The sequence below is a fragment of the Perna viridis genome, chromosome 13, assembly GCF_037379345.1.
Source record: "Perna viridis isolate PV_CMFRI_1.1 ecotype Kerala chromosome 13, ASM3737934v1, whole genome shotgun sequence".
Classification (NCBI taxonomy): Eukaryota; Metazoa; Mollusca; class Bivalvia; order Mytilida; family Mytilidae; genus Perna; species Perna viridis.
Window position 1 is genome coordinate 6431131 of NC_142457.1, and position 60948 is coordinate 6492078.

The 60948-nt window shown below is 34.3% G+C and overlaps 3 protein-coding genes across 7 annotated transcripts; all 3 read right to left on the reverse strand.

Moving 5' to 3' along the window:
- Window positions 1–23541: 23541 nt before the first annotated feature.
- LOC148599379 (uncharacterized) lies at window positions 23542–31437 on the reverse strand. Of its 5 annotated transcripts, XM_088559125.1 has the most exons (8): window positions 29973–31437; window positions 29379–29518; window positions 28638–28841; window positions 27454–27595; window positions 26895–26918; window positions 26114–26200; window positions 25575–25645; window positions 23542–24313 (listed from the first exon to the last, which is right to left on the reverse strand). In XM_088559125.1, exons 2-8 carry the CDS (start codon window positions 29441–29443, stop codon window positions 24298–24300), a joined length of 609 nt encoding a protein of 202 aa, XP_088415251.1. In that variant the 5' UTR covers window positions 29444–29518; window positions 29973–31437; the 3' UTR covers window positions 23542–24297. The 5 variants fall into 5 exon arrangements, with proteins under 5 accessions (XP_088415251.1, XP_088415256.1, XP_088415253.1 ...); XM_088559130.1 differs by lacking the exon at window positions 29379–29518; XM_088559127.1 differs by lacking the exon at window positions 26895–26918.
- Window positions 31438–31441: 4 nt separating this feature from the next.
- On the reverse strand, window positions 31442–35833 carry LOC148599380 (uncharacterized). Its single transcript, XM_088559124.1, has 2 exons — window positions 35804–35833; window positions 31442–34797 (listed from the first exon to the last, which is right to left on the reverse strand). Exons 1-2 carry the CDS (start codon window positions 35829–35831, stop codon window positions 31796–31798), a joined length of 3030 nt encoding a protein of 1009 aa, XP_088415250.1. The 5' UTR covers window positions 35832–35833; the 3' UTR covers window positions 31442–31795.
- Window positions 35834–39483: 3650 nt separating this feature from the next.
- Window positions 39484–60102, reverse strand: LOC148599381 (uncharacterized). The gene is made up of 11 exons (XM_088557286.1): window positions 50148–60102; window positions 49820–49932; window positions 48122–48180; window positions 47074–47130; window positions 46271–46446; window positions 45501–45648; window positions 44961–45161; window positions 44590–44707; window positions 44091–44183; window positions 43666–43721; window positions 39484–43142 (listed from the first exon to the last, which is right to left on the reverse strand). Exons 1-11 carry the CDS (start codon window positions 60100–60102, stop codon window positions 43112–43114), a joined length of 11007 nt encoding a protein of 3668 aa, XP_088413412.1. The 3' UTR covers window positions 39484–43111.
- Window positions 60103–60948: the final 846 nt, after the last annotated feature.

Genomic DNA, 60948 nt, shown 5'->3' on the forward strand with positions numbered 1-60948 from the left:
TCAAAGTTGTTGTCGAGTTTGGAATCAGTGTTGTAGTTGTGTTATGCATCAGTGCTGTTGTCGTTTTTGTCATCCGTGTATTTGTCATGTTTGGCATCAGTGTTGTACTCGTATTTGACATCAGTGTTGTACTCATGTATGGCATCAGTGTAGTTGTCGTGTTTGGCATCAGTGTTGTACTCGTGTTTGGCATCAGTGTAGTTGTCGTGTTTGACATCAGTGTAGTTGTCGTGCTTTGCATCAGTGTTGTACTCGTGTTTGGCATCAGTGTTGTTATCGTGTTTGGCATCAGTGTAGTTGTCGTGTTTGCTATCAGTGTTGTAGTTGTGTTTGGCATTTGTATTGTACTCGTGTTTGGCATCAGTATTGTAGTCGTATTTGACATCAGTGTTGTACTTGTGTTAGGCGTCAGTGTTGTAGTCGTGTTTGGCATCAGTGTTGTCGTTTTAAACATTAGTGTTGTAGTCGAATTATGAGTCAGGTTTGTAGTCGTTTTAAGACTCAGTGTTGTAGGCGTGTAAATGATCAATATTGTAGTCGTGTTAAAACTCTGTGTGGTAGTCGTCTTACGCAGAGTTGTTGTCGAGTTTGGAATCAGTGTTGTAGTTGTGTTATGCATCAGTTCTGTTGTCGTTTTTGTCATCCGTGTTGTTGTCGTGTTTGGCATCACTGTAGTTATCGTAATTGGCATCAGTGTTATACTCGTGTTTGGCATCAATGTAGTTGTCGTGTTTGGCATCGGTGTTGTAGTAGTGTTTGGCATCAGTGTAGCAGTCGTATTTAGCATCAGTGTTGTACTCGTATTTGGCATCAGTGTTGCAGTCGTGTTAGGACTTAGTGTTGTTGTCGTTTCAGGCATCAGTGTGGTAGCTGTGACAGGACTCACTGTTATTGTCGAGTTTGGCATCAGTGTTCCAGTCGTGTTAGTACTCAGTGTTGTAGTAGTGTTAGCCATCAGTGGTGTAGTCGTGTTAGTGATCAACGTTGTAGTAGTGTTAGTGATCAATGTTGTAGTCGTGTTAGTGATCAATGTTGGAGTCATATTTAGCATCAATGTTGTACTCGTGTTTGGCATCAGTGTTGTAGTCGTGTTAGGACTCAATGTTGTAGACGTGGTTGGCATCTGTGTTTTTGTATTTGGTGTCAGTGTTGTCGTGTTAGCACTCAGTGTTGTAGTCATGTTAGGCGTCAGAGTTGAGGTCTTGTTACGACTCTGCGATGTAGGCATGTTAGTGATGAATGCTATAGTCGTGTTTTGCATCAGTTTTGTAGTTGCGGTTAGACCAAGCGTTTTAGTCATGTTTGGCATCAGTGTTGTAGTTGTGTTTCGCATCAGTGTTGTTACCGTGTTAGAGATCAATGTTATAGTCATGTTAGGACTCAGTGTTGTAGTCGGGATAGGACTTATTTTTATTGTCGTGTTTGGCATCAGTGTTGCGGTTACGTTAGGACTCAGTGTTGTTATCGTTTTAGGACACAGAGTTGTAGTCGTGTTAGTGATATATGTTGTAGTCGTGTTAGGCGTCAGTGTTGTAGTCGTGTTAGGACTCAATGTTGTAGACGTGGTTGGCATCTGTGTTTTTGTATTTGGTGTCAGTGTTGTCGTGTTAGCACTCAGTGTTGTAGTCATGTTAGGCGTCAGAGTTGAGGTCTTGTTACGACTCTGCGATGTAGGCATGTTAGTGATGAATGCTATAGTCGTGTTTTGCATCAGTTTTGTAGTTGCGGTTAGACCAAGCGTTTTAGTCATGTTTGGCATCAGTGTTGTAGTTGTGTTTCGCATCAGTGTTGTTACCGTGTTAGAGATCAATGTTATAGTCATGTTAGGACTCAGTGTTGTAGTCGGGATAGGACTTATTTTTATTGTCGTGTTTGGCATCAGTGTTGCGGTTACGTTAGGACTCAGTGTTGTTATCGTTTTAGGACACAGAGTTGTAGTCGTGTTAGTGATATATGTTGTAGTCGTGTTAGGCGTCAGTGTTGTAGTCGTGTTTGGCATCAGTGTTATTGTATTTTGCATCTGTGTTGTTGTGGTGTTTGGTATCAGTTTTGTTGTCTTGTTTGGCGTCAGTGTTGTAGTCGTGTTTGGCATCAGTGTTGTTGTCGTGTTAGGCATCAGTGTTTTAGTCGTCCTATGCGTCAGTGTTGTAGTCGTGTTAGGCATCAGTTTTATATTCGTGTTATGCAGCAGTGTTGCTGTCGTGTTTGGCATCAGTGTTGTTGACGTGTTAGGCATCAGTGTTGTAGTCGCGTTTGGCATTATTGTTGTAGTCGTGTTAGGCATCAGTTTTATATTCGTGTTATGCAGCAGTGTTGTTGTCGTGTTTGGCATCAGTGTTGTTGACGTGTTAGGCATCAGTGTTGTAGTCGCGTTTGGCATTATAGTTGTAGTCGTGTTAGGCGTCAGTGTTGTAGTCGTGTTTGGCATCAGTGTTATTGTATTTTGCATCTGTGTTGTTGTGGTGTTTGGTATCAGTTTTGTTGTCTTGTTTGGCGTCAGTGTTGTAGTCGTGTTTGGCATCAGTGTTGTTGTCGTGTTAGGCATCAGTGTTTTAGTCGTCCTATGTGTCAGTGTTGTAGTCGTGTTAGGCATCAGTTTTATATTCGTGTTATGCAGCAGTGTTGCTGTCGTGTTTGGCATCAGTGTTGTTGACGTGTTAGGCATCAGTGTTGTTGTCGTGTTTGGCATCAGTGTTGCACTCGTGTTTGGCGTCAGTGTAGTTGTCGTGTTTGACATCAGTGTAGTTGTCGTGCTTTGCATCAGTGTTGTACTCGTGTTTGGCATCAGTGTTGTTATCGTGTTTGGCATCAGTGTAGTTGTCGTGTGTGCTATCAGTGTTGTAGTTGTGTTTGGCATTCGTATTGTACTCGTATTTGGCATCAGTATTGTAGTCGTATTTGACATCAGTGTTGTACTTGTGTTAGGCGTCAGTGTTGTAGTCGTGTTTGGCATCAGTGTTGTCGTTTTAAACATTAGTGTTGTAGTCGAATTATGAGTCAGTTTTGTAGTCGTTTTAAGACTCAGTGTTGTAGGCGTGTAAATGATCAATATTGTAGTCGTGTTAAAACTCTGTGTGGTAGTCGTCTTACGCAGAGTTGTTGTCGAGTTTGGAATCAGTGTTGTAGTTGTGTTATGCATCAGTTCTGTTGTCGTTTTTGTCATCCGTGTTGTTGTCGTGTTTTGCATCACTGTAGTTATCGTAATTGGCATCAGTGTTATACTCGTGTTTGGCATCAATGTAGTTGTCGTGTTTGGCATCGGTGTTGTAGTAGTGTTTGGCATCAGTGTAGCAGTCGTATTTAGCATCAGTGTTGTACTCGTATTTGGCATCAGTGTTGCAGTCGTGTTAGGACTTAGTGTTGTTGTCGTTTCAGGCATCAGTGTGGTAGCTGTGACAGGACTCACTGTTATTGTCGAGTTTGGCATCAGTGTTCCAGTCGTGTTAGTACTCAGTGTTGTAGTAGTGTTAGCCATCAGTGGTGTAGTCGTGTTAGTGATCAACGTTGTAGTAGTGTTAGTGATCAATGTTGTAGTCGTGTTAGTGATCAATGTTGGAGTCATATTTAGCATCAATGTTGTACTCGTGTTTGGCATCAGTGTTGTAGTCGTGTTAGGACTCAATGTTGTAGACGTGGTTGGCATCTGTGTTTTTGTATTTGGTGTCAGTGTTGTCGTGTTAGCACTCAGTGTTGTAGTCATGTTAGGCGTCAGAGTTGAGGTCTTGTTACGACTCTGCGATGTAGGCATGTTAGTGATGAATGCTATAGTCGTGTTTTGCATCAGTTTTGTAGTTGCGGTTAGACCAAGCGTTTTAGTCATGTTTGGCATCAGTGTTGTAGTTGTGTTTCGCATCAGTGTTGTTACCGTGTTAGAGATCAATGTTATAGTCATGTTAGGACTCAGTGTTGTAGTCGGGATAGGACTTATTTTTATTGTCGTGTTTGGCATCAGTGTTGCGGTTACGTTAGGACTCAGTGTTGTTATCGTTTTAGGACACAGAGTTGTAGTCGTGTTAGTGATATATGTTGTAGTCGTGTTAGGCGTCAGTGTTGTAGTCGTGTTAGGACTCAATGTTGTAGACGTGGTTGGCATCTGTGTTTTTGTATTTGGTGTCAGTGTTGTCGTGTTAGCACTCAGTGTTGTAGTCATGTTAGGCGTCAGAGTTGAGGTCTTGTTACGACTCTGCGATGTAGGCATGTTAGTGATGAATGCTATAGTCGTGTTTTGCATCAGTTTTGTAGTTGCGGTTAGACCAAGCGTTTTAGTCATGTTTGGCATCAGTGTTGTAGTTGTGTTTCGCATCAGTGTTGTTACCGTGTTAGAGATCAATGTTATAGTCATGTTAGGACTCAGTGTTGTAGTCGGGATAGGACTTATTTTTATTGTCGTGTTTGGCATCAGTGTTGCGGTTACGTTAGGACTCAGTGTTGTTATCGTTTTAGGACACAGAGTTGTAGTCGTGTTAGTGATATATGTTGTAGTCGTGTTAGGCGTCAGTGTTGTAGTCGTGTTTGGCATCAGTGTTATTGTATTTTGCATCTGTGTTGTTGTGGTGTTTGGTATCAGTTTTGTTGTCTTGTTTGGCGTCAGTGTTGTAGTCGTGTTTGGCATCAGTGTTGTTGTCGTGTTAGGCATCAGTGTTTTAGTCGTCCTATGCGTCAGTGTTGTAGTCGTGTTAGGCATCAGTTTTATATTCGTGTTATGCAGCAGTGTTGCTGTCGTGTTTGGCATCAGTGTTGTTGACGTGTTAGGCATCAGTGTTGTAGTCGCGTTTGGCATTATTGTTGTAGTCGTGTTAGGCATCAGTTTTATATTCGTGTTATGCAGCAGTGTTGTTGTCGTGTTTGGCATCAGTGTTGTTGACGTGTTAGGCATCAGTGTTGTAGTCGCGTTTGGCATTATAGTTGTAGTCGTGTTAGGCGTCAGTGTTGTAGTCGTGTTTGGCATCAGTGTTATTGTATTTTGCATCTGTGTTGTTGTGGTGTTTGGTATCAGTTTTGTTGTCTTGTTTGGCGTCAGTGTTGTAGTCGTGTTTGGCATCAGTGTTGTTGTCGTGTTAGGCATCAGTGTTTTAGTCGTCCTATGTGTCAGTGTTGTAGTCGTGTTAGGCATCAGTTTTATATTCGTGTTATGCAGCAGTGTTGCTGTCGTGTTTGGCATCAGTGTTGTTGACGTGTTAGGCATCAGTGTTGTTGTCGTGTTTGGCATCAGTGTTGCACTCGTGTTTGGCGTCAGTGTAGTTGTCCTGTTTGGCATCAGTGCTGCACTCGTGTTTGGCATCAGTGTTGTTGACGTGTTAGGCATCAGTGTTGTAGTCGCGTTTGGCATTATAGTTGTAGTCGTGTTAGGCGTCAGTGTTGTAGACGAGTTAAGCATCAGTGTTGTTGTCGTGTTTGGCATCAGTGTTGCACTCGTGTTTGGCGTCAGTGTTGTAGTACTGGTTGGCATCAGGTTTGCAGTCGTATTTAGCATCAGTGTTGTAGTCGTGTTAGGCATCACTGTTGTAGTCATGTCATGCATCTGTGGTGTAGTTGTTTGTATTGTTGTTGTTATAAGTACGTGTATCATGCCTATTATATCAAATCTTGATAAGTTTAGCATCCCACAGGAATAACAGTATATAGTGATTTGTGTTTTGTTTCCAGTCTCATATCGTAAAATTCATATATTTTTTTTTCTTTTGATATATGAATGATATACTCTTTTTGTCTACTACGACTTTCTAAGTAGCACATGATTTGTGTTGTGCTTAACTTATTTTCGAATAAAAACTAGAAATTACTTTAAAATCGGGAAATCATATTTCTACGGCTTCAATCATAAATACTCTTAAATACTAAAGATTTTTGTCCAGCAAGATCGATTTGTTTAATTTGCTATGTTTTGTCCCGATTTTGCTTTTTTGGTTTTGTTGTATTTTTTGTTTTATTTTATTTTTGTTTTGTTTGTTTTGATTACAAGACACTGTAGTCAAGGTGTTTGGTGTACATGTGTCTGTATTCATAATTGAAAACTAATCATAATTATGTTGCATTTCATTTTTGTTTTAATAATAGCTATTATACATTTGAATGTAAAAATAACTTTATTATACATACCCAAAAAGAGAAGAAAGCACTTTCACAAGGCATACATTTTTCCGACCAGAACAAAATACCAACCTACAATTCAAAGATTATATGACCTGGATGTAACATTTTTTTTTCTCAATATCGCTTCTCCTATAAATAAAACTGATAGTAACGCTAGTGCTTATTCTGCACACATTCACTTTAAAACAGTGTCTATTTGCACATTTGCACCATGAAAACCGATTTGTTCAATGTGTCATAATTTTCCTTTCCTCTTCGTCTACCCCAGACTTGACTTTTATGAGCAACTCATCGGATATTTCTAGAAACGCAGAGGATGCTTACCGTACCAGTACAACTGGTCCACGCTCCTAAATTTTAGTGGAGTCCTAGTTGCTCGTTTACTTTTGTTACTTTGTATGTATTATTTTAGTTACTTTATGTTCTTTTGTCAAAATAGAACAACATTAGTTCAATGCAATCTTAGTGTGTGCAAAGTAATTTTTGATTCATGTAAAGACAGAAGTATTGCAAAGTTTTTTTTTATTTTCTTCGATAGCAACAAACCAAGTGATGTTGTAAATCGTTGAATTTCAACATTAACCCCATCCATCTCCTTCATTACCTCGGATTTTTTCTACCCAGGACATGACTATTTATGAGCAAATCGGTGGGTGTTCGTAGAAAAGCAGAGGAGGCTTACCCTACCGGTGCACCTGGTCTATGCTCCAAGTTTTTAGTATAGTCCGAATGACTTATTTTCTTTTCTTACTTTGTATGTAGTATTTTGGTCATTATATGTTCTTTGTTGTTTGTTTGTCTGTTTTTCCTGTCTGGTCTTTGTCCCTTTATTACATTCTTTTGATTTCCGCTAGAATCTGGTTCCCTCGATTACTCTTGAACTGTAAGTGACTGATTTGACAACAGTATTCTTTGAACCTTCATAGATATTGTCTTATTGAAATGACTTTACAATTTTACGTTAAGTAGACAGAGAAAGTTCAAGTGGAAAAAATGTTCGTGTATTTTTAAAAAAAGTCAATGTAATTGTTAAAATAATGCCTTCGAGGTATTTCAAAAGAGAATATAAAAATAAATTAATTGAGGTGAAAGTTTCCAAATGGGGGTAAACATATCTATTATCAGAAAACAATAAGATATTATACTGAATAAAAGTCACCACTTTAGCTATGAAAGATTACTTGACATGCTGTTGCGAGAACAAAAACAATATTTTGTACAATTCGCGTGTTTTGTTCAAGTAGAATTATTTATTGCTTAATTTATATTATACTGTATTTGTTTCACTTCTTTTGGTTTCTTAACCAATAATAATATCAATTTAATAATGGAATGATTTTATTAAACGACTTCCAGGAAGCTTAAACGGTTTCTACAACTAAGAGAGTCAGAAACATTATACAGTAAACAACCATGATAATTCAAATTGAAAATTAAGAACACGTTTGTTTTAGGTCTATTGTAAAATGATTACCAAAACAAACAAGTAAGAAAAATCTAATGGTTTGTTTTGGCATTTATATTTATACTGTATCACCCAATCATAACCACTTATTCGGATTGCGGACTAAGCACAAATTGACAAAATATAATATATTGCAAAATAGAACTATGCAATCATAACGCTTATTACAAACCACGTTAAGTACTGTTTAAGGAGGTAGACCTATGGTATGGGACACAACGCTTAAAAATCATCGGAACGTTTGTATTCAACATTTTACATCAATCTCATATAAGCACCTAATTAACTTGGATTCATTTTATTCTGCTTCAAACGAAAGCTTGAGAGGCTTTGGCGAAATTGAATATAATACAAACATATCAGTCATTTCATGAGTTATGTTCCTTACCCTAGGTCTACCTCCGTAAATGAATTAAGCAAACACCGTTTTGTAATTCTTGATTGTACGATAACGAAAATGAATTGTCATTAAAACACCTAAAAATCTGTTTTAACGATATCTTTACTATTGTACCCACACGTTTATTGCATGAATTAGAAACAATTGTATATACTCAGAAGATATGAAATATACACACTGCATGCGCTAAAAGAATAATTAAAAAAACATTCCATGGGTACAGTAGGAATGTGACCCTTTCTGTTGGTACGGGTCTATGAAAACGGTTCATGGCCCATGTTGTAATTAAGAAGATTTAAAAGTTGTAACTACTTTGTGTTTACTTGCTATTCGAATATTATTTAAATACAGTACAGTGTGAAAAGTTTAAGATTTATATTTTCAGCTTTTACGAGTGTTAATGTTGGGTTAAAGTAAATAATACAAAAGATATGAAATGTGCATTCATAAATGATTGCTTGTTTGTAAACGTCTCAAATAGTTCGTATAAAATCAAGATTGCACTACGTAAAAATTTAAATTATATTTGCTTGGTTAATGTTTGAATAGTACAGTGGTTTTTTGATTATTTTATATAGATGTATTATCTTTAAACAATCCTACGTTCGGGGATTTGATACATAGCATCTCCCCAAAAGAACTTGAGATAAAGGATACTACAGACACTGTGAAGTCAGCCTCATATCTTGACCTACACTTAGAAATGGTAAAGGAAAACTATTGACCAAACTTTACGACAAAGGTGATGACTTTTCATTCAAAATTGTCAACTTTCCTTTCATTTGTTGCGTGGCAACATCCTTCAGCACCTGCGTATGGAGTGTTTATATCACAACTCATACGTTATGCCAGAGCTTGCCGAAACTACGCAGACTTTTTGTATCGCGCTAGAACTCTAACAAATAGGCTTCTGGAACAGGGTTATTTTACTACAGAAGTTTTATGGTCGTCATCATGAACTCGTGAATCGTTATGGTGTATCCATCTGCACCATGAAAACTGGTTTATTCAACGGGTTATAGTTTTCCGTTTGTCTACCCGGGACTTAACTCTTTTATGAGCAACTCGGCGGTGTTTCTAGAAAAGCAGAGGACGCTTACCCTACCGGTGCACCTGGTCCATGCTCCCAGTTTTTAATGGAGTCCAAGTTGCTCATTTGCTTTGTTACTTTGTATGATTTTAGTTACTTTATGTTTTTTGCTGTATATGTCAGTTTTTCATGTCTGGTCTTTGTCCCTGGATTGCATTTTTTTACCGCTATAGTCTTGGTTCCATTGACTACTCTTTTATTTATTGACATTCATTGGTAACTAAAGGTGAGAGTGATTTGATTGTACACCTTGTTACTAAGTAAATATTACTTGTAGACTGATTATCAGTTTATCTTTAAATTGATATTGGTTGTATTCAAGGTCAAAAACATTGCATGTAGAGGACATGCCTACAAAATGCAATTACTTCTTACTATAAAAAAAGTTTTTTTTGTTTTTTTTTTGTTTTGTTTTGTTTTGTTTTGTTTTGGTTTTTGTTTTGTTTGTTTGTTCTTTTTTTTGCTTTTCAATCCAGCATTGGTAACGATTAAAGTAGGAAATACAGGAGAAATGGTATCAATCTAGATGATTTTTAATATCGGATGTTAAGTTTTATTATTTTATTATCAACAATGTATTACGACTTAAACGTTGTGCTCTGATATGTTATCTGTCTTATCAGAAAAGGGTCCGAATATCTTACAACCGGAAGTAACAAGACATGTTGAAATTGTATATGAAAAATTAGGATCTAACTACTCTGAGAATACCAGACAAAAACCATCTCAGACAGCCAAGGAGTAAAGTTCGCCAAAGAACGATTCCTTGATTTTTTCTTCAACTTGTCAGTAACAACTGGTCTAATAATAGCGTCTTTTGCTTTTCTTAAAACAGCGGCCAAGTTACTTATTAACTGTCACGTTCGCGTAAACAATTGAGAAATGTTTTGCAATTTGCCGTTACCTTCATTTACATTTTTCATCTACATTTACAGATTCAATCAGCAAAAAGGAATATATAAATGTAAAGTTGATGCATACATCTTTGTTAATTCAATTACAATATTAAGTGTGGCCAAAGAGGGATGAAAGGTAAATTTATCTATTAGATAGTTATCGGAAATTCTCAGACGCATCAAAGCAGGAGGGAAAGACAAAAAAATTGCTTTGCATATTTGACAGAATTTTCAGGCCCTTCTATAAGTTTACATTATCTTCCCTGTATCAATTTGATCCGATGGAGCAGTATAGGAAAAGAGTCGTCACATTCTGAGACGTTTGTATGATATTGATTTGTTGTGACATGCATCATTAATTTGATCCTCTATACTGCATAATAACATCTAAATGAACTGTCTCGTACTGCCATACATCGTGTACTAAGTTCAGCCCTAGATTAATCCTACGAGGAGGAATGACCCGGCCAGCGAAAGCTATATTTTTATCAAAATTAAAAAATTTTACGTTAAGTAGACAGAGAAAGTTCAAGTGGAAAAAATGTTCGTGTATTTTTAAAAAAAGTCAATGTAATTGTTAAAATAATGCCTTCGAGGTATTTCAAAAGAGAATATAAAAATAAATTAATTGAGGTGAAAGTTTCCAAATGGGGGTAAACATATCTATTATCAGAAAACAATAAGATATTATACTGAATAAAAGTCACCACTTTAGCTATGAAAGATTACTTGACATGCTGTTGCGAGAACAAAAACAATATTTTGTACAATTCGCGTGTTTTGTTCAAGTAGAATTATTTATTGCTTAATTTATATTATACTGTATTTGTTTCACTTCTTTTGGTTTCTTAACCAATAATAATATCAATTTAATAATGGAATGATTTTATTAAACGACTTCCAGGAAGCTTAAACGGTTTCTACAACTAAGAGAGTCAGAAACATTATACAGTAAACAACCATGATAATTCAAATTGAAAATTAAGAACACGTTTGTTTTAGGTCTATTGTAAAATGATTACCAAAACAAACAAGTAAGAAAAATCTAATGGTTTGTTTTGGCATTTATATTTATACTGTATCACCCAATCATAACCACTTATTCGGATTGCGGACTAAGCACAAATTGACAAAATATAATATATTGCAAAATAGAACTATGCAATCATAACGCTTATTACAAACCACGTTAAGTACTGTTTAAGGAGGTAGACCTATGGTATGGGACACAACGCTTAAAAATCATCGGAACGTTTGTATTCAACATTTTACATCAATCTCATATAAGCACCTAATTAACTTGGATTCATTTTATTCTGCTTCAAACGAAAGCTTGAGAGGCTTTGGCGAAATTGAATATAATACAAACATATCAGTCATTTCATGAGTTATGTTCCTTACCCTAGGTCTACCTCCGTAAATGAATTAAGCAAACACCGTTTTGTAATTCGTGATTGTACGATAACGAAAATGAATTGTCATTAAAACACCTAAAAATCTGTTTTAACGATATCTTTACTATTGTACCCACACGTTTATCGCATGAATTAGAAACAATTGTATATACTCAGAAGATATGAAATATACACACTGCATGCGCTAAAAGAATAATTAAAAAAACATTCCATGGGTACAGTAGGAATGTGACCCTTTCTGTTGGTACGGGTCTATGAAAACGGTTCATGGCCCATGTTGTAATTAAGAAGATTTAAAAGTTGTAACTACTTTGTGTTTACTTGCTATTCGAATATTATTTAAATACAGTACAGTGTGAAAAGTTTAAGATTTATATTTTCAGCTTTTACGAGTGTTAATGTTGGGTTAAAGTAAATAATACAAAAGATATGAAATGTGCATTCATAAATGATTGCTTGTTTGTAAACGTCTCAAATAGTTCGTATAAAATCAAGATTGCACTACGTACAAATTTAAATTATATTTGCTTGGTTAATGTTTGAATAGTACAGTGGTTTTTGATTATTTTATATAGATGTATTATCTTTAAACAATCCCACGTTCGGGGATTTGATACATAGCATCTCCCCAAAAGAACTTGAGATAAAGGATACTACAGACACTGTGAAGTCAGCCTCATATCTTGACCTACACTTAGAAATGGTAAAGGAAAACTATTGACCAAACTTTACGACAAAGGTGATGACTTTTCATTCAAAATTGTCAACTTTCCTTTCATTTGTTGCGTGGCAACATCCTTCAGCACCTGCGTATGGAGTGTTTATATCACAACTCATACGTTATGCCAGAGCTTGCCGAAACTACGCAGACTTTTTGTATCGCGCTAGAACTCTAACAAATAGGCTTCTGGAACAGGGTTATTTTACTACAGAAGTTTTATGGTCGTCATCATGAACTCGTGAATCGTTATGGTGTATCCATCTGCACCATGAAAACTGATTTATTCAACGGGTTATAGTTTTCCGTTTGTCTACCCGGGACTTAACTCTTTTATGAGCAACTCGGCGGTGTTTCTAGAAAAGCAGAGGACGCTTACCCTACCGGTGCACCTGGTCCATGCTCCCAGTTTTTAATGGAGTCCAAGTTGCTCATTTGCTTTGTTACTTTGTATGATTTTAGTTACTTTATGTTTTTTGCTGTATATGTCAGTTTTCCATGTCTGGTCTTTGTCCCTGGATTGCATTTTTTTACCGCTATAGTCTTGGTTCCATTGACTACTCTTTTATTTATTGACATTCATTGGTAACTAAAGGTGAGAGTGATTTGATTGTACACCTTGTTACTAAGTAAATATTACTTGTAGACTGATTATCAGTTTATCTTTAAATTGATATTGGTTGTATTCAAGGTCAAAAACATTGCATGTAGAGGACATGCCTACAAAATGCAATTACTTCTTACTATAAAAAAAGTTTTTTTTGTTTTTTTTTTTGTTTTGTTTTGTTTTGTTTTGTTTTGGTTTTTGTTTTGTTTGTTTGTTCTTTTTTTTGCTTTTCAATCCAGCATTGGTAACGATTAAAGTAGGAAATACAGGAGAAATGGTATCAATCTAGATGATTTTTAATATCGGATGTTAAGTTTTATTATTTTATTATCAACAATGTATTACGACTTAAACGTTGTGCTCTGATATGTTATCTGTCTTATCAGAAAAGGGTCCGAATATCTTACAACCGGAAGTAACAAGACATGTTGAAATTGTATATGAAAAATTAGGATCTAACTACTCTGAGAATACCAGACAAAAACCATCTCAGACAGCCAAGGAGTAAAGTTCGCCAAAGAACGATTCCTTGATTTTTTCTTCAACTTGTCAGTAACAACTGGTCTAATAATAGCGTCTTTTGCTTTTCTTAAAACAGCGGCCAAGTTACTTATTAACTGTCACGTTCGCGTAAACAATTGAGAAATGTTTTGCAATTTGCCGTTACCTTCATTTACATTTTTCATCTACATTTACAGATTCAATCAGCAAAAAGGAATATATAAATGTAAAGTTGATGCATACATCTTTGTTAATTCAATTACAATATTAAGTGTGGCCAAAGAGGGATGAAAGGTAAATTTATCTATTAGATAGTTATCGGAAATTCTCAGACGCATCAAAGCAGGAGGGAAAGACAAAAAAATTGCTTTGCATATTTGACAGAATTTTCAGGCCCTTCTATAAGTTTACATTATCTTCCCTGTATCAATTTGATCCGATGGAGCAGTATAGGAAAAGAGTCGTCACATTCTGAGACGTTTGTATGATATTGATTTGTTGTGACATGCATCATTAATTTGATCCTCTATACTGCATAATAACATCTAAATGAACTGTCTCGTACTGCCATACATCGTGTACTAAGTTCAGCCCTAGATTAATCCTACGAGGAGGAATGACCCGGCCAGCGAAAGCTATATTTTTATCAAAATTAAAAAATTTTACGTTAAGTAGACAGAGAAAGTTCAAGTGGAAAAAATGTTCGTGTATTTTTAAAAAAAGTCAATGTAATTGTTAAAATAATGCCTTCGAGGTATTTCAAAAGAGAATATAAAAATAAATTAATTGAGGTGAAAGTTTCCAAATGGGGGTAAACATATCTATTATCAGAAAACAATAAGATATTATACTGAATAAAAGTCACCACTTTAGCTATGAAAGATTACTTGACATGCTGTTGCGAGAACAAAAACAATATTTTGTACAATTCGCGTGTTTTGTTCAAGTAGAATTATTTATTGCTTAATTTATATTATACTGTATTTGTTTCACTTCTTTTGGTTTCTTAACCAATAATAATATCAATTTAATAATGGAATGATTTTATTAAACGACTTCCAGGAAGCTTAAACGGTTTCTACAACTAAGAGAGTCAGAAACATTATACAGTAAACAACCATGATAATTCAAATTGAAAATTAAGAACACGTTTGTTTTAGGTCTATTGTAAAATGATTACCAAAACAAACAAGTAAGAAAAATCTAATGGTTTGTTTTGGCATTTATATTTATACTGTATCACCCAATCATAACCACTTATTCGGATTGCGGACTAAGCACAAATTGACAAAATATAATATATTGCAAAATAGAACTATGCAATCATAACGCTTATTACAAACCACGTTAAGTACTGTTTAAGGAGGTAGACCTATGGTATGGGACACAACGCTTAAAAATCATCGGAACGTTTGTATTCAACATTTTACATCAATCTCATATAAGCACCTAATTAACTTGGATTCATTTTATTCTGCTTCAAACGAAAGCTTGAGAGGCTTTGGCGAAATTGAATATAATACAAACATATCAGTCATTTCATGAGTTATGTTCCTTACCCTAGGTCTACCTCCGTAAATGAATTAAGCAAACACTGTTTTGTAATTCGTAGATGTACGATAACGAAAATGAATTGTCATTTAAACACCTAAAAATCTGTTATAACGAGAACTTTACTTTTGTACCCCACACTTTTAAAGTAGAAACAATTGTATACACTCTAAAGATATGAAATATACACACTGCATGCGCTAAAGTAATAATTAAAAAAGTTGAACATTCAATGGGTACATTAGGAATGTGATCCTTTCTGTTGGTACGGGTCTATGAAAAAGGTTCATGGCCCATGTTGTAAGTAAGAGGATTTTACCATTGAGGGTTTTACCATTTAAAAGTTGTAACTGTTTTGTGTTCACTTACTATTCGAATATTACTTAAATACAGGTACAATGGGAAAAGTTTTAAGATTTATATTTTTCAGGTTTTACGAATGTTAATATTGGGTTAAAGTAGATAATACTAAAGATAAAAAATGTGCATTCATAAAGAATTGTTAGTTTATAAAAGTCTCAAATGGTTACCGTATAAAATCAAGAATGCACTACGTAAAAATTTAAATTATATTTGCTTGGTTAATGTTTGAATAGTACAGTGGTTTTTTGATTATTTTATATAGATGTATTATCTTTAAACAATCCCACGTTCGGGGATTTGATACATAGCATCTCCCCAAAAGAACTTGAGATAAAGGATACTACAGACACTGTGAAGTCAGCCTCATATCTTGACCTACACTTAGAAATGGTAAAGGAAAACTATTGACCAAACTTTACGACAAAGGTGATGACTTTTCATTCAAAATTGTCAACTTTCCTTTCATTTGTTGCGTGGCAACATCCTTCAGCACCTGCGTATGGAGTGTTTATATCACAACTCATACGTTATGCCAGAGCTTGCCGAAACTACGCAGACTTTTTGTATCGCGCTAGAACTCTAACAAATAGGCTTCTGGAACAGGGTTATTTTACTACAGAAGTTTTATGGTCGTCATCATGAACTCGTGAATCGTTATGGTGTATCCATCTGCACCATGAAAACTGATTTATTCAACGGGTTATAGTTTTCCGTTTGTCTACCCGGGACTTAACTCTTTTATGAGCAACTCGGCGGTGTTTCTAGAAAAGCAGAGGACGCTTACCCTACCGGTGCACCTGGTCCATGCTCCCAGTTTTTAATGGAGTCCAAGTTGCTCATTTGCTTTGTTACTTTGTATGATTTTAGTTACTTTATGTTTTTTGCTGTATATGTCAGTTTTCCATGTCTGGTCTTTGTCCCTGGATTGCATTTTTTTACCGCTATAGTCTTGGTTCCATTGACTACTCTTTTATTTATTGACATTCTTTGGTAACTAAAGGTGAGAGTGATTTGATTGTACACCTTGTTACTAAGTAAATATTACTTGTAGACTGATTATCAGTTTATCTTTAAATTGATATTGGTTGTATTCAAGGTCAAAAACATTGCATGTAGAGGACATGCCTACAAAATGCAATTACTTCTTACTATAAAAAAAGTTTTTTTTGTTTTTTTTTTGTTTTGTTTTGTTTTGTTTTGTTTTGGTTTTTGTTTTGTTTGTTTGTTCTTTTTTTTTTGCTTTTCAATCCAGCATTGGCAACGATTAAAGTAGGAAATACAGGAGAAATGGTATCAATCTAGATGATTTTTAATATCGGATGTTAAGTTTTATTATTTTATTATCAACAATGTATTACGACTTAAACGTTGTGCTCTGATATGTTATCTGTCTTATCAGAAAAGGGTCCGAATATCTTACAACCGGAAGTAACAAGACATGTTGAAATTGTATATGAAAAATTAGGATCTAACTACTCTGAGAATACCAGACAAAAACCATCTCAGACAGCCAAGGAGTAAAGTTCGCCAAAGAACGATTCCTTGATTTTTTCTTCAACTTGTCAGTAACAACTGGTCTAATAATAGCGTCTTTTGCTTTTCTTAAAACAGCGGCCAAGTTACTTATTAACTGTCACGTTCGCGTAAACAATTGAGAAATGTTTTGCAATTTGCCGTTACCTTCATTTACATTTTTCATCTACATTTACAGATTCAATCAGCAAAAAGGAATATATAAATGTAAAGTTGATGCATACATCTTTGTTAATTCAATTACAATATTAAGTGTGGCCAAAGAGGGATGAAAGGTAAAATTCATCTATTAGATAGTTATCGGAAATTCTCAGACGCATCAAAGCAGGAGGGAAAGACAAAAAAATTGCTTTGCATATTTGACAGAATTTTCAGGCCCTTCTATAAGTTTACATTATCTTCCCTGTATCAATTTGATCCGATGGAGCAGTATAGGAAAAGAGTCGTCACATTCTGAGACGTTTGTATGATATTGATTTGTTGTGACATGCATCATTAATTTGATCCTCTATACTGCATAATAACATCTAAATGAACTGTCTCGTACTGCCATACATCGTGTACTAAGTTCAGCCCTAGATTAATCCTACGAGGAGGAATGACCCGGCCAGCGAAAGCTATATTTTTATATAGCCCAGCTGGCCGAGTGGTCTAGGACGCTGGACTTTGTGCAGACGGATGTCACAGTGGTACGAGTTCGAGTCCCACATAGGGAACAACCAAAACTGCATCGCAAATTTGACAGTTCTAACATTGTTGGGAATTGTGCAGACCTTTCTATAAGTTTACATTATCTACCCTGTATCAATTTGATCCAATGCAGCGGTGTAGCGAATAGAGTTGTCACATTCTGAGACGTCTATATATATTGATTAGTCGGAAATGGGGGGGGCTCATCTTACAAAAACTTGAAACATCAAAGCTTCATTGTGCAGTATTCATGAAACGAGAAAAAAAACTCTTCCAAACAGTTTGTTGTAGTTAATGATGTAGATTTGCAGCGTAAAACACAATTCTATTCGTATTATCTAACCTGACAAATTACAGAGACTATTAAGTGTGCATTTAAACACAAACATGTTTAAGGTTTAGATAAAAAAAAATAGGCTTAAAAAGTAGCATTGGTTATGCTAAATCGTGCGAGTTCCTGAGTAATAAATTTTCTTACCTTACAATATATAACTTTGGTGTACCACTTTTCATCATGAACTCGTGGATCGTTATAGTGTATCCATCCGCACCATGAAAACTGATTTATTCAACGGGTCATAGTTTTCCTTTCCTCGTTTGTCTACCCCGGACTTGACTTTTTTATGAGCAACTCGGCGGGTGTTTCTAGAAAAGCAGAGGACGCTTACCCTACCGGTGCACCTGGTCCATGCGCCCAGTTTTTAGTGGAGTCCGAGTTGCTCATTTACTTTTGTTACTTTGTATGTATGATTTTAGTTACTTTATGTTCTTTGTTGTAAATGTCTGTTTTCCATGTCTGGTCTTTGTCCCTGGATTACATCCTTTTGATTACGGCTATGACCTTGGTTTCCTTGATTACTCATTCCAAAATCACGAACTCCAAAAATGTCGCTTTACTATTAAAGCTTATCTATTATGTTTGTTCAGATTCGATAAAAGGATTGATATCTCTTTACAGCGTGCGTTCCGGTGTCAACAATTGTATTTATGTCAATAAAAAGAAGAGATTCAATTCACTAAAAGAGCAGTAAATCAATATCAAACTATCTCGGTAAACTTTAAATAGTAGAAAGATTGGGAAAGGAAATATGTAAAATATATTTTAGATTTAACTGTGATACGGTAAACGATCCCGATCATATTGTGATATCAGTCCTGTACATTAAACCATCTCAGACAGCTAAAGAGAAAAGTTCACATCATTCTATGACGTAGTCACTCTCACAAATCAATAATTTATTTCCGCTATAACCTTGGTTCCCTTGATTACTCTATCCCATAAATGTATCCGTCTACAAAAATATCCTACAAAACCCTATTTGCACAAATAATGAAGTTTTTGTAGTTTAGAAGAAGGATGATAATGACAAGACTGCCACACGGTTTTGAGGACAAACCAATATCTAGTTGCAAATATTAAGTTGGAAAAGGTGTGATTTATTTAACGCAACATTTATTCTGTGTCCATATATTTTACCATAACCTTTCTTGGCTTCAATAAATAATTCTTTACAGAAATATATGAAAAAAGTGCATATATAAACGGGACAAAATTTGTCTCTAGAAAATATTTGGAAGTTGTCATCGAATCGAAATTTGTATACCAATGTTTTTTTTTTCTCACTGAACTTGCATATTTCTTTCAACAATCCTAAGATGCTTACATATTTACTTGTGGATACTATTGAATGTAAATAACAGATATTCATCAATTTGACGTAGTTAGATTCGATTTTAATCATTGACGATAGCTTAATTGTTTTGCAATATACAGGATTACAAGGATAATAGATAACGCAATGTCAATTACATATTTACGTATTGTGTTTGCAAGTTCTCGAAAGGTTGATTTATGTTTTAAAGTCAAAGCTCCGAACATACTTTTTCAACATCTATATGCAGATTAGTCAGTACTTATGAGTAAGACTAAATCCAACAACCCAATAACTAATTCTTCTACTGCACAGCACCCTCGATAATAATTGTGTGTCGTTTTTCGATAATGACGTTACTATTACAAGCATATAATTTTTGCTACGTGTTCTTCACGTACTAAATTATTACAGTAAACATTTGCAATAAATACAATATTATGAGCAATGATAAAAACATTGTGTATTCTTTTTAGTCTTAAAATCAGACATATCTGTTTTTAACATCCAGTTTTTCGTGAGGAAATCTGGGGCGCTTTTTATCAATAATAGTCAATACATATGGCTGGGTTTGTGTATTAACTCAAAAGAAAGGAAAATAAGTTTTGAACCTGGTTTCAATTAATGTATTATGATACAGTCTGAGGTCGTTTTTGTGGCTTCTCAGAGCCGAGACGACCATTGTACCACAAGACCACAGAGACGGTGAAAGTATTCCTTTGCAATCAGTTGTGGAACCTGCCTTTTATACTCGTTATCTGAATATAATATTTCATTTGTTTTTTTTTTTTTTTTAATAGTGTATTTCGGAATGCAGTATTAAATAAAAGTATAATTTCTTGTGGGAAAAAGGATGAATCAGTAACAGTCACTACAATTCAATTTGATTTCGGTGTACAAATTGCTTTTTTAAGCGTACTTAAGTATTTTGATTGATTGATTGATTATTGGGGTTAAGCACCCGGATAGTATATTTCAGCTATATCCAGGCGATGAATATGAAATGGATGATAAAATGAACATGAAACGATAATGAAATGGGATCGGACACAAGAATAATAGGGTCGTCGAATTTTGATTGGCACTGGAAATAGGGAGAGGTGGGTAGGGTCGGGCAATTTAACTTCTTGTGTCGGAACCCAATGGTTCATACACTGAGAGAATACCACAGAAAGGATCATTAACGTGCGAGAAACGTGGCATCTTTCCCAAAACGTTGCACTACTGTGGTTTGCTGTCAGGTTTTCCGCATTTTGGACTGATGACCCCAGCATGTAACATATCAGGGGTATCCCATTCAAACCTGGGACAGATAATCCAGTTGCTCTGTGGGTAGAGCGTCCTAGCAATAAGATTAGATACTAAAATAAACAATGTTGCCAAATAAGGATATATACTTTGACTTTGACACAACATTGTTTCGTGTCACTTCAAAATCTAATTTGCTGGCTGAGTTGTCTGCAAATGTGCACTGACAGTACGTGTGTGATAAATTATATTGTCGAATATACTTAGACAATTAAACTGTCAGGCGTACCACTACTCTTCATATTCTCAGTTGTTTATATGTGCACCTTCAAAATTATAGATTTTTACATCTTTTATGTATTTGAATGCAACAATAGATACTGTACTAGATTTTTTTTATAGTTTTGTATGAGTTTGTTTGTTATACTCTTTCATAATTTTTTATTATAAATTAAAATTGTTAAGCCAAGTCTAAGTCTACACGTATGTCAAGTAGTTCAAAGTGTTAAAATAAAACACAACTCATAATTTGTAATTGATTAATTTTGCTTAGTTGAGGACTTGTTTGTCGAGTAAAATGTAATTGTACGAATCCTGAGTAATTGTGTGTTTTTACTCTTGCATCCGATTAATAAATTTCATGATGTGCGTGTGTGTGTGTGTGTTTACTCAGTTAAACCACATTTCGTAGTCAATATCTGACTATTACGGAGCAGTCCCGTGTGTCTGCGCATCTAAGACTTGCTGTCTTTTATAAACATAAGCTAATGTATAACTGTTCTTTAAAGTTGGGCATGGATAGAGGAATGATTTTGAAACTTCAAATTAAGTTTTACATATTGTTCAGAACATTCAATGAACAAAGCAAACTGTTTTAGTTGATTTCAACCAATAAAAGTTGCAAAACGATGGGTTCGAATTGTAGTTGTTGTCATACCTTCGATATAATGTGATTTTTAAGTGGAGCTAAATGAACAAGTTCCTTTAATTAATCAACTGATTGTTTAAAACCAATTGATATATATATATATATATATATATATATATCTGTATTGTACATGTCTATGCTACAGTCACAAAATCAAGTTATTTATAAAATGCTCTGTGAGGTAACACACGAAGGACAGTAGAAGTTATCAGATTTAGATATGTGTTCCTCCTCAGTACAATACTTCAAATGGACTCACTTATGACAGCAATCACACTGTGACCAGTTAACAATTTTAAGACTAAGATCCAGTCTCAGTTCATCTGGTTGACATTTTCCACACACGATGCAAATTTCTGTATCCGCAATTTCAAGTTCATCACCATCCTCATGCATTAAAACATTTGACTTCTTTTCAGAAGAAGTTTTTTGTTTTTGTTGACTTTGCAAATCCTTTTCCTTTAAATTTGTTTTCCTTTGAAGACCCCTGCCTAAATTTTCCATTTATTTTATTTTGATATGATTTGTTTGCTTTTGACACAGCATTTGATGTTAATGGAATTTCTTTCTCAAACTTAGCATATGGTATTTCAAATGTTTTTCTTTTCTTTTGAGCATATTATAATTTAGAAATGTTAGAAGAGGCTTTTGGTGATGTCAGAACTAAGGGAGAAAGTAAAAGATATGCAGCTAGTAGATATGGTGTCCAAGAAGGAACATTCAGATTACAATGAAGCAATATTACATGGGTTGATAACCTAAGAATGAGTAGTCCAACCATTTGTACAACTTCAGAGGAGATTGGGTTAGCAATGCATTTTGTGTCAATGGCAGAAAAAGGTTTTTTTTCTTTTGCATTGTCTAAAATTAGACGAAATTGAAGAAAATGGTTTTTTTTTCATTAATGTCAGGATTACTAACAAATTGAAAGTTTCCTTCATTTACTACTTTAGAATAATATTCTAGCCAATCGGAATATAGCACTATCTAAGGTCAATGTCAAAGTAAAGCAGTCGCTCTTGTGTGATCATGGCAGATAAAACTTTCGTTTATTTTTATATATGTTAAAACTTGCATATGGTGAATCATTTTCTTTGGAGATTTATAAAAAAAAAGGAACATGGATTTGAGCTTAGATATGAAAATTCATAACAGGTAAATTATTCCAAATCACTTGTAGTTCATTGTTTACTAGGTCAACATGTCATGGGTCATTACACATTAGGGAATCCCCTCAAAGCCAGTCAATTTATCGAATTCTACATAATTTTAGAGATTTTTTTAAACAATTTTGCGTAAAGTGGTATTTAAAGAACGAAAATTACTAATTATATCTTGTATTCTTAATTGATATTAATTATACTTATAAGGATGAAACAGGTGATTGTAATTTTTTTATTACGGGTATGACGTCAGCGCAGTCATACCGGATGCGCAGAGCTCGGGGAAATCAGGTACCAAATGCGGTAACTCCTATTTTATATTCATAATGTAAAATAGGATCAAACAAAATCAAGGTGTAAATCTTTGAATGACATCCAGATTGACAGGTTAATAATACAATTTAGGTCTAGGTATATTTTCTGTGTTGAATTTAGAATTTTCGTTTTACTTTTACAAAATTAATTCAGTGCAATTAAATATGTGTGCAAAGGAAATTTTTTGTCTTATTCATGTAAATATAGACGCATTGCTTTTCCTTTTTGTTTTCTTCGATAACAACAAACCAAGTGATGTTGTGAGTCTTTGATTGTTAACATAAACTTAATCCAACCTTTCATTACTTTGGGTTGTTTCTTTTTCTACTCTGAACATTTTATAAGCAACTCGGCGGGTGTTTTCTAGAAAAGCAGAGGACGCTTACCCCACAGGTACAACTGGTCCATGCTACCAGTTTTTTGTAGAGTCCAAGTTGCTCATTTACTTTTATTACTTTGAGTGTATTAGTTTGGTTGTTTTAAGTTTTTTGTTGCGTGAGTCTTTTTCTATGTCTGGACTTTGTCCCTGGATTATATTCATTCGATTTCCGCTATGACCATGGTTCTCTTGGTTACTCTTCGAAGAAGAAAAGAACAGAACACTGGACATGCATAACCATTATCTCGGTTCTCTTGATTACACTTTTAAAGGACGAATTGTCAATATAGGACTAATATAGTTATGTTTATATGTATACGTCAATTTTCAACGATTACTGTGTTATTACTGGGAACCAATACAACTGTGATTTCATATTTACTTTCCCAATCTAATATTTCGTTTATTTTAGATAATGCTTTCCTCGTAAATGTACTACGATTTATATCTTGAGTGACAATTAAGACAAAAATATACCCTTAGGTGTTACTACAGAATGAATACTCACAAAAAAAACGGAGTAATAAACTTTTATTATACGAAACAATTCATTGTCATTTTTCATTCAATATATTTATGGTTCTTGTACTTAGCACACGAAGATCAAATCAAAAAACACAATGGAGAGCACAACCTGTGCTACTAGGTGACAAATGATTTGTTTTCTTTAATGATTTTGATGATTTTCTATACTCGTGACGCCTTGGAAGTATATAAGTGTCTAAAAATAAAAAGCTGTAACCCACATTTTTGTAAATCTATTCTTGTATATACCATTTTATTCAATGTTATTGTAATTCAAAATAAACTAATATTAAACTTTGTTTAACCACATGTATAAATAATTCAAGTTCTACCTCTTTAGCCCTTACATTGTATACAATGCCCAAAATTGTTATACATTTCAAAGAGACGACACAATAACTACAACACTTCATTGACTTTTTTCAAAACCCCTGTACGATATTTTATCTTCTTCAATTTGTGATAAAAAATTCTGTGATGACTATCTCATTGGCAACGACATCTCCTATTAATATATTTCAATCCGTTTCTCTCACCTCACACCACTACCGAAATAACTTATGTATTAAGTTAAATGGTGGTACATATATTATAAGTTATGACAATTTTCAAAATTTGTATAATACAACTCATCTAGTTCGACATGACAATAAAACTGATTATGATTTTAACTCTGCCTATGTATTAATAGATGAAGATGCACGTAACCTCAGTGGTTGTCGTACGTATCACTCATTTAAATTAACTCATTGTTGTGTGTTTTCATTAGTTTTCTGTGGATCTGAAAAAAAAATGAAATTAATGGAGCATAGCAATGTTCAAACAATATACCATTGTTACACTCTAGTCAAAGGGACACCTAAAATACAAACTAATTCACTTACCATACGCCTATTTCAGGGTCAAAGGCTTGTTTTTATAATTAAGTGTTTAATCCACAATAGAACAGCATGTCATGAATTTGTAGGGTTGCCAGTTAATACACTGTATTTTTTTTTCTGCGAACAAAACCACTTATTGACTTGAATCAATCTGTAATGATTGCTATATTTTACACATACATGCAGTGCTCACGATCTGAACGTTTTGGTAACGAGTACTGAACTTTACGAACGAAAATAATGTCCGCTGAATGAAATCGATTTCAAAATTTATACATTTTATTTTGAAACCATCCTTGCATATTTTAACAAATGAAGTCATGTATGACATTGGCAGACTTTTATAAAGTTTCTTCTGAAGCTGAAGGGATTCACCTTTCTAAAAGAATATTCTTTGAAACATTTTTTAAAAAAATAATTGGTGCTTACTCGTGGTGGAATACGAAGCCATTTAAGGCGAGGAAAACACTTGTTGTGCTAAGAATGCTCCGCTAAACCATTTCAGAGAAACCTAGGAAGGGAGATATCGTTAAAAGCAATCTATCAAAAATCTAAGAATCCCCTCGGTAGAAGCTGAGAAATTTGTTACAAAAAAGTGTAACGAATGTACAGACAAGGTTATCGAATTAAAGCCCCTACACAAATGAGTATATAAAATATAGTTCTACTCATTTTGTACCACCCATGTTCTCCTCTTTATTAAAGAAATTATGCTCTTGATAAATTTTCATACAAACAAAATATGAATATCTAACCAGTGGAACGTACGTCAGTACTATAGCAAAAGCATTGATGTACATTTTTGTAGGGAATTTGTTAGATTACTTCATTCCAGTTTTTTGTCGTTATAAAACGACTTTTTTATATTGCGAGTCTCTAAATTCACATTTCTGTTTTTTTTTCTAAAATTAGGAGTTGGCTGCCATGGTGTTATTGAAATTCATTAAACCCATATTGAAGAATTCAAAAACATTTGCGCTTACAACATCCTTATTTTTGTGTTAACATATCAGTACGATTTTCTCTGCCCTTAATCATCTGAAAAATCCTTATGGAGATAACATTGTCAAGTTAAATATTTATATAAGCTTTTTATCACTTATTCAATTTAATTGATAATTAATTGATAATAAATAATTGATTCATGTGTATTATAAACACCTGTCCTCCGTGATGAAATCACACGAAAACGACCCAATACTACGATTGGGCTGTGGTCTTGGAATGTCATACTGCAAAACAACACAAATATATCTTTTACAAATATATAACAACTTCAACTCAGATAGGACTAACAGCAAAAAGAAACACCACCTTATTCGGCTATCTATACTTTTTAAAACTGCTTCGGACATTTTGAATAACGAATAACATTTAGAAAATCTCCTGAACACGGTTCCCCTATTTATACTATATTTGGGTTACTAATACGCAGTAAATATCATAATTTTCCTTTAATAACTACGTTAAGATCTACTGTTTCCTTTATTTCGGTAAGCTCTATTCTATTTGGAACATTTCAGGAATATACAGACCCTATATCATTGTGTTATTCCAAGTTTAATGTACATATGTTTTTTTTTTCTTATGTATAAACTCATCAATTTTCCGATCAACAAATAAAGAGTTAAACAATATAATGTCAGAAATATATATGTTAAGTTTGGGAAGCACATTTGTTTTTAAATCATTATATTTACCTCTGAAGAAATTCTGTGTTTGTTTACTGTACTATCTTCTGGTTCTTCATTTATATTGGACTCAAAAACGCGGTTGTAAATAGACATCTTTATAATAAAAATGATGTTTCATTATTATCTAGCAACGTAATCATTTGCTTTAAAAACATACGACTTCTAATTGTATGATACTACTCATATCATATTACTGAATTGCAAATTAATGAAAAGTTTAAGACACTGAATGCGAATATAAACACAAAATAATGAAAAATACACTGCAAAAATAAAAACAAATTAAAGAAAAGAAAAAAAGGGACTATATTAATGTGGATATATGGCAGTTACCCTACCTACCTGTAGTTCATTCCAAATATTTGTTCCTTTGTATGCTTTTTTCCAAACGTTACTACTAGGGTTATAATTTTGATGACGTTTTTTGATATACACTTAAATCTGTATTACATGTTGTATCAACCCAAGACTCCTATATAATCCTAAGGGCCACAGGCCCATGGGATGATATAGGTCGAGGGTTGATATAGCTTGCGATACAGATATTAATATGTCATGTTCATTATATCATATACTTTAACCATACTTCAAGTGTGGTCTGTAAAGGGGTGTGATATACGGTCTTGGGGTGTGATATATGGTATATGATATAAGTCTAGGGATGTGATATAGGGTATGCGATATAGGGTAAAATATATAGGGTTTAAACATACTCTTATAATGCATATACAAAAAAGATATATTGTAATCTAAATATATGATATATTGTTTTATTTTGTAGACTTACACTGATATTATCTATAGGAAAATCCTAAAACAGATGAACAATATATAAGCTAATTAGAAAGAGTAATCAAGGGAACCAAGGTTATAGCGGTAATCAAAAGAATATAATCCAGGGACAAAGACCAGACATGGAAAACAGACATACACAACAATGAACATAAAGTAACTAAAATCATACATACAAAGTAACAAAAGTAAATGAGCAACTCGGACTCCACTAAAAACTGGGAGCATGGACCAGGTGCACCGGTAGGGTAAGCGTCCTCTGCTTTTCTAGAAACACCCGCCGAGTTGCTCATAAAAAGTGAAGTCCGGGGTAAAGTTCGAAAATTTAATTGATAAAATATTCATTAAAGTATATCGTGTGACGTCCATAAAAACAAATATTTTTGGTTTGAATGTTATGAAAATTTGCTGGCGATCACAATATTATTTCGTCTTTGTGCCAGTTATCTAATTATGGCAATCTTTCATACCAAGTAGGTAGTTTGATGTTCATAAATCCATGTACATATCAAACAAATGCTTAATAGTAATGCAAAACCATGAGACATAATTACATTATTGATATGTCCTGTCGTAGTTGTAGAAAGACCCGTGTTATCCATTAGACTCTCCTTCCAATCTCGTTTTGAGTCTCTTACGACACAATCTTGTGGCTGTTTGGTTGATTCATGTGTCCATTCAGAATTATTGCCAGATCTGTAATAAAAGTGTTGTAAGACAGGAATTATTTTTCTGTTTATATACATTAGATCAATCTAATTTTGTTTAACCAACGATTTTCTCAATAACGCAGTAAGTCAGAGTTTCTTTTTCTTCAGTCGTTATGTCTTTTAAGGTTTGAAAATCAAATATATCAACACTTATGATTGCTTTCCTTAAATCTAATTTTGTATTTTCATTCATGGTAACTTCACTACTTGATAGATTGTTGACACAAACACATTTCACAGAAAATTTGAACTTAAAAAAAAACAATGAGTAGCAACTGTAACTAGTAAGTATAAACAAATATTTCTTTTCGAAATATGATGTGTAAGTAAGTTTTTTTTATTACTAATAACCGACGTTCTTCTTGCATCAGGACTACGACAAATTGTTAAATTTATATTTAACTGTTACAGTGCTACCGTTAAAACATTTAAAGACAGGTAGGAGGCCAAACAATTTTGAAGACATTTAAAGGGATGCAAATAATTTGACAACATTTTTAGAATCATGTTCCGTTCGTACTTTTATCTTTCAAATAAGGTTTATCTTTGGGAAGTTCAGTTGAAAAGAAATTCAACATGAAAAGTCTTTTTTATTATGCGAGGCAATTTATAAAGTTCTGGATAATTTAAATTGGTTGAATAACCAATGGATGTCCATGCAAAACCAGGCAGTGGGTTGCACATGACAAATTGTCCTTAAAAAATTCATCCATATAATTTAACAAAGGCACTTTTTTCTCAAAGATGAATGTTGGTATTTGATAAACTGCAATATTTAAGTTGAACAAAATACACAGAAAGCATTAAAATGCATTAAATAAGGGAGAGAATTTTTTACATTTGTGCAAAATTGGTTGCTTTATTAGGAAACTTTCCAATCATTTTCTCAGCCATCCATTGTCTATTCAAAGTAAATTTTTTGACAAATATACATAATATTGGAACAAAAAATTCAGTGGGATAAAATTTACCGTGTGCCATTCATATCATCTGCCTGATTTTTCAAGGACAGCCTTTTAATGACTTACAGATATATATTGTTATCATCAGCATGTGTTATCTTTCTTCTCCCCTTTACATAATATAGGTACGTCATAGCCCCAATGGCAATCAATAAGACTGCACAAATTGTTGTGGATAGTGCTATAATGTATTTAGAATCTAACGTAAGTTTTTCTGTCTTGATTTCGCAATTATCTCCAGAATATGAATATTTGTCATCATACCGGCATCTTAAACAAAAACAAAAAGCGCAAATAGTATGTTAAAATGAATAACCGCATAAATATGCATAACGGACTTATTCACAATTACTCACAATTATTCTTCATACTAAATGAATGAGTCATAATTTTGCAGAATATTGCAACCCAAACAGTAGCGTGCGTGAATTATTTCGGCTCTGATTAAACCAAATAAACAATTTCAATGTCGGTTACGTATAAAGTGTAAAGCATTGTGTGGAAATTCTGTGTCATCTGAACAAACGGCTAATTGTGAAAAAAAATATAAAATTCTACATTGCATTTATACGAAAGTCATATACATGTTTTGTGATCTAGTTTAATACTATTAAGCAATATGATTGTCCTGTTTTTTCTTAACACGAGAAAGTTCAATAATAATTAGAACAGGAATAACGAAAATCATCGGTTCCAATTTAAGAGTTGTTTAACAGTTGTGTATACACAAAAACGAGCAAATGATATGCGATTTTAAACAAAATTACATTTAAGTAAATTTCAAGGAATTTTTTTTATATAACTTACAAACATTTAAGCTGTGTCCCGTGATATATACATTTTCCATTTTCTCTACACGGGTTCATAAGCATGCACAAAGCCTTGCACGTGACGTTATCTAATTTATGACTGTGGACAAACTGAGTCTTTAATAGCAGCTATTCTAGCTAAAATTCAATCGTAATGTAATGCTTAAATGTCTAACTTTATGTCTCAGTTAGAAGCTTTGTAAAAATTGATGACCGCCTAGTTTGTATCTAGATATCGTGTAAAACTCATTTGCGGAAATACATGGTTCTGTCATGAGCCATAAGAAAGACTTTAAAATGGCCGTTACTGTTTTCATTCTAGACATGCAGCACCATAAATATCCGGATCAGCATATCTCGCTGGTTTAAACTGGTGTCTGTTTAATTGTTCAACTGTTTTTGACTAAATTTGCTTAAAATATATACAATAGGACATCAATCAATCATATGGACTTATTGTTAGTTATGGCGTCATATGTATTTTAATATGTACATTTAATCAACAAATTATTGTAGAAATAAAACAATGTTTTACTTTCATGCTACTAATTTGGAAGCCTAAGGTAAATATATTCATAGTACCCCATAGTACCTGATTGACCAGCATTTTGAATAGAGACTTCTATAAGAACACCAGATATATTTTCCAGTACATTTCGTGTACTAACTATGAATGATTCGATGAATAAAGTCGTGTTTCCTTTGTTGTTTTCACCTGCAGTGTATGGCTGGCAAGAATAAATAATATTTGCCTCCACCTTTTCACATGAAATGCTGAAATAGTCATAAATATCAGAAAACGAACCATGTAGTTTCTTCGTAGCATAATTATATTAAAGAGTAATCAAGGGAACCAAGGTGATAGCGGTAATCAAAAGATCAGACATGGAAAACAGACGTACACAACAAAAACATAAAGTAACTAAAATCATACGTTTAAGTTATAAGTTAAGTGGACCTTTTATCTGACATTGCCAATGGAACTTAACGTATAAGTAATAAATCGTTCTGTGCTTATGAAAATTGGAAAATTCTAAACTTTATCTTCCTGAAAAAGTTGTCATTAATGAAGTATATTTTAAATCCTCTTAGATATGTGTGTTTTGTTATTATAGAGGAAGCCAGTCACGAGACATCAAAAACATAACAGTTGAATTTAAACCATCATTAAATATATCCATACTAGGTTTTTGTAATGCTTGCATGAAAAGCTCTATTTATTTTTTTTAAAAGTGCAAATAGTCAAATTTAATGCCAGATATCAGTAACTAAGACGTAACGAAAACCATCTGCTTCTTTTTTATACCCATTTTCAAGCTGGAATTGAATAACAGTCAAAACGATAATTAATTTCATAACAAAGTAATATACCACCATAAATAATCAAAGTACTTAATGTCAAATATTGTTTAAATATGCATCTGTCATTTAGGCTTAAAAAAATAAAACTCAAATTTGATTTTTTCTTTCAAATGAAAATTAATTTTGAAAACTCATAAACTTCAAGAAGAGTGAGTGCAAACAGAAATGAAGAAAAGCTTTATATGAAAGTTGAAAAATAACACTATTCTTACCAGAATAAAATACTTACTTGTCTAGTTAAATTGTATACAAAGTTTCTGTAATTCACGCTTGATTTGTTATGAGAGTTAGGATCAACAATATTCAAGTAGATTGTAAACTCGAAAGTTATTACAACATCTAAAACAGGTGTAATAGTAATTTATAAAAAACTCAATCGAATCATCCCAAACATACAATATTATCCCACCTAAGGAGGGCTACTTAACTAGTTGTGCTAAAAGGATTTTTTTTTATTTTGGTGCTTCAAATTAATTAATATATTTCCCATATTCAAAGCGGGCGAAAAAAAAAAGGTATTATTCCATAAATTCTATAAAATTTGAAAAAATAACACAAAAAGAAGCGACATATTTTCATTTTTTGTTGCTTTATACGTTTTTATGTAAAATGTGTATTTATTCATTCCAATCTGCATCGATAGTTTCTACAGTATTTAAGTATCATTTATATTTCCCATATCCGAAGCGGGCGAAAAAAAAAAGGTATTATTCCATAAATTCATCATATTAAAGTAATCAACCTTTATTTTGAATTCTATAGTACATTCGTTATAATTTTTTATTTCCTATGGAGAAGGGATATATGTAAAGCCACGTGTTACTTTCTGTTTACAATGACATTTTAAACAAAATATCACAAAATAAAAATATGTACACTTTCCGACCATAAATTACATTTTGCTTGATTCTTATGTCGATTGCTATTTAATATATAAATCAAGCAATAATCATTGCTTTTAATTAAGATTCTAATGATTTTCAAATGATTTTTCTCTGATTCTAAAAAAAATATCCTCTGCGGAGAAACTTTGCTTAGCAAAACAATATTTCATCAAAAGAACCTGTAATACTTAGTAAAATGATGTGTACCGAATTTAGCAGGAAAAGTCGAGGGAGGGATGACTGTGCTGGTTGTAAATGTTGAAATAGCCGAGGTTACTTCTCGATTAGCCGTTGTAATCGTTGATTTTGTCGTTATTGAGTTTTCAACTGCTTCGGTTGTTGTATCCAGAAAATTTGTAGTAGTTGTATTTTTATCTCCTTGGTTTGTTCCACCTTGACGCGTTGCTGTAAGCATAGTTCCATCCCCTTTGGTTGTTATTGTGGTTTCATCTTTTTTATTAGTTCCACTTTCAGATGAGAGCCCAGTCCAATTTCCTTTGGTTGTTATATCCAGAAATGCTGCTGGTGTTGTGTTGTAATTTATTTGGTCTGATCCACTTTGAGATGCTGTTTCAAGCAAGGTTTTATTCCCTGCTTTTGTTGTTTTTATTGTAGTTATATCTCGGTTAGATCCACTTGTAGATGTTGTTGTAAACGTAGTTTCATCTCCAATCGTCGTTGTCTCTGGGGATGCTCTTGGTATTGTAGTTATATCTTGGTTTGATCTACTGGTAGAATTTGTTATAAGCGTTGTTTCACCTCCTATGTTTGTTATATCAGGAGTTGTTGTTGGTATTGTAGTTTCATTTCGATTTGATATACTTGTAAATTGTTTTGGAAGCGTGGTTCCTTCTCTCATGGTTGTTGTATCCATGGATGCTGTTGTTAATGTAGTTTCATCTTGGGCTGATCTATTTACTGATTTTAATGCTGTTGTAATTGCACTTTCATCTTGGTTTGATCTGTTTGTAGATTTTTTTGTAGACGTTGTTTTATCTTCTGTTTCCGTTGTATCCGGAAATGCTGTTATTTTTGTAATTTCATCTTGATTAGGTCTACTTATGGAATTTGTGGTAAGTGTGGTTTCATCTCTTATGTTTATTGTCTCCAGCAATGCTCTTCTTACTGTAGTTTCATCTTCGGTTGATCTACTTGTAGATTTTGAAGTAAACGTGGTTTTATTGACTATGTATGTTGTATCCAGAAATTCTGTTATTGTAGTTCCGCCTTGGTTTAATTTATTTGTGGATTTCGTTGTATGCGTTGCTTCATCTGTAATGTATGTTGTATCCGGGAATGCTGTTGTCATTGTAGTTTCGTCTTGGTTTGATCTACTTGTAAATTTTGTTTGAGTGGTCTCATCTTCTGTGTTTGTTGTATCCAGGGAAGCTGTTGTAACTCTAGTTTCGTCTTTGGTTGATCTACTTGTGGATTTTGTTGTAAGCATCGATTCATCTATTGTTGTTTTATCCGAGAATGCTGTTGTTACTGTAGCTTTGTCTTCGGTTGATCTACTTGTAGATTTTGTTGTAAGCATCGCTTCATCTCCTATTTTTGTTGTATCCGGAAATGCTGTTGTTACTGTAGTTTTGTCTTCTGTTGACCTACTTGTAGATCTTGTTGTAAGCATGGTTTGATCTATATTTGTAGTATACGGGGATGTTGTTGATACTGTTCTTTCGCCTTGGGTTGACCTTCTTGTAGATTGTGTTGTTAGCATCGTTTCATCTTTTATGTTCGTTATATCCGGGGGTGCTGTTGTTACTGTAGTTTTGTCTTGGGTTGACCTTCTTGTAGATTTTGTTGTTAGCATCGTTTCATCCATGTTTGTTGTATCCGGGGATGTTGTTGCTGTAGTTTTGTCTTCGGTTGATCTACTTATAGATTTGGTTGTAAGCATGGTTTCATAAATCTTTGTTGTATCAGGGGATGTTGTTGATAGTGTAGTTTTGTCTTCATTGGATCTACGTGTAGATTTTGTTGTAAGCATCGTTTCATTTCCTATGGTTGCTGTATCCGGGAATGTTGTTGTTACTCTAGTTTCGTCTTTGGTTGATCTTCTTGTAGATTTTGTTATAAGCATCGTTTCGTCTCCTGTATGTTCTGTATCCGAAAATGCTGTTGTTACTGTAGTTTTGTCTTCAGTGGATCTACGTGTAGATTTTGTTGTAGGCATGGTTTGATCTATGTTTGTAGTATCAGGGGATGTTGTTGATAATGTAGTTTCGTCGTCATTGGATCTACGTGTAGATTGTGTTGTTAGCATCGATTTATCTCCTGTGTGTATTGAATCCGAGAATGCTGTTGTTTCTGTAGTTTCGTCTTCTGTTGATCTACTTGTAGATTTTGTTGTAAGCATGGTTTGATCTATGTGTGTTGTATCAGGAGATGTTGTTGCTACTGTTCTTTCGTCTTCGGTTGACCTTCTTGTAGATTGTAATGTAATGCTGGTTGTATCCGGGAATGCTGTTGTTACGGTAGTTTCATCTTGGGTTGACCTTCTTGTAGCTTTTGTTTGAGTGGTCTCATTTTCTGTGTTTGTTGTATCCGGGCAAGCTGTTGTCACTCTAGTTTCTTCGTGGGTTGATCTACTTGTGGATTCTGTTGTTAGCATCGTTTCATCCATGTTTATTGTATCAGGGGATGTAGTTGATACTGTAGTTTCGTCTTGGGTTGTCCTACTTATAGATTTTGTTATTGACTGTAGATTTTGTTGGTTTGAAGATGTCGTGTTTGTGGTTTGGTCTCTTTTAGTTGCTGCATTTTGAGAGATTATTGTGCGTACATCTCTTGCGTTGTTTCCACTTGCAGACGTTGTTGTAAGTGTGCTTCTTCTATCTCCTTTCATTGTCGTATACGGATATATCATGGTAATTGTATTTTCATTCCCGTTGTTACTTGGAGATGTTGTTGTAATTGAGATTGTATCTTCTTTTGTTGTTTTTGGCAGAGTAGTTATTGTTACTGTGTTTTCATCACCTTGGGTTGTTCCTCTTCGTGTTGCTGTAAGAATGGTTGCTTCCCCAATGATTGTAGTATCTGGATATTGTGAATATATTGTATTTGCTCCATTTTGAGTATTTAAATTACTTATTGATTCAACTTCATATGTCTTTTCACTCGAAATTGTTGTTATACCCGTAGTTGCATAGACGTATGGAATCATTATTGCTGTGTAATAAACACAATGTTATAATTTCAGTATTATTCACTTACTTAAAAATATCAGTTGCTAAATACAATTTTAAAATGATAAATGGCAACATTTTGTTAGATATCAAATCTTGATACAATAAATCATTCAAAGCGACCTTTAAGAAACGAAAAACTAACATGAAAGAAAAGGTAGAACGAAATATATTATTACCGACCTGAACGCGTTGAAAACGAATCGATAACGAATGCAATACGCATAGCAAATGCATAACTTTGCATTGAATTGCATTGTACTTTGAAAATGAGAACTCGATTGCGGGAGAGTTCAATATCGCTTTGGTTTAACTCTCTTAAAATAAAATATGATTACACCTCTTCCATTTAAAACACATATGAATTTTGTCCTGTACTTTTACAGAAGAAAATGTTTGAAGGCAATATAATAAAAATATCAAAAAATGACTTCTAAAAAGATAATAACTCATGCTGAACACTTTTACTTGATGTCAGAAGTTTTCACACAATGCTAAAAGTTTGGAACGAATTGCAAAGTAATCAAACAAATAAGAACGAATTAAAACGGAAGAAAAATGATGATACACAAGATTAAACACAATTGCAGTCCATGCAAAGTTCGTTGAAAAGTATATGAACTCCTTAAGCAAGGAAATAATTCATTACGTATGAATTTCATACAAGATGACTTATTAACCAAACAATTCAACACTTCACTTCACCAGATTTGAATTAAGAGTTAATCCACTTCTAGCCAAAATAATATACTTGTTGTTGGTAGGGATATATTAACTATTGCTTAAAATAGGCGTAAATTATGTCTTTGATGGAGAGGATTCCAACTTCAAGGAGAAGCAATTTTTTCCATAAAATTTCTAGAAAAAATTTAAAAATATAACAAAACTTGAAAATTTTTCACAAACTAATAGCTAGGGCGAAAATTGGTCAGAAATAGGCGAACACAAAACGGATGAATAAAGAATGACAATTAATTGTAAGCACTAACCTGAGACAACATAACACAGGTTAAACATTACAAAACCTGAAAAATGAAACAAAGTGATACAGACTTAGAAAATCACGGAATAGGCCTGTAGTAGCGCAAAGCTTGTCGTAAAAGGCGATTAAATAGTGCTCAGAACCGTAGCCGGGGGCTAGGGCGCTCTGCCCACAGAGCAACTAGGTTGTGTGCCCCAGGTGGCGGAATGGGGTACCCAAGCACAGCATTACTTACTTCAAAACCTTAGATTGCTCCTTCCTGCATTATAGGCATCGATTTTTGAAATTATGAGATTCTAACCATGGAGAAGAACGAACTATTTTTTAAACACGTCTATGAAATAATAATGAAAAGTAAACGTTTTCTTCTAGTTTGATAGTTGGTAAATGTTTTGTCTTAAAGACATGATCATCATAACTTTTAACATCACGAATGTCATCATCATCATCATCTTCTTGTATATATAAGTGTATTTCGCAGAAGATGTACTGTGATCGAGATTAATATCGACAAACAAGTGCACGAAAAAAAGGGATTTAAAGAGATTGTGTTTACAGATTCTCTATTTGTGAAAGGTGAGATAACTGATTTGTTTTTCCGGCGTCAAAAAGAGCCCTTCAAAGCATAAACTAGATCATTGATTGTATTACGCAACAATAAGTCTGAAAACACAATTAATGAAAAAAAATGTTCTTCTATTCTACAATCTGTGTGAAATCTATTTTTTTCAGTTATTTTAAGTAATGACACCGAAAACATTGAGAATGGCTGTGCGGGAAATTATTTTTTGTCGTTTCATTTTAAGCATTTTCCTAAATTCTTATTATTTTTTTTTATTTTTGTTATTGCTTTCTGCATATAACATTCGACCGTTTTTTATCTAAAACAATAGGTTTCTTGTAATCTTGAAAATATTTTGAGACAATTCAAGGCTGTTTGTTAGTAGGTTATAGCACATACTTTTGTCAAAAACAATCCTAGATTGACCGTAAAAACACTATTCTGTATATTGATATGAAATAAAACTATATTTGTTGTTTCATTAGTCGTTTTGGTGGATTTGTATATTGTTCCCATTTAACGTAGAGCTTCACAATTCAAACGGACTCTTTTCCAAATAAATAGATTAAATAGAAAGATTTCCGTGAATCGGCTTTTCACTTCATTTGCGAATACTCCTTATAATCAAGTAAGATGGACTTATTCGTCTTCTTAATGATTTTTTCAACATTTTTTAATGATATGCATATAGTCCGGGGCCTACGCCTGAAGTTCAAGTATCAGTATTGTTTTGCACTTAATATCATTATCTTTTTTTTGCAATGGTTACAGACATCATAATGTAATGGAGAGAGAAGCGCCAGTCCAATGAGTTGATTTTTGCAAAACTTATCATGCTAGTAGTCTTTTTCATTATTTTTCGTTGTTATGAGCTTCAATGTAACCTGGCATAATTTCACATTTTGTTGTTTTTATTATTCTCCTCCGCGTTTTGTTCGTGTAAAACCACAGAAACTGTAAAGCTGGTCAAGATTTCTTATAATGAGAAGATTTCTTTTTAAAGGAATACATTTTCATATAAAAAAATCTTACCTTAAGCCTTAACCAGGAGTCGAAAGCGTAATAATTTCACTTCTACGTTTTAATTGTGATATATTTACAAATCAAATTCATATGCATGCATGATGATGTTAATTGTGGAAGAAAAATACGATAAACATCGTGTCATATGTCATATCTTGCAAATAGCAATGCAGAAAATGATGCAGTTATTCCAATTCAATTAACATATATCTTTTTGTGCATTACAATTAGTTGTTTACGCATTGTCACATGTTATTACAGTATAAATTTAATGCACATGACAAATCTATTGTAAAAAATCTTGGCCGACATCGTTTCAATAAGAGCGAGTCAATGAAAAGCCCGGCACTTAAGTTTGCTTTAGAATATGTTTATTCAATTTTTCATGCAGAATTGTCAACTTTCCTTTCATCCGCGGCAGCATCCCTTCGGCTCCTGCGTATAGAGTGTTCATATCACAACTCATACGTTATGCCAGAGCTTGTCGAAACTACGAAGACTTTGTATATCGCGCTAGAACTCTAAAAAATAGGCTTCTCGAACAGGGTTATGTTGCTACAAGATTGAAGTCATCACTACTATCAGATTTTTTGAAACTGTAATTAAAAGGATGTTTTAAGAACATGTTGGTGTGTAAAGAGTAATCAATGGAACCACGATTCTACTGGAAATCAAAGTAATGTAATCCAGAGACAAAGACCATACATGGAAAAAAGACACAAACAACAACGAACACACAATGACCAAAATAATACACATATAGTAACAAAAGGAAATGGGCAACTTTGACTTCACTAAACACTGGGAACATGTACCAGGTGCTACTAAAACTGGGAGCATGGACTAGGTGCACCTGTAGGGTCAAGAATTAACACCTAAGAGCTTTCATCTACTCTTACAGTGAATCAAGATCTTGTTCTTATTTTACCATTTTCAAGCATAGTCCTCTAAAAAGGATTTTAAAGCTATAGTTCCATGGATATTGTGGACCATTAACAAGGAATTAAGGAAGAGACTAGTTTTCGTCAATCTCTCATAACAACGTGAAATGCAATGGGCAATGAAATATCGGATTTCAGAGTCTGGGATGACCAATATCTTGAATAATGGCAACAATTGCATGTACTGATGAAGGAGGCTCAAACACGTATATGTTAAGACTTGCTATGTAGAGAGAGTGCAGTTATGCGAGAAGTATAGAGTTAAGTGGAAATGTCATGTAGTTCAAGATATCTGTACATGTAATCAAGAAGACCATTTATCGATATATCATTCATCTGAGGCGCAATATAATGGGTGTGGGCATGACCCATTATCCGTCTTGGTTTGTTGTTGAATTATTTCATCATATTTACGTTAAATTGACTTGAAAGATTTCCATCTGATTTTTGTCATTACATTTGTAATTTATTGCAGTACCTAGTTTGGATATCCAGAATAATACCAAACATAGTGTTCATATTACAGATTCCTATATTTGGGGTTGATTATTATTTTGTTTCAGTTCAGTACCTTTTTTAGATTATGGTTAAGCTAGAATTGTATTTTAATCTGTAATTGAAACAAGGAAGTCGTGACATACCTTTGTATGTACAATACTTAATTGTAGTGCTAACCAACCACCTAACTACGGTGTTACTCAATAATTGAATAACTAAAAATTTCGAATTAAATGAAATATATTCCTACAGGAAACTTTAATTCTGGCCTATTCAATGACCGAACTAATAAACAAAAACAAACTTTGAACTCAGTCATTTGGATAATATTCAAGTGAATATTAATATGAGAAACGTAGCAGAGTAGATCATAATTATCCTTAGCGATGGGTTTACAATAGACTGAAGGGGAAGATTTGTGATATAGACAATTTCAATATTCAAGCTCAATCATATATGAGGTAATGAAAACTGTATCATATATTTGCATGAACCGTTGGCACACGCATTGGAATATTTCGGTTGTTGAATAAATGCGTGGCGGATTCAGGAGGAGGTTTTATGGAGGTTGAAACCCCCTTTTTGTAATGTTTGTTAGTTTTGTACATGTGAGCATAAATGAGCAAATTATAATCTCTTTTCCAAAACGACTTGATTTTCCCCTATAATTCGTTTAAAGAATCTTGAGAAGGTCAAAGGGTAAGTATCGCTCTGTAAACTTTTTATTTCAAATCCAAGAAGCAAACAAATCATTGATTGTGGATCAAGTCGAGTATTTATATCGTTTACAGTTCAGTAAACATGAACAATTGAGAGAACACAAATGACGATTACATGGACATAACACACATAAAAAATCTCTTGAAATGACAAAATACATTTAACAGAACAGAAAAACAAAATATTCAATATTGTTTATAACATTGAACTTCAAAATATGATGTATCATAAATGTGAAACAAAAATGGAAATTAAATTCCAATTAAGAGCATGTCTATGAGAAAACCATGTAAAACTCGAATACTCGTCCAAAAGTCATTTTTGAATTGCCTTAAATGTTATATTAGGAATAAAAGAAGGTCATAAGAGATTCCCAAAAATGCATATGATAATGCGCAGACTTTGTTTTTTTTTAGTAACAGCCGTTTTTAGGTATTAGAGGCATTTCCTTAATGATGTGCCGGATTTCATGGTCAAATTTGAACCACATTCATCAGTTATTAATGTTTTCTTTGTTGTGTGAAGTGACAAAGATAATTTTATGTGAAGTTGTTAAATTTATATTCATAGAAATGGAAAATAGTTACTCATTAAGCCTGATGTGAAATTTGGCTGTGTGCCAAGTTTCCAAATATAGAAGACAATTATCATACGACTTGTCATTCATAATCAAAAAGCCTATACATGCTAAAATAACGCTGAAAATTATCATTGATGTAATCGAAAAGTAGAAACTGTATTATAATTATATGCTATAAAGTTTCATGGTGGGCATTTAATATTTTCATATTTCTTTCAACATGTAAAATAGAGGTATTTTTGGAGAAAATGGGACAATTCTCAAGCGATTTATTCAGCTATTATGCAAGATAAATAAATATTCCTATTCAAATTGTATATCAGAAGTACAGAAATAATTGTTTCGAATCAATTAAACACAGTATGACATATAAAAACTCACTGAATACAATTTTCTTAGAACCCACATGTATGTGACGAATCAGTCTTGGTACGATGTAGTTCAGTGCACTGGAAGACGTTTTTTCTTTCCCTGTACATGTATTTCCCCCTACAAATGCTATTGTTATTGTTTAAGACTTAAATAGACAATGGTTGAAACAAGCATACTCAATATGCTCAATATGTTTATAAGTTTAAAACCAATAAAATGAATGAAATGAAAAACGGGTTAAATATATGAGGTTAAGAACGTCTTTTTTTCATTCAATATTGAAAAATGTTTCCTATATAAATCTGTTGAAAGGCGAATTAACAGATTTTACAAAGAGTTTAGCATTTACAGGTTATTAAGGTCATAAGTGGGGCCACATCACAGAAATCTTTTTTGTCAGATTTTGTAACTTATTTGTTACATGTAGATTTCAAATTAAAATCCCTGCCTAAATTTTTCAATCAAATTTCAGATATCTCTTATGGTTTTGGGTTATAGGGATTTAAGGAAATTGTTTTTATCACCCTTTGATTTAGCTTCTTTCAACTTAAATTGAACTTCAAATTTTGCAAAATATTGCGCCAAAACCAGTTGAGCTGTAAGTCGCTTTATTTAAAAACAACTTTGTGTCTACACTTGCCCAAAGTGAAGTTAGTTTAACATGTTGTAGTTGTGTTATGCTCCGCTCCGCAAAACTCTTTATTTTACTATAAATTAGGGGGTTACATCATTAGGTTTAAAATTGTTTGGACCTCCACACACATGGTTACGTGTACATGTATATGTGGTTGCTACGAACAAAACTTGATTTGCCCCATCTGTTTAGGATTTGACCTCTATAGGCAAGTTTAGCAGCAATGGAGTATTTCATTTTTTGTATATATTGTTATGCTGAATTTGAGCAGATGTAGAGGTTTGCAAAAAGTGAAAAAACCTTACCCAAATTTTTGCTCACGAAAAATGTGGATAAAAATAACTATTACATGTACATATGTATATTCATTGTAATGCTAAATAACAGATGTGCTTGATAATTTCTTTGAATTTAATGTATTAAACATGGGTTTTGTAGTACTCCTTCTTTTAAATTGATTAATACTAATTCAAAATATACATGTGAAGTATGTTTACTAATTTATCTATTTTATAAAAAAAAATATGAAGCCCTTGTTCTTTCTATTTCAGGTAAAGATGCTTAAATACATTTTTTCAAGTGATTCATTGTTGTGAGATCAGCAAGAGACTGATACAGACCCTGTCATGGGTCATGATTGATCAACTACAAGTATTGTAGAAGATGATGGAGGAAATACATTGTAACTACACACATCTGACCTCATTAAGCACCAAGTAGACAAGCATTCAAGATTTTAATATGTACATGTAAAATGACATTTAGGTATTTAGGAGAAAGTTTTGCTGCCTTTATAGATGCTTTACAATAAATTTAAAACAAAACCTGCAAGTGTTTGGGGTCATCAACTCTGGAAAGTGTATTCTTTTGATTATCTACCCACATGCAAAATATCAAAAGGCTACAGCTACTTGTATATGTCCAAAGATAAAAGAATGATCATATTTACAGGCGGGACAAAATCTGTTACATTAGAAACAGACACATTGAACACAAAATTTTACCTGAAGGTCAAAGTTCAAGGTCAATTATCACAAAGTCTGGTATTCAACACATCATTTTGAGGTTTTATCTACCCACATACCAAATATCAAAAGTCTATCTTGAACGAAGAACAAGTTAAAGAGAAAAAAACAGTTGACATTGTTTTAAAAGAGGCAGATGGACGCACATATAGAGGGTTGAAAGGTATCCACTATATTTTCATACTACTTTAGATTTTTGTAAGTTTATATTATCATATTTTACCTTCTCCAACAATTTTCTTTACCCTAAAAGCTAAAAAAATGAAAAAGAAATAAGCACAAACACAGGAGGTAGAAAACTGCCGTTTCCTCAATTGCACGCTTCCACAAAATCTTGCTATTTTAAAGTGTCCTTATATTGTCATATCTGAAATGCCCAGCATGAAGTGCTGTCTAGTTACTGTATAAGGGTGCATCTAATTGGGTATAAACAAGTCAGCTGGTTAAAAGTGTTATTGTAGGAAATGCATGGCATTGAAATGTGGTAAAAATGACAATTTTCTAAATGTTGGCTTTTGGCCAAATATTTTTCAAGGTCATATTTAGAACCTATATATGCATTAATATACTTAATTACACTGAGCTGAAAAGAGCAATTATAGGCATATCTCAACCATGAAAAGTTACCATTTTCAAGGGAATTTCCTTAAAACAAAATGGCGGCCACATCTCCGCCATCTTATATTTTTTGAAAAAAAATATTTTGCAATGAGTTTCTCATGGGGTCCTACCAGATGCACTGAAGTTTACATGTCATTGCCAATTTCCCTTTCGGACGGTTTCGTATGGCTTTCTCGTGGACAGCCACTTTAAATGAAAAGTAATAAGGAATAAGGAATATATATGACACATGTTCATTTGAAAAATTCCGTTAAATATAAGCGTGTGTTATGTATATACATATGGCTTCAACATCTTCATGTCATATTCCCGTTGGTAATATCAAAAGCTGATTTTAAATCATTTGTAGTTATTTCTGTATACTGTAGCTCTGAAAATATTATTTATAACGTAAAAATATTTATACCATACAAATAAGCAAATACTATTTGCACCGATTAGTATAGAAATGATACATTGGGTAAAATTCAATACATTTTATCTCATTAGAAGGACCTGATATTTCTTGTCATATAAAAATACCATGATTTTAAAATATGTTATACACGACAAAATAAAACGTGAACTTGTAGGCAATATTTTAGTTTTATTGCATCACTCGTGTTTGTTTAATGATTTCGACTGAACAACGTTATATACTATTCCAATGTAATGCATGTGTTCTGCCAACTTACTAAAACTTAAATCCAATGTCTAAAACCTTTTTTATGTATGTAATGTGATATAAACAATATGTTCGAGGATATACAATTTGTAATAATTATACTGAAAACATCAAAGATGCGTTGTAAGATAACAAAGTTGACCAAAATAAACGAAATAAAAATATTGTTTATAATAAAACGAGTTATTATCTAAAAAAAACAATTATCAGTAATTTGACTTGCGGTTACCTATTGAAGTTCGGCATGTCAGTTCCTTTACTGAACTGCGGTCGTGGTATAGTGTACTAAAACAAGATAAAAAAAATACGCGTGTTATGTAAACGGTCAATGGGGGGAAAAACGGCAAAATAAAATTATAGTTTAACCATTCAAAACTACACTATTAATTTTTCAATAGTAAAAACTTAATTCACAGGTTGATATCTTGTTTGGTTTTGTTTTGTTTTTGTTTTTGTTTTTGTTTTTGTTTTGTTTTTATTTTTTTTTTGGGGGGGGGGGTAAGCTTTTGTTTTTTAGGGGTCCGTCTTGTTAGTTTTTTAATAGTTGATATAATTTATTGCGGTTGTATTACATTATTAAAGATGCATGAACCATGAAATATTTGACATTTTTGTTCTTCACATTTTGAAGTTTAAGAAGGTCATATATGTTACCTCAGCATCCAACGAAATCTTGCATTCCCCCAAAAAGCTACGTCCTAGTTTAAAATTTGTATCAGCCATGAAAAACGGATTATAGACAGACATCTGCAAAACAATATGCTAATTTTGTAAAAAAAAAATTGGACAGGCTCGGAATGAAACTAGATTTACAATAGCCTTGAAAGCCAAAAAGTTGATAATATATATATTTAAATATTCTTATATTTATATCCACATAGTTGTTCAAATATCATCAGAAGTCAAACTCATAAAATTTCTTACTTGTTTGTATAGTTATGGTAATCACAGTAAGAACTTCATTCGATAGAAAAAAGTGATGATAATTCCATGTGATATCTACCAGCAATCTACTGTCAATACTGTACAATAGCAAGCATATTACGCGGCATTGACCTTGGCCCATGATTAAGATTGAAATATTGATGAATTATATATAGTTTATTTAAGCAAAGAATAATCAAACACACAAAAAGTGCCGAAAGTAACTTGCATTGCTCCTTTCATCATCCTCTTTCCTCCACTTGGTGCTGCCCTTCCATCCGAACAATGAATTTAAATACGCTGGTAGTTTCGACAAAACACTTTGTTGTGTATCATCATCTCTTGACCTTCAAGAAGAAGACATTATTTTTTTTACATAATGTTGTGATTTCATTGCAAATGGGATCGCAATCAATATTTATGCTAAACAAATTTAGTTTTTGATGAAATTTTGTTTGAATATACATTATGAGTATTTGTATTTCTGCAAATACTTAAGCACGGGTTAAAATCAATCACTTAATGTATCAAAGATAAACGAAAGTCAATTGCAATGTTCATCTAATTTTTCTCAGGTTACTCTTTAAAGCTTTTACATACATAAAGTCTTTATTTCCTGCCTTTTTCTTCTTTAAACTGCGTCGATAGTACAGAACTGAAACTGCTATAATTATAACTAACAATGCCGTGCACACTCCAGCGGAAGCTCCAATGATGAGATGAATCATTGATGATATTCTCATTTTCTTTAGTTCACAAAAATCTCCAGAAAATGTAAATCTGTCATCATCATTTTGGCATCTTAAAAAAGAGGAGTGGAATAGTTTCCTCAATATTAATACAAAATAAGTATAATGTGTAATGACCTCATTGATTTTTACGGGTTTCGTATGAAGGCTCACCAATATTTTGCATAATGTTGCTGAAAATTTAAAAGAAGAAAAATCTATCTATATGTTGATAGTTTAGTAGTCAAAACTTACGTGTTTCAATTTTCTTACATTAGACCATAATTTCTAAATGTGCTGTCATTAAGCTTTAAGTGTTTTGATAAATAATGCGTTCAGTAAATCGTGTTTATATATATCAACAACTGAGATTCTAAACTATTCGCTCAATCTTTAATTCTCAAATACTTACATACATTTAAGAACTGACTGAACAGTGTAAACACACTTCCCTCCATTTTTACATGGATTCTCCCGAGCACATTTAGATTGACATGCTGTTTCATTATGTTTTACGTATCCAGCAGGACACGGGGAATTTTTTTCTAATTCTTTTTCAACTACAACGAAAAGTGTAAGTACATACATGTACATTACTAGCTATTACATGAAACTAATGGACAATACAAATGTAAACTCTCATCAAGTACATATAAGTGAAATGTGAAATGAACATTAAATAGTTTATTTTGTATGCGATTTTCACTTTATTTGAAAACAGGACGCGACAGATTTATATTCTTGAATATATCAAAGGACAGTTCATTGATTTGACAAAAGGTTGATATACGAATGAAATTAAGAATCAAGGAAAAATAAAGGCTGTGCCGAGCATCGACCCTGGTCGAGCCAAATCGTATATTAAATTTTTTGTCCTGCTAGTGCACTGTTATTGTCTTCGACTGCCACAAAATATAATATAAAAATGACGTTTAAAGCAATCAAACAACATTTGAAGCGGGCGAACTCCTGAGTACCTCAAAACAATGTAACGTGTGTGGCGTCACAACAGAAAGTTATATTCAGTAATCACCTGAAATTATGCGGTCAGTTACAGTACAAAAACCAAATAAAATATTTTCCTTTTCTGCAAAGGGTGCATGAGGTGAAATGCACCTGTAAATATTTAAAGTATACTATTGCAAATTATACCCTCATTGTTAAACAGCTTTAGATATTTACCTGAATCGTTTGCACTATGTAAGGTTTCATGTTCAAAAACGGTAAAGTTCAGTTGTGTAATAGCTTCCTTGGTTGCAGAATATATTTCACTTTTGATTCTTGTTGCGTTTGTGGTATTGATGTACGGTTGCATGTTCAACCACGTTTCAGCAGTGACATTGGCTTCACTATTGGATCTAGAGAGTACACAGTCTTATTAAAATTAGCCCCTCCGATTTTTATTTGTTTCGCCGGAAAAAAACGCAAAGTCTAATAAAGAGCACGCACAATGCAATACATATTTAAATCTCTGACATGTTAATACAATGATTTCCTTTAACGGCCTACATAATTGGCGTTGAAACTCCGGGAAATGTTACAAAAATATTCCTTTAAAAGTCAATCGCCATTTTTTATTGTGCAATGTAAGTACCATTCACACAATCGCTTTACTTGAAGTCTAATTTCATTGCAGTTAATATAACAGGTTCATTTTGATACCATATGTTTGCTTTTTAAACAATATTCAAAAACCCGGGTACTACATAATTTAAATCGTGAATTAGGACAATTATTTGTAAATGATAATCAGTATCGCTTTTGAAAATGGCGGAATTAAAATTGGAATTCCTGGTAAGTTATTTAAATTATAGTTTACCTAATGAACTGTAAGTTTCGATGTTGGTGATTATTTTAGGATTTACTTAACATGAATGATAAGAATGGCAACGTTGATTCGAGAAAAAAAAAACTTGAGAAAATCGATCACGCAATCGCACTGACATCGATTAAGTCCGACAACATAACTTTCAACAGTTTCATACCGGGGTTTTAACTGCCTCTTATATCTACCACCACTTCTTTGTATTTCTTCAACAGAACTGTAACGAAATATTAAACACATATATGAAAAGCAGGGCAGTGTTGTATTTCACAGCAACATGTTGTTGACCTTTTTATAGAACAAAACAATTAATGCCCCAATCCAAAGTAAATATCAGATAGAATTATTGATGAATGACATGACTTAAAAGACAAAACACTAGTGTTGTATTTCACAGCAATATGTTGTTGACCTTTTTCTATGTTTGCAATTTTTAGAAGCCGGCTTTGACAACAACAATTCTATTAACTAACAAATCTCATGTCAAAAAAATTTTGTTGATGTTTCGATAACTGGTGAAACATTTTTAAAAAATAACAGTAAAAGGTAAGATCGCTATATCTTTCATAACCAATATTAACTAGTTATCAAACCATAGTTATCGCCATTTACGAATTTGTTTTATTTTAACAGATCATTCCTCATTTTACATAGCAACACTACGATCAGATCGGTCATCGGTCATCAAATCATCAACGATCAATCAGTCAGCGGTCCGTCAAATCGTTGCCCGGGTCGGTTCAGGGACTGTAGCAATACTATTAGTTTAGTAAGGCCTTTATAATGCTCTTAATTAAACGGCTAATGGCGTGTTCAATTGTTTGTATAAAATAGATAAGGTGTAAAAAACAGGGAGCTAGCTTTAATTTCAGTATGGATTAAGATGATAACTATTTGAGTTAATTAGGACAGCATCATAGAAAAAAATCTTTTTCAATTTACTTAATTTCGTTTTCCATTTATTGACATAAACGAATAAATTGTGATTTACACCATTATGATAAAGTCTGCATTATGGAGACATACTCTCAGTGTATATTTATCAATATTACTTTCCTCGGTACATGACTGCTTCGTATCCCTTTAATGTATTACTAACAATACCGATTTAGAAAAAAAAAACAAAACTTTGACAAAATGTCAATCCACTTCCATGTGCAAATATGTTCATCGAATAGTAAAATTTTATGTGCAAAACAATACCTTACCGAAATCTTATTACAAAGACACTCCTGAATCCATCAAGTTCTTCGTATGCTTGTTTTAGCTACAATTAATGTTAAAATATGTATAAAAGCAATTATTTATAAATATCATGTTTATATAAGTATGTTACTCGTATTTTCAACTAGTTGCCTTACTCACGGCTTCCATGTGTCTTTAAGCTTTTCTACAAAAATAATGATCGCCTCTATCTAACTAACTATAGTCACATTCCTCGTTTAAATACAAGTTATGGATTTATCTGCACATGTAAACTACTATAGTTAAAAACGGTTTATGTACAATCATCCACGTCGATTGAATAGTTGGAATATATATCAAACAGAGAACTAGGAATTTATATGATTTAAGGTATAGTTGAATCAGCAAATGTTTTTAAGATAGACGAAAAATTGTTGGGACTCTAAAATTTTATATAATGTCTTATCATAAAAAAGCAGAAACGATACACGTCCTTCAGAAAAGACATTGTGTATTTTCCACACCGTTTCTATAAATAAATAACATAAAACTTTTTTGGATAGAAGGAAAACAATATGAAGCATATAAAAAGAAAATTTAATAATGAAAGTGGAATAGGCTGCTGTATGAAAAACACAAAATTCTCTTGGCATTTATTTCTCTTTATTTGCAAAATTCTTATTATTTAGACCATGACTAGACAAGCTCTTCTTTACTGCCATATATCTTGTTCTAAGATACAAAAATATCAAATCTACGAGTAGTAATCAGCGAAAGTCATTTTTTATATGGTATTATTTTGTAATTTGTAAAGGCTTAATATGCTTACTTATTGATCATGCCAAAGCAATGTTTTTACTTTCTTAGAGTTTGTAACGGTTCGTGTACGCTATTCAAAAGTGTCCTTGTTTGTTTTTGTAATTTAAATCGAAATTTAAGATATAACTCAGCAAAAGCAATTATCTTGTGGTTACAGCTTTTGCTTCAAGTATTTGAAAGTTAGCTTGGGGTGCATTCAAAATGTAAAAATTGAAAAATGCTGTAAGCCATTTCTGCAGGAAATTAACGGGAGAGCGAAACTGGATCTAGTATTTCATCATAGTTGTTGAGCGAATTTTAATTATTCTGCAATCAATTCTAACATTTTTATATCTAGTTAAAGATTTAAGTCATCACTTCGCCGCTGGTATAAACTAAATGAATAACATAAACATTAGATTTTCACGAAGGACTATTATTTGAAATTCATGTTTGAAACAACTGAATGTGTTGGACTATTGTCTATTGTATATTTAAACACCAGTTCATAAAAAATGCAGACTCTGCCTATGACAGCGGTTGAATAGATTACCCCGTAAAAAAAACGAGGTTTTTTGTCTAAAAATGCTATTTTTTTACGTAACTTTTTTTGTACTCAGATCTGTATTTTGAGAGATCAAAAACAAACCAAGTCAAGGACGGTAACAAACTGCCCATTTCATATACAATTAATCTATATAATTGTTATTTCGAAAGTGCAATAGACGAAATAAGCCTGGTTATGTGATCTGTATGTTTTGATGATTTTGGAAAAAAAAGAAAATTCGGTGTGTTTTTACCTCCTGTCTAATTTTTGTAAGACTGCACCTAATCATTAAGCAAATAAAACTATTATGGTTGAACAAAAATAAAAATGAATTAAAAGGGAAAGGAGAAATAATAAGCAGTTAATATGTACATACAATTCTTTCTATGGAATCCTTAGATTTCTTAAAATGAATACTGTTTGTAACTTCTAAATCAGATGCATTAACCATGGAAAGAAATAGACTGAACTCAAAGGTGATTTTGATATCTAAAAAAAAATAAACATAGAATTATAACATCAGTTTAAAAATTCCACTTCAATTTACGAAAGTATGACTTAATTTGACTTCAACGTCTTACTAATCATTTTTTGATAAATCATTTTGTGACACATGTGTTCAATTTATCCGACGTTGAAATTGTATTAAAATGAATAAAATGCTTAAAACAGAAATTAAAATTAAAACAAAAACAATATATTACCGGTATCGGGATTAATGACATCTGGTTTTTTCGTTGTACTGATGGTCGAGGAGGTCGTGGTAGATGAACTGCTTGTAAGTTTCAAAGTAGTTCTAGACGATAGTGTATGAAATATCGTGCTTGTTGATTTGGAAGTCGAAACGATAGTAGCAACACCATCTGTTGACATTAAAGACTTTGTTGTAGCAAAGTTTGTCGTGGGGTTTGAAGTACTGTCTGACGGATGTTCCGTAATTGTACTACTTGTCATTTTGGAAGTTATTCCTGATGACAGTATGGTTTTAACACCACTCGTAGTGTAAGACGTAAGTCCTGAAGTCAATGTACTAGAAAAACCGGTAGAATGTGCAAATGACCTTGCTGAAGACGATGCGGTAAATAGATTATTAGTCGATCTAGATATTGTAACTGACGACATCGTAGTTGGTGCAACATTTGTACATTCGGAGGAATTCTCTGACGATTTTGTGGTAGATAAACTGGTTGCCGATTTAGTAGTAGATCCTGACGATACTGTTATTGGCTCGTCACTTGTAAATTTGGAGGTTGTTCCTGATGACTGTGTTGTTAACAAATGAGTTGTTTTTCTGTACGCATCTGTAGTAGATAAGTCGATTGTTGCTGACGTACTTGTTCTTAGAAATTCTGTACTCAGCACACTTCTTGGAAAATTTGAAGTACTATCTGACAATTTTGCTGTTGCTAAACTATTAGTTGATTCCGTACTAGTTCCTGACAATAATGTTGCGGTCAAACCACTCGTGGGATTTGAAGTAGTGTCTGACGGGTGTTTCGTAATTGTACTGCTTGTCGTTTTGGAAGTTGTTCCTGATGACAGTGTGGTTTTAACACCACTTGTAGTTTGAGACGTAATACCTTGCGTCAATGTACTAGTAAAACCGGTAGAACGTTTATATGAACTTGATGAAGAGGATGTGGTAAGTAGATTAGTAATCGATCTAGACGTTGTTCCTGACGACATAGTAGTTGGTGGAACACTTGTAGATTCGGAGGTATCTTCTCTCGATTTGATGGTAGACAAATCTTCCGTCGGTTTAGCGCTTGTTCCTGACGACATTGCTGTTTGTACATCGCTTGCAGATATGGAAGGACTTTCTGTCGACTTTGCTGTAGATAAACTGGTTGCCGATTTAGTAGTAGATCCTGACGATACTGTTGTTGGCTCGTCACTTGTAAATTTGGAGGTTGTTCCTGATGACTGTGTTGTTAACAAATGAGTTGTTTTTCTGTACGCCTCTGTATTAGATAAGTCGGTTGTTGCTGAGGTACTTGTTCTTGGAGATTCTGTACTCAGCACACTACTTGGAAAATTTGAAGTACTATCTGACGATGTTGTTGTTACCAAACTGCTGGTTGATTTCGTACTAGTTCCTGACAATAATGTTGCGGTCAAAGGACTCGTGGGATTTGAAGTAGTGTCTGACGGATGTTTCGTAATTGTACTGCTTGTCGTTTTGGAAGTTGTACCTGATGACAGTGTGGTTTTAACACCACTTGTAGTTTGAGACGTAATTCCTGACGTCAATGTACTAGAAAAACCGGTAGCGCGTCCATATGACATTGCTGAAGACGATGTGGTAAATAGATTATTAGTCGATCTAGATATTGTAACCGACGACTTCGTAGTTGGTGCAACACTTGTAGATTCGGAGAAGTTGTCTGACGATTTTGTGGTAGATAAACTGGTTGCCGTTTCAGTGGTAGATCCTGACGATACTGTTGTTGGCTCGTCACTTGTAAATTTGGAGGTTGTTCCTGATGACTGTGTTGTTAACAAATGATTTGTTTTTCTGTACGCCTCTGTAGTAGATAAGTCGGTTGTTGCTGAGGTACTTGTTCTTGGAGATTCTGTACTCAGCACACTACTTGGAAAATTTGAAGTACTATCTGACAATTGTGTTGTTGCTAAACTGCTAGTAGATTTCGTACTAGTTCCTGACAATAATGTTGCGGTCAAACCACTCGTGGGATTTGAAGTAGTGTCTGACGGATGTTTCGTAATTGTACTGCTTGTCGTTTTGGAAGTTGTTCCTGATGACAGTGTGGTTTTAACACCACTTGTAGTTTGAGACGTAATCCCTGACGTCAATGTACTAGAAAAACCGGTAGAACGTTCATATGAACTTGCTGAAGAGGATGTGGTAAGTAGATTAGTAGTCGATCTAGATGTTGTTCCTGACGACATCGTAGTTGGTGGAACACTTGTAGATTCGGAGGTATCTTCTGTCGATTTTGTGGTAGACAAATTTTCCGTCGTTTTTGCGCTTGTTCCTGACGACATTGTTGTTTGTACATCGCTTGCAGATATGGAAGGACTTTCTGTCGACTTTGCTGTAGATAAACTGGTTGCCGATTTAGTAGTAGATCCTGACGATACTGTTGTTGGCTCGTCACTTGTAAATTTGGAAGTTGTTCCTGATGACTGTGTTGTTAACAAATGAGTTGTTTTTCTGTACGCCTCTGTAGTAGATAAGTCGGTTGTTGCTGAGGTACTTGTTCTTGGAGATTCTGTACTCAGCACACTACTTGGAAAATTTGAAGTACTATCTGACAATTGTGTTGTTGCTAAACTGCTAGTAGATTTCGTACTAGTTCCTGACAATAATGTTGCGGTCAAACCACTCGTGGGGTCTGAAGTAGTGTTTGACGGATGTCTCGTAATTGTACTGCTTGTCGTTTTGGAAGTTATTCCCGATGACAGTGTGGTTTTAACACCACTTGTAGTTTGAGACGTAATACCTTGCGTCAATGTACTAGAAAAACTGGTAGAACGTTCATATGAACTTGCTGAAGAGGATGTGGTAAGTAGATTAGTAATCGATCTAGACGTTGTTCCTGACGACATAGAAGTTGGTGGAACACTTGTAGATTCGGAGGTATCTTCTCTCGATTTGATGGTAGACAAATCTTCCGTCGGTTTAGCGCTTGTTCCTGACGACATTGCTGTTTGTACATCGCTTGCAGATATGGAAGGACTTTCTGTCGACTTTGCTGTAGATAAACTGGTTGCCGATTTAGTAGTAGATCCTGACGATACTGTTATTGGCTCGTCACTTGTAAATTTGGAGGTTGTTCCTGATGACTGAGTTGTTAACAAATGAGTTGTTTTTCTGTACGCCTCTGTATTAGATAAGTCGGTTGTTGCTAAGGTACTTGTTCTTAGAAATTCTGTACTCAGCACACTACTTGGAAAATTTGAAGTACTATCTGACGATGTTGTTGTTACCAAACTGCTGGTTGATTTCGTACTAGTTCCTGACAATAATGTTGCGGTCAAAGGACTCGTGGGATTTGATGTAGTGTCTGACGGATGTTTCGTAATTGTACTGCTTGTCGTTTTGGAAGTTGTACCTGATGACAGTGTGGTTTTAACACCACTTGTAGTTTGAGACGTAATTCCCGACGTCAATGTACTAGAAAAACCGGTAGCGCGTTCATATGACATTGCTGAAGACGATGTGGTAAATAGATTATTAGTCGATCTAGATATTGTAACCGACGACTTCGTAGTTGGTGCAACACTTGTAGATTCGGAGAAGTTGTCTGACGATTTTGTGGTAGATAAACTGGTTGCCGTTTCAGTGGTAGATCCTGACGATACTGTTGTTGGCTCGTCACTTGTAAATTTGGAGGTTGTTCCTGATGACTGTGTTGTTAACAAATGAGTTGTTTTTCTGTACGCCTCTGTAGTAGATAAGTCGGTTGTTGCTGAGGTACTTGTTCTTGGAGATTCTGTACTCAGCACACTACTTGGAAAATTTGAAGTACTATCTGACAATTGTGTTGTTGCTAAACTGCTAGTAGATTTCGTACTAGTTCCTGACAATAATGTTGCGGTCAAACCACTCGTGGGATTTGAAGTAGTGTCTGACGGATGTTTCGTAATTGTACTGCTTGTCGTTTTGGAAGTTGTTCCTGATGACAGTGTGGTTTTAACACCACTTGTAGTTTGAGACGTAATCCCTGACGTCAATGTACTAGAAAAACCGGTAGAACGTTCATATGAACTTGCTGAAGAGGATGTGGTAAGTAGATTAGTAGTCGATCTAGATGTTGTTCCTGACGACATCGTAGTTGGTGGAACACTTGTAGATTCGGAGGTATCTTCTGTCGATTTTGTGGTAGACCAATTTTCCGTCGTTTTTGCGCTTGTTCCTGACGACATTTTTGTTTGTACATCGCTTGCAGATATGGAAGGACTTTCTGTCGACTTTGCTGTAGATAAACTGGTTGCCGATTTAGTAGTAGATCCTGACGATACTGTTGTTGGCTCGTCACTTGTAAATTTGGAGGTTGTTCCTGATGACTGTGTTGTTAACAAATGAGTTGTTTTTCTGTACGCATCTGTAGTAGATAAGTCGATTGTTGCTGACGTACTTGTTCTTAGAGATTCTGTACTCAGCACACTTCTTGGAAAATTTGAAGTACTATCTGACAATTTTGCTGTTGCTAAACTATTAGTTGATTCCGTACTAGTTCCTGACAATAATGTTGCGGTCAAACCACTCGTGGGATTTGAAGTAGTGTCTGACGGATGTTTCGTAATTGTACTGCTTGTCGTTTTGGAAGTTGTTCCTGATGACAGTGTGGTTTTAACACCACTTGTAGTTTGAGACGTAATTCCTGACGTCAATGTACTAGTAAAACCGGTAGAACGTTTATATGAACTTGATGAAGAGGATGTGGTAAGTAGATTAGCAGTCGATCTAGATGTTGGTCCTGACGACATCGTAGTTGGTGGAACACTTGTAGATTCGGAGGTATCTTCTCTCGGTTTTGTGGTGGACAAATTTCCCGTCGGTTTAGCGCTTGCTCTTGACGACATTGTTGTTTGTACATCGCCTGCAGATATGGAAGGACTTTCCGTCGACTTTGCTGTAGATAAACTGGTTGCCGATTTAGTGGTAGATCCTGACGATACTGTTTTTGGCTCGTCACTGGTAAATTTGGAGGTTGTTCCTGATGACTGTATTGTTAACAAATGAGTTGTTGTTCTGTACCCATCTCTAGTAGACAAGTCGGTTGTTGCTGAGGTACTTGTTCTCTGAGATTCTCTACTCGGGAAACTATTTGGAAAATTTGAAGTACTATCTGACAATTTAATTGTTGCTAAACTACTAGTTGATTTCATACTAATTTCTGACAATAATGTTGCGGTCAAACCACTCGTGGGGTCTGAAGTAGTGTTTGACGGATGTCTCGTAATTGTACTGCTTGTCGTTTTGGAAGTTATTCCCGATGACAGTGTGGTTTTAACACCACTTGTAGTTTGAGACGTAATACCTTGCGTCAATGTACTAGAAAAACTGGTAGAACGTTCATATGAACTTGCTGAAGAGGATGTGGTAAGTAGATTAGTAATCGATCTAGACGTTGTTCCTGACGACATAGTAGTTGGTGGAACACTTGTAGATTCGGAGGTATCTTCTCTCGATTTGATGGTAGACAAATCTTCCGTCGGTTTAGCGCTTGTTCCTGACGACATTGCTGTTTGTACATCGCTTGCAGATATGGAAGGACTTTCTGTCGACTTTGCTGTAGATAAACTGGTTGCCGATTTAGTAGTAGATCCTGACGATACTGTTGTTGGCTCGTCACTTGTAAATTTGGAGGTTGTTCCTGATGACTGTGTTGTTAACAAATGAGTTGTTTTTCTGTACACCTCTGTAGTAGATAAGTCGGTTGTTGCTGAGGTACTTGTTCTTGGAGATTCTGTACTCAGCACACTACTTGGAAAATTTGAAGTACTATCTGACGATGTTGTTGTTACCAAACTGCTGGTTGATTTCGTACTAGTTCCTGACAATAATGTTGCGGTCAAAGGACTCGTGGGATTTGATGTAGTGTCTGACGGATGTTTCGTAATTGTACTGCTTGTCGTTTTGGAAGTTGTACCTGATGACAGTGTGGTTTTAACACCACTTGTAGTTTGAGACGTAATTCCTGACGTCAATGTACTAGAAAAACCGGTAGCGCGTTCATATGACATTGCTGAAGACGATGTGGTAAATAGATTATTAGTCGATCTAGATATTGTAACCGACGACTTCGTAGTTGGTGCAACACTTGTAGATTCGGAGAAGTTGTCTGACGATTTTGTGGTAGATAAACTGGTTGCCGTTTCAGTGGTAGATCCTGACGATACTGTTGTTGGCTCGTCACTTGTAAATTTGGAGGTTGTTCCTGATGACTGTGTTGTTAACAAATGAGTTGTTTTTCTGTACGCCTCTGTAGTAGATAAGTCGGTTGTTGCTGAGGTACTTGTTCTTGGAGATTCTGTACTCAGCACACTACTTGGAAAATTTGAAGTACTATCTGACAATTTAATTGTTGCTAAACTGCTAGTAGATTTCGTACTAGTTCCTGACAATAATGTTGCGGTCAAACCACTCGTGGGATTTGAAGTAGTGTCTGACGGATGTTTCGTAATTGTATTGCTTGTCGTTTTGGAAGTTGTTCCTGATGACAGTGTGGTTTTAACACCACTTGTAGTTTGAGACGTAATTCCTGACGTCAATGTACTAGAAAAACCGGTAGAACGTTCATATGAACTTGCTGAAGAGGATGTGGTAAGTAGATTAGTAGTCGATCTAGATGTTGTTCCTGACGACATCGTAGTTGGTGGAACACTTGTAGATTCGGAGGTATCTTCTGTCGATTTTGTGGTAGACAAATTTTCCGTCGTTTTTGCGCTTGTTCCTGACGACATTGTTGTTTGTACATCGCTTGCAGATATGGAAGGACTTTCTGTCGACTTTGCTGTAGATAAACTGGTTGCCGATTTAGTAGTAGATCCTGACGATACTGTTGTTGGCTCGTCACTTGTAAATTTGGAGGTTGTTCCTGATGACTGTGTTGTTAACAAATGAGTTGTTTTTCTGTACACCTCTGTAGTAGATAAGTCGGTTGTTGCTGAGGTACTTGTTCTTGGAGATTCTGTACTCAGCACACTACTTGGAAAATTTGAAGTACTATCTGACGATGTTGTTGTTACCAAACTGCTGGTTGATTTCGTACTAGTTCCTGACAATAATGTTGCGGTCAAAGGACTCGTGGGATTTGATGTAGTGTCTGACGGATGTTTCGTAATTGTACTGCTTGTCGTTTTGGAAGTTGTACCTGATGACAGTGTGGTTTTAACACCACTTGTAGTTTGAGACGTAATTCCCGACGTCAATGTACTAGAAAAACCGGTAGCGCGTTCATATGACATTGCTGAAGACGATGTGGTAAATAGATTATTAGTCGATCTAGATATTGTAACCGACGACTTCGTAGTTGGTGCAACACTTGTAGATTCGGAGAAGTTGTCTGACGATTTTGTGGTAGATAAACTGGTTGCCGTTTCAGTGGTAGATCCTGACGATACTGTTGTTGGCTCGTCACTTGTAAATTTGGAGGTTGTTCCTGATGACTGTGTTGTTAACAAATGAGTTGTTTTTCTGTACGCCTCTGTAGTAGATAAGTCGGTTGTTGCTGAGGTACTTGTTCTTGGAGATTCTGTACTCAGCACACTACTTGGAAAATTTGAAGTACTATCTGACAATTGTGTTGTTGCTAAACTGCTAGTAGATTTCGTACTAGTTCCTGACAATAATGTTGCGGTCAAACCACTCGTGGGATTTGGAGTAGTGTCTGACGGATGTTTCGTAATTGTATTGCTTGTCGTTTTGGAAGTTGTTCCTGATGACAGTGTGGTTTTAACACCACTTGTAGTTTGAGACGTAATTCCTGACGTCAATGTACTAGAAAAACCGGTAGAACGTTCATATGAACTTGCTGAAGAGGATGTGGTAAGTAGATTAGTAGTCGATCTAGATGTTGTTCCTGACGACATCGTAGTTGGTGGAACACTTGTAGATTCGGAGGTATCTTCTGTCGATTTTGTGGTAGACAAATTTTCCGTCGTTTTTGCGCTTGTTCCTGACGACATTGTTGCTTGTACATCGCTTGCAGATATGGAAGGACTTTCTGTCGACTTTGCTGTAGATAAACTGGTTGCCGATTTAGTAGTAGATCCTGACGATACTGTTGTTGGCTCGTCACTTGTAAATTTGGAGGTTGTTCCTGATGACTGTGTTGTTAACAAATGAGTTGTTTTTCTGTACACCTCTGTAGTAGATAAGTCGGTTGTTGCTGAGGTACTTGTTCTTGGAGATTCTGTACTCAGCACACTACTTGGAAAATTTGAAGTACTATCTGACGATGTTGTTGTTACCAAACTGCTGGTTGATTTCGTACTAGTTCCTGACAATAATGTTGCGGTCAAAGGACTCGTGGGATTTGATGTAGTGTCTGACGGATGTTTCGTAATTGTACTGCTTGTCGTTTTGGAAGTTGTACCTGATGACAGTGTGGTTTTAACACCACTTGTAGTTTGATACGTAAATCCCGACGTCAATGTACTAGAAAAACCGGTAGCGCGTTCATATGACATTGCTGAAGACGATGTGGTAAATAGATTATTAGTCGATCTAGATATTGTAACCGACGCCTTCGTAGTTGGTGCAACACTTGTAGATTCGGAGAAGTTGTCTGACGATTTTGTGGTAGATAAACTGGTTGCCGTTTCAGTGGTAGATCCTGACGATACTGTTGTTGGCTCGTCACTTGTAAATTTGGAGGTTGTTCCTGGTGACTGTATTGTTAACAAATGAGTTGTTTTTCTGTACGCCTCTGTATTAGATAAGTCGGTTGTTGCTGAGGTACTTGTTCTCTGAGTTTCTGTATTCGGCAAGCTACTTGGAAAATTTGAAGTACTATCTGACGATGTTGTTGTTGCTAAACTGCTGGTTGATTTCGTACTAGTTCCTGACAATAATGTTGCGGTCACAGCACTCGTGGGATTTGAAGTAGTGTCTGACGGATGTTTCGTAATTGTATTGCTTGTCGTTTTGGAAGTTGTTCCTGATGACAGTGTGGTTTTAACACCACTTGTAGTTTGAGACGTAATTCCTGACGTCAATGTACTAGAAAAACCGGTAGAACGTTCATATGAACTTGCTGAAGAGGATGTGGTAACTAGATTAGCAGTCGATCTAGATGTTGTTCCTGACGACATCGTAGTTGGTGGAACACTTGTAGATTCGGAGGTATCTTCTGTCGATTTTGTGGTAGACAAATTTTCCGTCGTTTTTGCGCTTGTTCCTGACGACATTGTTGTTTGTACATCGCTTGCAGATATGGAAGGACTTTCTGTCGACTTTGCTGTAGATAAACTGGTTGCCGATTTAGTAGTAGATCCTGACGATACTGTTGTTGGCTCGTCACTTGTAAATTTGGAGGTTGTTCCTGATGACTGTGTTGTTAACAAATGAGTTGTTTTTCTGTACGCCTCTGTAGTAGATAAGTCGGTTGTTGCTGAGGTACTTGTTCTTGGAGATTCTGTACTCAGCACACTACTTGGAAAATTTGAAGTACTATCTGACAATTGTGTTGTTGCTAAACTGCTAGTAGATTTCGTACTAGTTCCTGACAATAATGTTGCGGTCAAACCACTCGTGGGATTTGAAGTAGTGTCTGACGGATGTTTCGTAATTGTACTGCTTGTCGTTTTGGAAGTTGTTCCTGATGACAGTGTGGTTTTAACACCACTTGTAGTTTGAGACGTAATTCCTGACGTCAATGTACTAGAAAAACCTGTAGAAGGTTCATATGCACTTTCTGAAGAGGATGTGGTAAGTAGATTAGTAGTCGATCTAGATGTTGTTCCTGACGACATCTCAGTTGGTAGGACACTTTTAGATTTGGAGGTTTTTTTTGTCGATTTTGCGGTAGATAAACTGGTTGCCGATTTAGTAGTAGATCCTGACGATACTGTTGTTGGCTCGTCACTTGTAAATTTTGAGGTTGTTCCTGATGACTGTGTTGTTAACAAATGTGTCGTTGTTCCGAACGCTTCTGTAATAGATAAGTTGCTTTTTGCTCTTGGCATTGATGTTGGTGTTGTGGTTGCCCTTGTTCAATTAACTTTGTCAACGATTGTTTGACAGGGAAAACGTTATTAATTGGAAACTTTTAAATTAGTCGGAAAGACCTTTTCTTGCGTTATACTGGTATTTAAGAAATTTTATTTTTTTTGCAACACGTGTAAATTTGATTGTCTTTGATTGATTTAAGCGGTACGCGCATTTTCTTAACATTTATTTCTTAGCTAATTTTATTCAAATGTTCACGTTTTATTCATAATGGCAGTGACAAGGAAGTTTTTTTTTACTGTACATGTACCACTCCTTGCAACTATAACTGTGACCCATCGTCGACCACCAATACGTTTTCGATCAGTCGTCAATCCGTCAAACCGATCCGCTAAACCTGTGATCGCTTCCATTTTCTATCACGGGACTGCTGATCGGTAAATATTTTTTTATGGATTCGTGCTCTTCTTTTTTAAAAAACAAAATGTGGAATTTTACTGTTATCTCTGGCTAAACTGTACATTGCTGATTGTGTTTTTTTTTAATAAAATATTTCCAGAAATCCTCAGATTTTGCATTTATTTTTTTTGCTCCGAAACAGTACTACAAATTGAATTGCTTAACAAAAGTAAAATTAACCAAACATTATTTCATACTTCAAATACAAAATTGATGGTCACCGAACATTTTTTATGTAATTAAAAAACTAAACTAAAACTCCCATTATATTTATATAGAATATTTTTCCGCTAATTATCTCGCTCTTGAAAGGATGTTACATAATTGATGTTTGCAATTTTACCATATTTAGGTTTATACAAATGTGACTTTTTGAATAATTTAAAGAAAACGCCTTTGCGCTT

What these genes read in the sequence shown, in the direction of transcription:
- LOC148599380 (XM_088559124.1), bottom strand. Translation starts at nt 35,831, where the DNA reads ATGTTTAACCTGTGTTATGTTGTCTCAG. An exon ending in CCTGTGTTATGTTGTCTCAG is followed by an intron (nt 34,798 to 35,803) that starts GTTAGTGCTTAC and finishes TTTATTACACAG; the next exon opens with CAATAATGATTCCATACGTC.
- LOC148599379 (XM_088559125.1), bottom strand. Translation starts at nt 29,443, where the DNA reads ATGCTTATGAACCCGTGTAGAGAAAATGGAAAATGTATATATCACGGG. An exon ending in GGGACACAGCTTAAATGTTT is followed by an intron (nt 28,842 to 29,378) that starts GTAAGTTATATA and finishes TTTTTGTTTAAG; the next exon opens with ATGCCGGTATGATGACAAAT. An exon ending in GATGATAACAATATATATCT is followed by an intron (nt 27,596 to 28,637) that starts GTAAGTCATTAA and finishes CTTTTATTACAG; the next exon opens with ATCTGGCAATAATTCTGAAT.
- LOC148599381 (XM_088557286.1), bottom strand. Translation starts at nt 60,102, where the DNA reads ATGCCAAGAGCAAAAAGCAACTTATCTATTACAGAAGCGTTCGGAACA. An exon ending in GCAGGAAATAAAGACTTTAT is followed by an intron (nt 44,708 to 44,960) that starts GTATGTAAAAGC and finishes TTCTTCTTGAAG; the next exon opens with GTCAAGAGATGATGATACAC. An exon ending in AGGATGATGAAAGGAGCAAT is followed by an intron (nt 44,184 to 44,589) that starts GCAAGTTACTTT and finishes ATTGTTTTGCAG; the next exon opens with ATGTCTGTCTATAATCCGTT.